The sequence below is a fragment of the Oncorhynchus tshawytscha genome, linkage group LG07 (assembly GCF_018296145.1).
Source record: "Oncorhynchus tshawytscha isolate Ot180627B linkage group LG07, Otsh_v2.0, whole genome shotgun sequence".
NCBI lineage: Eukaryota > Metazoa > Chordata > Actinopteri > Salmoniformes > Salmonidae > Oncorhynchus > Oncorhynchus tshawytscha.
Window position 1 is genome coordinate 34,901,903 of NC_056435.1, and position 70,588 is coordinate 34,972,490.

General features: G+C 42.8%; 2 protein-coding genes across 2 annotated transcripts; both read right to left on the minus strand.

The window, feature by feature from the left end:
• Positions 1 to 15,123: 15,123 nt before the first annotated feature.
• Positions 15,124 to 42,838, minus strand: LOC112254431 (monocarboxylate transporter 2). Its single transcript, XM_024427012.2, has 5 exons — positions 42,676 to 42,838; positions 28,596 to 28,816; positions 24,389 to 24,532; positions 20,120 to 20,962; positions 15,124 to 16,315 (listed from the first exon to the last, which is right to left on the minus strand). The coding sequence occupies exons 2-5, from the start codon at positions 28,810 to 28,812 to the stop codon at positions 16,047 to 16,049; spliced, it is 1,473 nt and encodes a 490-aa protein (XP_024282780.1). The 5' UTR covers positions 28,813 to 28,816; positions 42,676 to 42,838; the 3' UTR covers positions 15,124 to 16,046.
• A 381-nt stretch (positions 42,839 to 43,219) lies between these two features.
• LOC112254432 (kelch repeat and BTB domain-containing protein 8) lies at positions 43,220 to 49,036 on the minus strand. The gene is made up of 5 exons (XM_024427013.2): positions 48,931 to 49,036; positions 47,848 to 48,049; positions 47,331 to 47,637; positions 46,249 to 47,056; positions 43,220 to 46,172 (listed from the first exon to the last, which is right to left on the minus strand). Exons 1-5 carry the CDS (start codon positions 48,944 to 48,946, stop codon positions 45,709 to 45,711), a joined length of 1,797 nt encoding a protein of 598 aa, XP_024282781.1. The 5' UTR covers positions 48,947 to 49,036; the 3' UTR covers positions 43,220 to 45,708.
• Positions 49,037 to 70,588: the final 21,552 nt, after the last annotated feature.

The following is a 70,588-nucleotide window of genomic DNA, read 5'->3' on the forward strand; positions in this document are numbered from 1 at the left end:
CCTCTCTCTTTCTCTCTATTGCTCCTCCTCCTCTTTCTCTCTATTGCTCCTCCCCCCTCTCTCCTCCTCTCTCTTTATATCTATTGCTCCTCCTCTCCCTCTCCTCCTACTCTTTCTCTCTATTGCTCCTCCTCTATCCCTCTCTCTATTGCTCCCCCTCTCTCCTCCTCTCTCTTTATATCTATTGCTCCTCCTCTCTCTTTCTCTCTATTGCTCCTCCTCACTCTTTCTCTCTATTGCTCCTCCTCTCTCCTCTCTCTATTGCTCCCCTCTCTCTTTCTCTCTATTGCTCCTCCTCTCTCTGTCTCTATTGCTCTCTCTTTCTCTCTCTCCTCCTTCTTTCTATTGCTCCTCCTCACTCTTTCTCTCTATTGCTCCTCCTCTCTCTTTCTCTCTCTTGCTCCTCCTCCCTCTCTCCCCCTTCTCTCTATTGCTCCTCCCTCTCTCTCTCTATTGTATCCTCCTCACTCTTTCTCTCTATTGCTCCTCCTCTCTCCCTCTCTCTATTGCTCCTCCCTCTCTTTCTCTCTATTGCTCCTCCTCCTCCATTTCTCTCTCCTCTCTCTCCTCCTATCTCTCTATTGCTCCCCCTCTCTCTTTCTCTCTATTGCTCCTCTCTTTCTCTCTTTCTCTATTGCTCCTCCTCTCTCTCCTTCTCTCTCTATTGCTCCCCCTCCTCTCTTTCTCTCTATTGCTCCCCTCTCTCTCTTTCTCTCTTTATTCTATTGCTTTCTCTCTTTCTCTCTATTGCTCCTCCTCTCTCTTTCTCTCTATTGCTCCCTCCCCTCTCTCCTCCTCTCTCTTTATATCTATTGTCCTCCTCTCCTCTCCCTCTCTCTATTGCTCCTCCTCTCTTTCTCTCTATTGCTCCCCCTCTCTCTTTCTCTCCTCTCTTTATATCTATTGCTCCTCCTCTCTCTTTCTCTCTATTGCTCCTCCTTCTCTTTCTCTCTATTGCTCCTCCTCCTATTCTCTCCCTCTCTCCTCTCTCTCTCCCTCTCTCTATTGCTCCTCCTCTCTCCTCTCTCCTCTATTGCTCCTCCTCTCTCTCTTTCTCTCCTCTCCTCTCTCTTTATATCTATTGCTCCTCCTCTCTCTTTCTCTCTATTGCTCCTCCTCCTCTTTCTCTCTATTGCTCCCCCTCTCTCTCTCTCTTTATATCTATTGCTCCTCCTCTCTCTTTCTCTCTATTGCTCCTCTCTCTTTCTCTCTATTGCTCTCTATTGCTCCTCTCTCTTTCTCTCTATTGCTCCTCCTCTCTTTCTCTCTATTGCTCCTCCTCTCTCTTTCTCTCTATTGCTCCTCCTCTCTCTTCTCTCTATTGCTCCCCCTCTCTCTCTCTCTATTGCTCCTCCTCTCTCTTTCTCTCTATTGCTCCTCTCCTCTCTCTCTATTGCTCCTCCTCCTCTCTCTATTGCTCCCCTCTCTCCTCTCTCTCTTTATATCTATTGCTCCTCCTCTCCTCCTCTATTGCTCCTCTCTCTCTCTCTATTGCTCCTCCTCTCTCTTTCTCTCTATTGCTCCTCCTCTCTCTTTCTCTCTATTGCTCCTCCTCCTCTTTCTCTCTATTGCTCCTCCTCTCTCCCTCTCTCTATTGTAATCCCCTCTCTCCTCCTCTCTTTATCTCTATTGCTCCTCCTCACTCTTTCTCTCTATTGCTCCTCCTCCTCTCTCTATTGCTCCTCCTCTCTCTCTCTATTGCTCCTCTCCTCTCTTTCTCTCTATTAATATCCTCTCTCTCTTTCTCTATTGCTCCTCCTCTCTTTCTCTCTATTGCTCCTCCTCTTTCTCTCTATTTACTCTCTCCTCCTCTCTCGTTATATCTATTGCTCTTTCTCTCTATTGCTCCTCCTCACTCTTTCTCTCTATTGCTCCTCCTCTCTCCCTCTCTCTATTGCTCCCCCTCTCTCCTCCTCTCTCTTTATATCTATCCTCCTCTCTCTTTCTCTCTATTGCTCCTCCTCTCTCTTTCTCTCTATTGCTCCTCCTCTCTCTTTCTCTCTATTGCTCCTCCTCTCTCTTTCTCTCTATTGCTCCTCCTCACTCTTTCTCTCTATTGCTCCTCCCCCTCTCTCTATTGCTCTCTCTCTCTCTCGTTATATCTATTGCTCCCCCTCTCTCCTCTCTCTTTCTCTCTATTGCTCCTCCTCTCTCTTTCTCTCTATTGCTCCTCCTCTCTTTCTCTCTCTCCTCCTCTCTGTTCCTCCCCTCTTTCTCTCTATTGCTCCTCCTCTCTTTCTCTCTATTGCTCCTCCTCTCTCTTTCTCTCTATTGCTCCTCCTCACTCTTTCTCTCTATTGCTCCTCCTCTCTCCCTCTCTCCCTCTCTCTATTGCTCCTCCTCTCTCCTCTCTCTATTGCTCCTCTTTCTTTCTCTCTCCTCCTCTCTCTCTCTCTATTGCTCCTCCTCTCTCTTTCTCTCTATTGCTCCTCCTCTCTTTCTCTCTATTGCTCCTCCTCTCTTTCTCTCTATTGCTCCCCCTCTCTCTTTCTCTCTATGGCTCCTCCTCTTGTCTCCTCCCTCTCTCTTTCTCTCTATTGCTCCTCCTCACTCTTTCTCTCTATTGCTCCTCCTCTCTCTTTCTCTCTATTGCTCCCCTTTCTCCTCTCCTCTTCTCTCTCTATTGCTCTCCTCTCTCTATTGCTCCCTCCTCTCTCCTCCTCTCCTCTCTTTTCTATTGCTCCTCTCCTCTCTTTCTCTCTATTGCTCCTCCTCTCTCTTTCTCTCTATTGCTCCTCCTCTCTCTTTCTCTCTATTGCTCCTCCTCTCTCTTTCTCTCTATTGCTCCTCCTCACTCTTCTCTCTATTGCTCCTCCTCTCTCTTTCCTCTATTGCTCCTCCTTTCTCTCTCTATTGCTCCTCCTCTCTTTCTCTCTATTGCTCCTCTCACTCTTTCTCTCTATTGCTCCTCTCTCTCCTCTCTCTATTGCTCCTCCCTCTCTCTATTGCTCCTCTCTCTTTCTTCTATTGCTCCTCCTCTCTCTTTCTCTCTATTGTTCCTCCTCACTCTATTCCTCCTTCTCTTTCTCTCTATTCTCCTCCTCTCTCCCTCTCTCTATTGCTCCCCCTCTCTCCTCCTCTCTCGTTCTATCTATTGCTCCTCCTCTCTCTTTCTCTCTATTGCTCCTCCTCACTCTTTCTCTCTATTGCTCCTCCTCTCTCCCTCTCTCTATTGCTCCTCTCTCTTTCTCTCTATTGCTCCTCCTCTCTCTTTCTCTCTATTGCTCCTCCTTCTCTTTCTCTATTGCTCCTCCTCTCTTTCTCTCTCTATTGCTCCTCCTCCTCTTCTCTCTCTATTGCTCCTCCTCTCCTCTCTCTCCCTCTCTCTCTCTCTTATATCTATTGCTCCTCCTCTCTTTCTCTCTATTGCTCCTCCTCCTCTTTCTCTCTATTGCTCCCCCTCTCCTCCTCTCTTTATATCTTTCCTCTCTCTATTGCTCCTCCTCTCTTTTGCTGCTCCCCCTCTCTCCTCCTCTCTCTTTTTCTATTGCTCCTCCTCTCCCTCTCTCTATTGCTCCTCCTCTATCCTCTCTATTGCTCCCCCTCTCTCCTCCTCTCTCTTTATATCTATTGCTCCTCCTCTCTCTTTCTCTCTATTGCTCCTCCTCCTCTTTCTCTCTATTGCTCCTCCTCTCTCCCTCTCTCTATTGCTCCCCCTCTCTCTTTCTCTCTATTGCTCCTCCTCTCTCTTCTCTCTATTGCCCCCTCTCTCTTTCTCTCTATTGCTCCTCCTCTCTTTCTCTCTATTGCTCCTCCTCACTCTTTCTCTCTATTGCTCCTCCCTCTCTCTCTTTCTCTCTATTGCTCCCCCTCTCTCCTCCTTCTCTTTATATCTATTGCTCCTCCTCTCCCTCTCTCTATTGCTCCTCCTCTCTTTCTCTCTATTGCTCCCCCTCTCTCCTCCTCTCTCTTTATATCTATTGCTCCTCCTCTTTCTCCTCTCCTCCTCTCTTTCTCTCTATTGCTCCTCCTCTCTCCCTCTCCTCTCTCCCTTTCTCTCTATTGCTCCTCCTCTCTCTTTATATCTATTGCTCTCTCCTCTCTTTCTCTCCCTCTCTTTCTCTCTTTCTCTCTATTGCTCCTCCTCTCTCTTTATATCTATTGCTCCTCCCTCTCCCTCTCTCTATTGCTCCTCCTCTCCCTCTCTCTCCTCTCTCTCTATTGCTCCTCCTCCTCTCTCTTTCTCTCTATTGCTCCTCCTCCTCTCTCTCTATTGCTCCTCCTCTCTCCCTCTCTCTATTGCTCCCCCTCTCTCCTCCTCTCTCTTTATATCTATTGCTCCTCCCTCTTTCTCTCTATTGCTCCTCCTCTCTTTCTCTCTATTGCTCCTCCTCTCTCTCCCCCCTCTCTTTCTCTTTATATCTATTGCTCCTCCTCTCTCTTTCTCTCTATTGCTCCTCCTCTCTCTTTCTCTCTATTGCTCCTCCTCTCTCTTTCTCTCTATTGCTCCTCCTCACTCTTTCTCTCTATTGCTCCTCCTCTCTTTCTCTCTATTGCTCCTCCTCCTCCTCTCTCTATTGCTCCTCCTCTCTCTATTGCTCCTCCTCTCTCTTTCTCTCTATTGCTCTTTCTCTCTATTCTCCTCCTCTCTCTTTCTCTCTATTGCTCCTCCTCACTCTTTCTCTCTATTGCTCCTCCTCTCTCTTTCTCTCTATTGCTCCTCCTCTCTCTTTCTCTCTATTGCTCCTCCTCTCTCTTTCTCTCTACTGTTCCTCCTCCTTTCTCTCTATTGCTCCTCCTCCTCTTTCTCTCTATTGCTCCTCCTCTTTCTCTCTATTGCTTTCTCTCTCCTCCTCTCTCCCTCTCTCTATTGCTCCCCCTCTCTCTCTCTTTCTCTCTATTGCTCCTCCTCTCTCTTTCTCTCCTGCTCCTCCTCACTCTTTCTCTCTATTGCTCCTCCTCCTCTTTCTCTCTATTGCTCCCCTCTCTCTCCTCTTTCTCTCTATTGCTCCCCCTCTCTCCTCCTCTCTCTTTATATCTTGCTCCTCCTCTCTCTTTCTCTCTATTGTCCTCCTCACTCTTTCTCTCTATTGCTCCTCCTCTATCCTCTATTCTCCCCCTCTCTCCTCTCTCTCTTTATATCTATTGCTCCTCCTCTCTCTTTCTCTCTATTGCTCCTCCTCACTCTTTCTCTCTATTGCTCCTCCTCTCTCCCTCTCTCTATTGCTCCCTCTCTTTCTCTCTATTGCTCCTCCTCTCTCTGTCTCTATTGCACCCCCTCTCTCTTTCTCTCTATTGCTCCTCCTCACTCTTTTCTCTCTATTGCTCCTCCTCACTCTTTCTCTCTATTGCTCCTCCTCTCTCCCTCTCTCTATTGCTCCTCCTCTCTCCCTCTCTCTATTGCTCCCCCTCTCTCTTTCTCTCTATTGCTCCTCCTCTCTCTGTCTCTATTGCACCCCCTCTCTCTTTCTCTCTATTGCTCCTCCTCACTCTTTCTCTCTATTGCTCCTCCTCTCTCCCTCTCTCTATTGCTCCTCCTCTCTCTGTCTCCATTTCTCCCCCTCTCTCTTTCTCTCTATTGCTCCTCCTCTCTCTTTCTCTCTATTGCTCCCCCTCTCTCTTTCTCTCTTGCTCCCCCTTTCTCTTTCTCTCTGTTGCTCCTCTCTTTCTCTCTTACCTCCTCTCTCTATTGCTCCTCCTCTCTCTCTATTGCTCCTCCTCTTTCTATCTATTGCTCCTCCTCTCTCTTTCTCTCTATTGCTCCTCCTCTCTCCCTCTCTCTATTGCTCCTCCTCTCTCTCTATTGCTCCTCTCTCTCTTTCTCTCTATTGCTCCTCCTCTCTCTTTCTCTCTATTGCTCCTCTCTCTTTCTCTCTATTGCTCCTCCTCTCTCCCTCTCTCTATTGCTCCTCCTCTCTTTATTGCTCCTCCTCTCTCTTTCTCTCTATTGCTCCTCCTCTCTCTTTCTCTCTATTGCTCCTCCTCTCTTTCTCTCCTCCTCTCTCTTTCTCTCTATTGCTCCTCCTCACTCTTTCTCTCTATTGCTCCTCCTCTCCTCTCTATTGCTCCTCCTCTCTCTCTATTGCCCCTCCTCTCTCTTTATCTCTATTGCTCCTCCTCTCTCTTTCTCTCTATTGCTCCTCCTCTCTCTTTCTCTCTATTGCTCCTCCTCTCTCCCTCTCTCTATTGCTCCTCCTCTCTCCCTCTCTCTATTGCTCCCCCTCTCTCCTCCTCTCTCTTTATATCTATTGCTCCTCCTCTCTCTTTCTCTCTATTGCTCCTCCTCACTCTTTCTCTCTATTGCTCCTCCTCTCTCCCTCTCTCTATTGCTCCCCCTCTCTCCTCCTCTCTCTTTCTCTCTATTGCTCCTCCTCTCTCTTTCTCTCTATTGCTCCTCCTCTCTCTTTCTCTCTATTGCTCCTCCTCTCTCCCTCTCTCTATTGCTCCCCCTCTCTCCTCCTCTCTCTTTATATCTATTGCTCCTCCTCTCTCTTTCTCTCTATTGCTCCTCCTCTCTCCTCCTCTCTCTTTATATCTATTGCTCCTCCTCTCTCCTCCTCTCTCTTTATATCTATTGCTCCTCCTCTCTCTTTATATCTATTGCTCCTCCTCTCTTTCTCTCTCTATTGCTCCTCCTCTCTTTCTCTCTATTCTCCTCCCTCTTTCTCTCTATTGCTCCTCCTCTCTTTCTCTCTATTCTCCTCTCTTTCTATCTATTGCTCCTCCTCTCTCTTTATATCTATTGCTCCTCCTCTCTTTCTCTCTATTGCTCCCCCTCTCTCCTCCTCTCTCTTTATATCTATTGCTCCTCCTCTCTCCCTCTCTCTATTGCTCCTCCTCTCTCCTCCTCTCTCTTTATATCTATTGCTCCTCCTCTCTCTTTCTCTCTATTGCTCCCCCTCTCTCCTCCTCTCTCTTTATCTCTATTGCTCCTCCTCTCTCTTTCTCTCTATTGCTCCTCCTCTCTCTTTCTCTCTATTGCTCCTCCTCTCTCTTTATATCTATTGCTCCTCCTCTCTCTTTCTCTCTATTGCTCCTCCTCTCTCTTTCTCTCTATTGCTCCTCCTCTCTCCCTCTCTCTATTGCTCCCCTCTCTCCTCCTCTCTCTTTCTCTCTATTGCTCCTCCTCACTCTTTCTCTCTATTGCTCCTCCTCTCTCCTTCTCTCTATTGCTCCTCCTCTCTCCCTCTCTCTATTGCTCCCCCTCTCTCCTCCTCTCTCTTTCTCTCTATTGCTCCTCCTCTCTCTTTCTCTCTATTGCTCCTCCTCACTCTTTCTCTCTATTGCTCCTCCTCTCTCCCTCTCTCTATTGCTCCCCCTCTCTCCTCCCTCTCGTTATATCTATTGCTCCTCCTCTCTCTTTCTCTCTATTGCTCCCCTTTCTCTCCTCCTCTCTCTTCTCTCTATTGCTCCCCCCTCTCTCCCTCTCTCTCTCCTCCTCACTCTTTCTCTCTATTGCTCCTCCTCTCTCTTTCTCTCTATTGCTCCTCCTCTCTCCCTCTCTCTATTGCTCCCCCTCTCTCCTCCTCACTCTTTCTCTCTATTGCTCCTCCTCTCTCTTTCTCTCTATTGCTCCTCCTCTCTCCCTCTCTCTATTGCTCCCCCTCTCTCCTCCTCTCTCGTTATATCTATTGCTCCCCCTCTCTCCTCCTCTCTTTCTCTCTATTGCTCCTCCTCTCTCTTTCTCTCTATTGCTCCTCCTCACTCTTTCTCTCTATTGCTCCTCCTCTCTCTGTCTCTATTGCACCCCCTCTCTCTTTCTCTCTATTGCTCCTCCTCACTCTTTCTCTCTATTGCTCCTCCTCTCTCCCTCTCCCTTTCTCTCTATTGCTCCTCCTCACTCTTTCTCTCTATTGCTCCTCCTCTCTCCCTCTCTCTATTGCTCCTCCTCTCTCTGTCTCCATTTCTCCCCCTCTCTCTTTCTCTCTATTGCTCCTCCTCTCTCTTTCTCTCTATTGCTCCCCCTCTCTCTTTCTCTCTATTGCTCCCCCTCTCTCTTTCTCTCTGTTGCTCCTCCCCTTTCTCTCTATTGCACCTCTCTCTATTGCTCCCCCTCTTTCTCTCTATTGCTCCTCCTCTCTCTCTATTGCTCCCCCTCTCTCTCTATTGCTCCTCCTCTCTCTTTCTCTCTATTGCTCCTCCTCTTTCTGTCTCTATTGCTCCCCTCTCTCTTTCTCTCTATTGCTCCTCCTCTCTCTGTCTCTATTGCTCCCCCTCTCTCTTTCTCTCTATTGCTCCTCCTCTCTCTGTCTCTATTGCTCCCCCTCTCTCTTTCTCTCTATTGCTCCTCCTCTCTCTGTCTCTATTGCTCCCCCTCTCTCTTTCTCTCTATTGCTCCTCCTCTCTCTGTCTCTATTGCTCCCCCTCTCTCTTTCTCTCTATGCCTCCCCCTTTCTCTTTCTCTCTGTTGTTCCTCTCTCTTTCTCTCTATTGCACCTCCTCTCTCTATTGCTCCCCACTCTCTCTCTATTGCTCCTCCTCTCTCTCTATTGCTCCTCCTCTCTCTTTCTCTCTATTGCTCCTCCTCTCTCCCTCTCTCTATTGTTCCTCCTCTCTTTCTCTCTATTGCTCCCCCTCTCTCTTTCTCTCTATTGCTCCTCCTCTCTCTTTATCTCTATTGCACTCCTCTCTCTATTGCTCCCCCTCTCTCTCTATTGCTCCTCCTCTCTCTCTATTGCTCCCCCTCTCTCTTTCTCTCTATTACTCCCCCTCTCTCTTTCTCTCTATTGCTCCTCTCTCTTTCTCTCTATTGCTCCTCCTCTCTCTTTATCTCTATTGCTCCTCCTCTCTCTTTATCTCTATTGCTCCTCCTCTCTCTTTATCTCTATTGCTCCTCCTCTCTCTTTCTCTCTATTGCTCCTCCTCTCTTTCTCTCTATTGCTCCTCCTCTCTTCCTCTCTCTATTGCTCCTCCTCTCTCTATTGCTCCCCCTCTCTCTTTCTCTCTATTGCTCCTCTCTATTGCTCCCCTCTCTTTCTCTCTATTGCTCCTCATCTCTCTTTCTCTATTGCTCCTCCTCTCTCTTTATCTCTATTGCTCCTCCTCTCTTTCTCTATTGCTCCTTCTCTCTCCCTCTCTCTATTGCTCCCCCTCTCTCTTTCTCTCTATTGCCCCCTCTCTCTTTCTCTCTTTTACTCATCCTATCTCTTTCTCTCTATTGCTCCCCCTCTCTCTTTCTCTTTTACTCATCCTCTCTTTCTCTCTATTGCTCCTCCTCTCTATTACTCCTCCTCTCTCTTTCTCTCTATTGCTCCTCCTCTCTCCCTCTCTCTATTGCTCCTCCTCTCTCTTTCTCTCTATTGCTCCTCCTCTCTCTTTCTCTCTATTGCTCCTCCTCTCTCCCTCTCTCTATTGCTCCTCCTCTCTCTTTATCTCTATTGTTCCTCCTCTCTTTCTCTCTATTGCTCCTCTCTCTTTCTCTCTCTATTGCTCCTCCTCTCTTTCTCTCTATTGCTCCCCCTCTCTCTTTCTCTCTATTGCTCCTCATCTCTCTTTATCTCTATTGCTCCTCCTCTCTCTTTATCTCTATTGCTCCTCCTCTCTTTCTCTATTGCTCCTCCTCTCTCATTCTCTCTATTGCTCCCACTCTCTCTTTCTCTCTATTGCTCCCCCTCTCTTTCTCTCTATTCCTCCTGCTCTCTCCCTCTCTCTATTGCTCCTCCTCTCTCTTTCTCTCTATTGCTCCCACCCTCTCATCCTCCTATTTTCTACACCACCCCCTCCCTGCTCGGTACCTCCCCTCCTTTACTCCCCCTCTCTCTCACTCCTTTCCTCCCTCTGAATATCTCAACATGGCTGACTGCTGAACAGTGGGAAACTGGTGGTTCTTTTTATTCCATGGAGGGCTGTGAAGAAAAGTCAATGTCAAATGTTGGTGTGAATAGATAATGCATTAAAGAAGGTCTGCAGGAGGGAGATAGATAACATGGAGAGAGGGGTGGATTGTGCAAAGAAGACCAACGTGACCCAGGATCCATCACTGTAGGAACCCTAACAGGGCCGTGAAATAGGTTCTGTCCCATGTAGGTACTGGGGGGACAGAGGAGGGGAGAGGTGGATTATTACCACAGTTCACAATAAAGGAAAAAGTCATCCCTGCAGTATACCATCTCTCATACAAATAATACAAAACTCACACATACAGTGTGTAATTAAAACAATGGACCAAACAGTTAACCAACTGGAGTCAGGCCAGAAGAAATACCCTTGCTATAATGTTTAAGATGGTCAATGTTTGTCAACAGGTGATATTGATTTCCTGTTTCACCTGGCTCAGTTGATAATGGCCACCATCTACAATCAAAGGAGATTCTGCCTTCCTACATTCAAAGCAGCCTCCAAAAAGGACTAGCACTATTTATTCTGACTACAGTAGCTAGTTCTGGTGTCACAAAGAAGTTTCTGCACTCTGTATTGTAAAGCAATCTCAACTGGCATTTCTTGCATGGTAAAAATGTCAAACCGTACACATGGGGACATATACTGACATTGAAGAAAGCAGTTCATCACATTTAAGCAGTCTTTGATGAAACTTGCTTTCATATGGTTAATAATGCCAGCACGCAGGGTACACTCCAAGGGGAATCACACATTACCAAACATCCCAACTACAACACATAATGAAGAATCCCTGGGCTGCATAGTGTGGAAATAGCACAGGTCTGGCATTAAACTCCAGGGCAAAGGGATACTCTCTAAACCAATTAAAATAACATGTCATCGCCACCACAGACAGACATGAAATGCTTTGAAAGGCTGGTCATGGCTCACATCAACACCATTATCCCAGAAACCCTAGACCCACTCCAATTTGCATACCGCACCAACAGATCCACAGATGATGTCATTTCTATTGCACTCCACACTGCCCTTTCCAACCTGGACAAAAGGAACACCTATGTGAGAATGCTATTCATTGACTACAGCTCAGCGTTCAACACCATAGTGCCCTCAAAGCTCATCACTAAGCTAATGACCCTGGGACTAAACACCTCCCTCTGCAACTGGATCCTAGACTTCCTGACGGGCCGCCCCGAGGTGGTAAGGGTAAGTAACAACATATCTGCCACGCTGATCCTCAACACGGGGGCTCCTCAGGGGTACGTGCTTAGTCCCCTCCTGTACTCCCTGTTCACTAATGACTGCACGGCTAGGCACAACTCCAACACCATCATTACATTTTCTGATGACACAACAGTGGTAGGCCTAATCACCAACAACGATGAGACAGCCTATAGGGAGGAGGTCAGAGACCTGACCATGTGGTGCAAGGACAACAACCTCTCATTCAACGTGATCAAGACTAAGGAGATGATTGTGGACTACAGGAAAAAGAGAACCGAGCATGCCCCCATTCTCATCGACGGGGCTGTAGTGGTGCAGGGTGAGAGCTTCAAGTTCCTTGGCGTCCACATCAACATCAAACTAATATGTTCCAAGCACACCAAAACAATTGTGAAGAGCGCACAACAAAACCTATTCCCCCTCAGGAGACAGAAAAGATTTGGCATGGGTCCTCAGATCCTCAAAGGATTGTACAGCATTACTGCCTGTTATGGCAACTGCTCGGCCTCTGACCAAAAGGCACTACAAAGGGTAGTGCGTACGGCCCAGTACATCACCGGTGCCAAGCTTCCTGCCATCCAGGACCTCTATACCAGGCGGCGTCAGAGGAAGGCCCTAAAAATCGCCAAAGACTCCAGCCACCCTAGCTGATACCGCACGGCAAGCAGTATCGGAGCGCCAGGTCTAGGTCCAAGAGGCTTCTAAACACCTTCTACCCCAAGCCATAAGACTCCTGAACAGCTAATCAAATGGCTACCCCATTGCCCCCCCCCATACGCTGCTGCTACTCTCTGTTATTATCTATGCCTAGCCACTTTGACAACCCTACCTGCATGTGCATAAATATCTCAAATACCTCGACACCGGTGCCCCCAATACCTTGACACATTGACTCTGTACCGGTACCCCATGTATATAATAGCCCCGCTATTGTTATTTACTGCTGCCCTTTATTTATTTATTTATTTTTCTTATCTCTTACCTTTTTTTGTACTTTAAATTATTATTTTTTGTTGGCATTTTCTTAAAACTGCATCATTGGTTAAGGGCTTGTAAGTAAGCATTTCACTGTAAGGTGTTGTATTCGGCGCATGTGACAAATAACATTTGATTTGACAGAAAGAGACAGGTATTCCCAGAGTTGTGTCAGTGTGCTATGCTTGATCCCAAAGCAGTAGCAAGGTAAGCATACTTGTAGGCCTCTGCTCTGCTTGCAAACCATCTATGCCTATCTAATCTGTGAAGCTCAGAGAAACACAACCCATTCAATTTCTACTGCTGATAGATGGCGGTGCTCTTTGAGCCCTGAGAGAATATTAAATCCCTCCATTTCACCACGGTCCTGACTGTGTTTCTTGTACAAGCCAACTCTAAACACATCAGAAGGGCATTCTTTTGTACAAAGCATAGACCAGCATCACCAGTTCTCAAAAGTCAAGAAAAAAGCCTATTAAACTAATATCCATCTAATTCTAGTTTTAAAAAATTCTTAAGTCTAGTTGACACCATCTCAACAAAGACAGAGACTTACATTTTCCTGTTGTAATCTTAGTTCTTAACTAGATTCGACACATCAATGTGAAATGTCAATCAGTTTTAAGTGTGTCTTATATTAGCCTCAGTTCATCATGTAAGACAAGCATGTACATTTCTGCTCATGAATTAACTTGCTCATGTCTTGTCAAGTACTTCTAAAATATGGTACTGAGTGTACAAAACATTAGGAACACCTGCTCTTTCCATGACATAGACTGACTAGGTGAATCCAGGTGAAAGCTATGGTCCCTTATTGATGTCACTTGTTAAATCCACTTCAATCAGTGTAGATGAAGGGGAGGAGGCAGGTTAAAAAGAGACAATTGAGACATGGATTATGTATGTGTGCCATTCAGAGGGTAAAAGGGCAACACAAAAGATTTACACTCTGAAACTACTCAGACCCCTTGACTTTTTCAAAAATTTGATGCACTACAGCCTTATTCTAAAATTGATTAAATACATTAAATACATAAATCTCCACAAAATACCTCATAATGACAAAGCAAAAACAGGTTTATTAAAAATAAAAAACTGAAATACCTTATTTATTGAGGTCAGGTGCATCCTGTTTCCATTGATCATCCTTGAGATGTTTCTACAACTTCATTGGAATCCACCTGGTAAATTCAATTAATTGGACATGATTTGGAAAGGCACACACCTGTCTATATAAAAGGTCCCACAGTGCATTAAAGGAATTGTCCGTAGAGCTCCGAGACAGGATTGTGTCGAGGCACAGATCTGGGGAAGGGTACCATCTCTACTGTGAAGCATGGTGGTGGCAGCATGATGCTGTGGGATTTTTCTTTTGCGGGAGTTACTGCGAGACTAGTCAGGATCAAGGGAAATATGAACGGAGCAAATTACAGAGAGATCTTTGATGAAAACCTGCTCCATAGCGCTCAAGACCTCAGACTGGGGCGAAGGTTCACCTTCTAACAGAACAAAGACCCTAAGCACACAGAAAAGACAAAGCAGGAGTGGCTTCGGGACAAGTCTCTGAATGTTCTTGAGTGGCCCAGGCAGAGCCGGGACTTGAACCCGATCGAACATTTCTGGAGAGACCTGAAAATAGCTGTGCCATGACGCTCCACATCCAACCTGCTGGAGCTTGAAATGATCTGCAGAGAAGAATGGGAGAAAGTCCCCAAATACATGTATGCCAAGCTTGTAGTGTCATACCCAAGAAGATTCGGGGCTGTAATCGCTGCCAAAAGGTGCTTCAATAAAGTACTAAGAAAAGGGTCTGAATGCTTATGTAAATGTGATATTGTTTTTTGCTAATTGTTTTTCCTTTGTCATTATGGGGTATGTGTGTAGATTGAGGGGTGGGACTATTTAACCCATTTTTGAATAAGGCTGTAACGTAACAGAATGTAGAAAAAGTCAATGGGTCTGAATACTTTCCAAATGCACTGTAAATGCTTTTGAACATGGTATGGTAGTAGGTGCCAGGCGCACTGGTTTGAGTGTGTGATGAACTGCAACACTGCTGGGTCTTTCACACTCAACAGTTTCCTGTCTGTATCAACAATGGTCCACCAGCCAAAGGACATTCAGCCAACTTGACACAACTGTGGAAAGCATTGGAGTCAACATGGGCCAGCATCCCTGTGGAACGCTTTTGACACCTTGCAGTCCATGCCCAACGAATTGAGGCTGTTCTGAGTACAAAAGGGGGTGCAACTCAATATTAGGAAGGTGTTCCTAAGGTTTTGTACACTACAGTGCTCCCTCTCAAGGACCACAAGTTCACAACACGATTATCATGCATTCATACCTTCACCGTGAAGATAAAACCTAATAAAGGGGACAACAAACATGTCAGCATGTCCTAAAAGTCTTCCACCCACCCTGTATGGAAACGTTGGTCACTGTACCACCCCTGTGGATCCACCAGAGACTAGAGAGTTGTTCTGAGAGACAGCATGAAGGACAATGACCATGGGGCATTATGGGAACACACAGGGGGTAGATGAGGGTTGGGGTAGGGGGTCAACAGCGTGGAGGGGTGAAATATATTATAATAAGAAAAAGAATGTCAGACTCAGCGACTATCCCCTTGTCTCTGGGGCATCCCCCACCTTGCCATGTCCCAGGACCTTGGGCTGGGCTGTGGGCTGGTGAGTGTGCGGGTTCTAATTTATTGGCTTAGTGATTTGCTGTGCGTGTCAGAGACTTCATGCGGCTCAGTGCGCTAGTGTGGAACATCCGGGCCTTGCTTCATTAGCTAGTCATGCCCTTAGCGCTGACATTTTCAAACTTGTTACACATCTTTCTAATTGGTGTGAAAAATTGGCCACAGCTACAAACATTAATGGCTGCATGGTAAATCTGGCTTTGACACCCAGTTCTGTGCCACTTGGACTGTCATTTTTCTCTCCTGCTGTTAATATGCAGCAACATTTTTTACAGACATGCTTTTTGTCTTAGCTGAATTGTAGTGGTAAAACTACAAGAAACAATATTATCCATTAGACTATTTCTTTAAGCTAAATGTCAAGAGATACGAATGAAAGTATTCAGAGTTGTATACTGTATGCTGTTTTGTTATTCAAATCACTCTAATCAAATACTGAATAAGAATGATGGCATTTATTGCTGAGTATTCTACCCAATCACATTAACTTTGGATACAGTCCTTCAAATACAGTCCTTCCAGTTAGCATCTTAAAACAACAAATCCATCTTTAAAAGAAAACAAACAGTTTATGCAAATCTACAGCCTAGACATGAATTACATTGTCATCGTAAACTTCATTACAGCTGAATCCGTGTTCAATTACATTCATTCTGTGATCTGTTTGGGAACATTTTAAAGCAGACACTTCTTTTGGTCATATAAGTGAAAAATGGATCCTGAACAAGACGCATAACATGACATCATAATGTCAGTAACAGTGCATTCCTCATCCACCCATTGTAACATCAATACAGGCAGAAGAGTAAAATGTTCATGACTACCACAAGGCTGAAATATTACATCCTCGTCATGGATGTGACAAACCTCTCAACTGCAAATGTTTGTTCACAGTTTCATCATTGATATCAAGTATGTATTTAATGGTCATAATTCACAGAGTAACACTCGATGTAACTTTACATTGATTTATTAAGGTATTTTTTTGTTTCTAAATGAATTATTAGAGCCTGGAGTTGTCCCTGACCACAAGAAACTGGATACTAGCTGGGACTGCTCAGGGGGGGTGGCACACCTGGCTGCTCAAATAAATAACGTTCCCGGGAAGGATTACACTGCTATTTGATCTCATACAGCCAGAAGTAGTTCTCTCCAAACAGCCTTTGTCAGCATGGGGAAACAGCTACAGGAGTGTACTCCACCAAGGTTAGTAGTAGAGTTAACACATTAACAGGAACCAACATAAACAGAATCAAATAGGATGTGTGTGTGTGGGTGGAGGGGATATGAGATAGGCCTATACATTGATGTACTGAAATCAATATAGTGTGCTTGTATACACTGTTGTGATGGATAGCATGTTTCAGTCTCCCTGGGTGTCTTGTTCCTTCGTAGACTCAGGCTCTTCTGCTCTTTTCTCTGAGGAAGCTTCTCCCCTCTCACACAGCCACATACCCTGCTCCTGGTCCTCACAGCCCTCCTTCACCTCTCCTTCCTCCTGCCTCCTCTCCCGCTCCAGCATCCTGTAGTTGTAGACGTTCATAACAAAGAGGAAGAGTCCTGCGAACACCATCACCGCTCCACACATGAGGTACAGGTACTTGTAGTCACCAAAGGTGTCCACCAAGGCTCCTGCAGGGGAGCAGAAATGATACGGAAGGTTAAACAAAGTCTCTGTTCCCTTTTTCCGATCAAAAGTTCAGTTATAGAAAGTATAGTTAGACAAGATCGCCACAAAAATCCCCCCTGCTTATAGTATCTTTTCATCAACAGGTTGTTCTGGGTTTAGGGAAGCCTTTCCCCATCTCGCTCCACGAGGTGAATCAGGAGGTGTAACATGGGTATGGTTTAATGTGCTTTTCAAACTCTGTTCTGTAGAGAAGAAGATAGGACGATCCTACTGGAGACATGCAGGAAATAACATGGAGCCATTACACCTGGCCACGCTCCACACTGCTCTCTGGGAAGGCAATTTTGTCTGCTGCACAAGAACGAATCAGGAGTGTGGCCATGCCCATTCTGAAAACGATCAAAAACTAGCCCGCTTCAGAGGGAAAAAAGTGACAAATGTAGTTTATATCAGATTGGAACCATAAGCTTTTTGAGCCTCCATCCTCCCCTGGATCGTTCTGCAGTCCTCCCCATCTCACTCAGCCTCCACGGTGTGTATCTAATTATCTGTCTGTCCACCCCTCCGCCTGTGTATACTGTATAACACTCTGCAGGGTTATGCATGTCAGATGTTTGTCGGATCTGCTAAATTGATTAACGAAGGTGAAGATCATCTGTGACAACGGTGTACTATCCCAAGCTGTACTATCCCAAGCTGTACTATCCCAAGCTGTACTATCCCAAGCTGTACTATCCCAAGCTGTACTATCCCAAGCTGTACCATCCCAAGCTGTACTATCCCAAGCTGTACTATCCCAAGCTGTACCATCCCAAGCTGTACTATCCCAAGCTGTACCATCCCAAGCTGTACTATCCCAAGCTGTACTATCCCAAGCTGTACTATCCCAAGCTGTACCATCCCAAGCTGTACTATCCCAAGCTGTACCATCCCAAGCTGTACTATCCCAAGCTGTATCATCCCAAGCTGTACTATCCCAAGCTGTACTATCCCAAGCTGTACTATCCCAAGCTGTACTATCCCAAGCTGTACTATCCCAAGCTGTACCATCCCAAGCTGTACCATCCCAAGCTGTACCATCCCAAGCTATTTTATGGGGAGTTTATGGTCATTGACTAATTCAATCACAGTGAATACATTTAGAAAGTTTTTACAGCTGAGCACCACAACATGATTTACATCCATAAGCTTTTTATGCATCTAATCTAACTTCCATGTGTTCGTACAAGGAGACATTGCCTTTGATTGCCCTCTGCATTTCAAACTTTTATAAGAGTATTTACCTGTAATGGACTAATGTCTGGCAAACTCAGTTACTAATGGTCAATTACCGAGTCTGACATAATCAACAATCAACAACACTAAACACCCACTATACATAAACACAAAGTTAGGTTGTTAAATGGAGGGGCAGTTTTCAGGTTAGGTAAACCAATTAAAAGACTGTTCTTAATGAGTCAATTTTCAATGAAGCTGATATGGATGGGGCCATTCATTTATCTCTCTCTCTCTCTCATGTGTGTGTGTGTGTGGGGGGGGGGTTCACTTTGCCCATGGTTCAGTATAAAGGGAGGGGATGGGTCACTTTGCCCATGGTTCAGTATAAAGGGAGGGGATGGGTCACTTTGCCCATGGTTCAGTATAAAGGGAGGGGATGGGTCACTTTGCCCATGGTCCAGTATAAAGGGAGGGGATGGGTCACTTTGCCCATGGTCCAGTATAAAGGGAGGGGATGGGTCACTTTGCCCATGGTCCAGTATAAAGGGAGGGGATGGGTCACTTTGCCCATGGTCCAGTATAAAGGGAGGGGATGGGTCACTTTGCCCATGGTCCAGTATAAAGGGAGGGGATGGGTCACTTTGCCCATGGTCCAGTATAAAGGGAGGGGATGGGTCACTTTGCCCATGGTCCAGTATAAATCAGCATCAGGGCTATGGTCTGATTGAGGGTGTTCTGTCCTGTGGGCATATGCAGATAACCGTCACCCTAATTAAGGCAGCCCTTGATTGGCTGAACGGTAATTAAGTCCATCTGGCGTAGTCACCTCTTTTCTAAATGCATATTCATGGCTTCCAAGTTACAGGAGTCTGATGAGTGAAGTGAGGTCTGAACTGAGATTCCATTAAACACGAAAGCAAAAGGATAATTACACCAATTACATCACTTCCTCCTAATTAGGCTGACCCCCAGGTTAGGGCAGAGGCACGGCGCAGCACAACGAGGCTGGCCGTAACGAGGAGACTTGTAATGGGAAACGTAAAGACTCTCTGGAGAAGAATGCTCAATGTGCAGAGAGATGCATTTGCCTCCATTAAATTAGCACCTCAGAACGGGGTCGCTCAACACAACCAGGAGGGCTATACATTTACACCTCCTTAAAACTCTGCAGATGAGAGAGAAGCATAGGAATGACTACAAAAGGATCCTACCCACCTGACAGACAAGACCATAGGATCTCTATGGACTAGGCAGAACACCAGTTTGTCTGGGGAAGAGAAGTGTGTTCTACCATTTCAGAGACTGAAATGAGATTATCTCCAGGAGAACATTTGTATTATGTATTATTATGAAGCCCACAGGTTGTTCAAAGACCATAAGCAAGTTCACTTCCATGAAAATGTGTTATTTAACCGTTTGGGCTGAGCAGAGAATGGTAACATTATTAGTTCTCCTCTGTGCTAAATAACATCAAAGTTGACTGTAGAAGATTACGTTTTGAAAAGTTGTGCTATCCCTGGCAATTTCAGGGAAATATTGGGGGAGAACTAACCCTTTTTGATAATACACAAAAAAAGCATCAAAGCAAATGGTCCTTTCAGAATAATCTTACACAATGATTCCTAATCAGTAGTAAGCTATTATGTGGAAATGCCTCCTCTGAAACCTTAGAACCAGAGAGAGATCTATGACATTGTTTTAATAGTAAAGTCTGCTAGATTGTGCTTGCTAATTAGGATTTGGGGTTAGAGTCAATCACTTACAGTGTATCTTTCATCTTCCATGAACGTATCGTCAGCTAATCAAATTAAGTTGGGAACAACTGCAATGGTCAAATGTTTCTGTAATGCCAATAACTAACTCTCCAAGCTTTTGTTTGCAGCCAGTGATAGTAGAGGTCTAATGGCCTTATACTCTAGGCCGAGGGGACCTGGGAAAGAGAGAAGGGAAAATAGTAAGCGAAAGAGTCGCAGAGAGACCGTCATTACCCTTACGGCTTCTTAGCTCCGAAAAATGTTCCATAATTTGCGTGGAGGATGAATCCTCTAGCGGGCGTGCCCTGAAAGCCGGAGCGGCCCGGCTTATTTACAGCAGTAAATAACCGTGACCAATTACTGCTTTTCTCTAGGAGGGCCGTGCGCTCCAGGCCGCCCTGCTCACCGATGATAATCCAATTCTACTGGAATGTCTTACAATAATGACACCCTGGAAAGAAGTTGGGCTCCACTCCACCACCATACAGGCCGTGACAGAGGAGCAGAGTGAGAAAGAGAGCAACAACCGACTAGCTGCCTTTTCTGCTTCAAATAAATAAATAAAAAAATGTACCCAACGTCTTCTAAAGTAGGACTCCTCCTTCTCTCAAGTGCATGTGTAATACTGGGATAGTACTGAATGCCAGGTGCTGAGCGACGATGGAGAGGTGATCTTAGAAGAACTGGAGGGAGAGTGGTGACTCGAGTAAAATAGTGCTTGTCCTTGTGTCAATAGGTTCTGTTGGCTAAAGCCGTTAGCTGTCTATGAGCTGTATGTGTATTGACTCTGGAGAAGGAGGGGGACTGTGGGCTGTGTTCAGTGTGTAGGCTTACCTCCTATAGGTGGTCCCAGGAGCACGGGGCCGCACTCTATGATGGTGGCCAGTCCCACTGCACTGGAGAACCGCTGAGGCCCCACTAGGTCCATGAGTGTCTCAAACAGCAGGGCACACACCATGCCAAACGCTATACCAAAGAACACTGAGTAGGCCGCCAGCCCCCAGTACCCACTGGCCAAGGGGCACAACAGGTGGCACATACCATTATAAATGATGGCAAAGCTGAAGAAGTACTGGATCCTGGGCCTGATCCACTTAGTGTTAGCTATCAGCCCAGTCCCCGGCCTGGCAAACATGTCCACGAAGCCCATGATGGAGAGGAGGAAGGCAGAGGAGTACTCATCAAAGCCATGGCTCCGGGCGTACGGGGCCAGGAACACTACAGGGGCGAAGAAACCGAAGAACATCATTGTGTTCCCTACGATGTAGATCAGAAAGCCCCTGTGTTTGAAGAGTGAGAGGTCCAGAAACTTGTTGAAGTTTTCCATACAGCCTTTCTCAAGCTGTGTGTTGTGTCCATTCACCTGGGCCTCAGACTGGTCCGTGGGAGGTTTCTTCGGGAATCCGTTTGTCTGCGTGAGTTGGCCTCCAGTTGGCTTTGGACAAATGGGCCTCATGAGAGAGCCGGCAACACAGCAGTTGAGCAGCAGAGCTCCCAGGATGAAGAAACTGCCCCTCCAGCCAAAGTGGTTAAACAGGAACTGGTTGATAGGTGCTAATGTACAGAGGAAGACTGGACTTCCTGCCATGGCCAGCCCATTGGCTAATGGCCTCTTGACCTGGAAGTACTTCCCAATGATTGTGAGGGACGGCTGGAGGTTAAAGGAGAGTCCAAACCCTGCAGGAAATACAAGAGAGGAGAGTAGTTACGTTCACATGTCACATTTTCAGAGGATACAATTTAAAACGACTGGTACTACAGGATTAAATGAAGACCATTCTACTTTGTGCACATTAAGGTTCCATCTCATTTCACATTGCCAACTAAAATCTCATTTGAGGAAGCTGGAACATTTTCAGAAATTTTTTCTACATTTTAATGGCAAATTAGAGACTCCAGGTAATTCATTCACTACCACCTCCTTTCCCCAAAATCCAATTTAGTAACATTTCAGCCTGTAAATGAGCATCTTATTCTCTAAATGAGTCTCCACTTTAAGATGAAGAGCTCCAGGTAGCAACCTCGACTGAACCATTCCATCATTCTAACGACTGCTAAATGTCTGCTGCTCACAATCCCCCACTGAACAATGCCCACTGAGCTACACAAATTACAAAGCCTAGTTTTAGTTCACAGATATAAATAGTTCTCAGTATGCATTCTTCCTTGATTGAAAAGTACCTGCTAACACAAGACTTAATGCAAGGTAGATATCCCGGCTCCACAGGGGATTTTGATTCGTTTTCATCTTCATTGTTTTAAGAGTTTTGGTCAACAATTATCTCTGTCTCAACTTGATTGAACTGTGATGCTCTTTAAAGCACAATGATTAGAAATAAATACTCCTTGTATGTGTTATTTGTCTCTGAGATGGTACAGAGGGAGGACATCTCTTCAACTTAACTGGTTGTTGCATACAGAAATAATATATCATTGACATAAGTATTCACACCCCTGAGTCAAAACATGTTAGAATCACCATTGACAGCAATTACAGCTGTGAGTACTTCTGTGTAAGAGCTTTGCACACCTGGATTGAACAATATTTGCACATTATTATTGTTTTTAATCTTTAATAAGCTCTATCAAGTTGGTTGCTGATCATTGCTAGACAGACATTTTCCAGTCTTGCCATAGATTTTTAAGCAGATTTAAGTCAAAACTGTAACTAGGCCACTCAGGAACATTCAATAGTGATATGTTATATATGAATGCTTCCGCTCAGTGTCTGAGATCAATTGACACCCTTTATGATGGAGCATTGAGATGTATTTTAAAACTGCAAAACCCCTTATACACCACTGCACTTTATATACCAGGGTTGGCTGGCATTCTTTAGTCACTCGTATGCTCAGTCACTGGTATACTTGTATTTATTTATTATACTTGCCATTTTGGGTTTATTACCATTTTCTTTGGGCATTTTTATTCTTCAGAAATGTGGTGGGTACTCTCTTCGTTCGCAAGACTTTATCCTGCTAACTGTTCCAAATGTCCAAACTGAATTTGGTAAAAGGGCTTTTATGTACTCTGCACCATCGGCTTGGAACTCCTTACAAAATAGTTTTAAACTTGACCTGTCAATGTTTTTAAATTTGCTGTTTTATGATTTCATTACACTTCTGTGATTTCTATGGTTTTTACTAAATTACGTGTAGTTTTTCACGTTGTCAGTCTGTAATGGGGTAATGACTTGGTGCTGCCTATCTTGGCCAGGATGCTCTTGAAAAGGAGATTTCAAATCTCAATGAGCCCTTCCTGGTTAAATTTAGGTAAAACAATATATAATAATAATAATAATCTTGGTAAGCAACTCCAGTGTATATTTGATCTTGTGTTTTAGGTTATTGTCCTGCTGAAAGGGGAGTGTCTCCCAGTGTCTGTTGGAAAGCAGACTGAACCAGGATTTCCTCTTGCCAGTGTTAAGCTCTATTTCCTTTTTTTGTATCCTAAAAAAACACCCTAGTCCTTGCTGATGACAAGCATACCCATAACATGATGTAGCCACCACAATGCTTGAAAATATGAAGAGTGGTACTCAGTGAAGTGTTGGATTTGCCCCAAACATAACACTTTGTATTCAGGACAAAAAGTTCATTTCTTTGCCACATTCTTTGCAGTTTTACTTTAGTGCCTTATTGCAAACAGGAAGGATGTTTTGGAATATTTGTATTCTGTGCAGGCTTCCTTCTGTTCACTGTCATTTAGTTTAGTATTCTTGAGTAACTACAGTGTTGTCGATCCTTCCTCAGTTTTCTCCTGTCACAGCCATTAAACTCTGTAACTGTTTTAAAGTCATCATTGGCCTCATGGTGAAATCCCTGAGTGGTTTCCTTCCTCTCCGGCAACTGTTTTAGGAAGGACACCTGTATCTTTGTAGTGACTGGGTGTATTGATTTACCATCCAAAGTGTAATGAATAACTTCACTTTGTATGTGTGGGGTACAGAGATGAGGTAGTCATTCAAAAATAATGTTAAACACTATTATTGCACACAGAATTAGTCAAAGCAACTTATTTTGTGACTTGTTCAGCAAATGTTTAATCCTGAACTTATTTAGGCTTTCCATAACAAAGAGGTTGAATACTTATTGACTCAAGACATTTCAGCTTTGAATTTTTGTCATTTGTAAACATTTATAAAAACACAATTCCACTTTAACATTATGGGGTATTGTGTGTACGGCAGTGACACAAAATCTCAATTTATAATAATTAAAATTCAGGCTGCAACACAACAACATTTTGAAAAAGTCAATGGGGTGTAAATACTTTCTGAAGGCACTGTACGTGTATGTGAGAGAGGGATGTGTGTCTTAGTGTGTCTCAGTGGGCCAGGGCAAAGAGGAGAGGATAGAACACAACACAAATCCCTCCTCCCTCTATTAATCCTCCAGGCCTGCAGCTCAGTGGCTGGTTAATGAGTCTCGCTGGGTGGCGTTTGGCAGCCACTGCCATGTGGGGGCCTGGACGGTAGCCTGTGGGAGAGAACAGGGAGCCCTGGTAAACAGTGCTCTCCTGGAACCAGAATGGCACCATTCTAATTACACCTGCGCTGCCCCCCCTCCCCTCCCCACTCCAGTGCACCGGACACAACCCAGAGGCTGAGACTCCCCGGCCTGAACCCAGACAGACAGCACGCCAGCCCAGCCAGGGAGACCAGGGCCACCCAGAGAGGATGTGTAGCCCCATAGGAGCACTGCCAGGGCTGGTTGAGGGCTGGGGGAGGGCTGGTTGAGGGCTGGTCTATTGGCAGGGTAAACTAATCTAAGCCCGTGTCGAGACTGGTTCATTTACACAACACATCGTCCCAGATGTCTTTCCTGAACCCTTATATCTAACGTTGTGTTTTAGGTATAATTAATCAACTACATTATCTTCAATAGGACCACAATTAGAATTATTTAGGTTCACACATTTAGAACATACAGTAAACTTTTGGATTAGGCCTACAGAAATAATTATCAAAGTTGTCTTAGGTGTCATCTTTCCTTCAGTTAAAAACAATAGATTTTTGTTACTGTTGAGTATGATTTGGCGCACACATAAACATAAAATCACAAAACAAGCCACGTCAATCAAATGTATGAAATTAGTGGGTACCTCCAATGATTCCTACGCATATGTACAAATGCGTAATGGTATTGCCGAAAGAAGCAGTTACCATAGCAACGCCACACATCACTCCACCAGCTATGACCACAGGCCGGCTTCCATAGCGATTCACCAGAATACTGCTGATAGGTCCTGCAAAGGAAAAGAGTAAGAGAGTAGAGAGGAAAAGGGGAGAGAAAGTGTCAGTCTTAGGTTCATGAATAGGCAGTTGACACCGACCGGTAGATCTCTACCAAAACCTAACCCTTCATCCCTATTCATTACCCCTAACGCACTGCCGGTCAAATATCCATACATAGGAACTCATGTTTAAAAGGGCTTGAAGAGGTAACTGATGTTCTAAATAGTTATCTTATCTACATAAGCAAAGCAAGCCAGTGACTCATGAGCATTTCTCCTGACAATGTTCCCGCAAAAACAGCTAGTGTGAGTGATCAATCAGTAATTAAAGAGCCTTCTATATTTCGGTCTCTCTTTATCCTTCATTCATAACCCTGCAACGGAGAACACGTAGAACAGTCCTTTAGCATCACACAACGCTAAATCATTCCCCGCAATTCATTAAATAAAATAAAAGGAGGGAGCATCAATCAAGAAAATATGTAGGCTGCCACGATTATTGAAATCTCAACATGCTGCCTTTCTAGTCAGTGCTAGAATGACAATCTGCAAGGAGGGTGGGTGATAATTGAAAATTCCTAGTAAAAAAATAAGCGGATTAGTTTGGCAGACAGCGGCTATTTCAATCGCAAGTTTACGACTGATGATTAATCTGAATAAAATAATGGTGTTATTTTTACCACTCTGAATCCATTCTCCAAAATTGATTACATGTGTTAAAAAACACATTTTAAATAATTGTTGTTTACTTACATAGCTCGTGATTTATGCAACAAAAAAAATCAGCTCTCTAGTATACGGAAAGTATTGAGAACCATTTACTTTTTCCACATTTTGTTACATTACAGCCTTATTCTAAAATGTATTAAATCGTTTCCCCCCTCATCAATCTACAAACAATACCCAATAATGACAAAGCAAAACAGTAAGACAATTTTTTAATTCATTACAAATAACAAAAACTTAAATATCACTTTTACATAAGTATTTAGTCCCTTATTCAGTACTTGGCACACCTGTATTTGGGGAGTTCTCCCATTCTTCTCTGGGGATCTTCTCAAGCTCTGGCAGGTTGGATTGGGAGTGTCGCTGCACGGCTATTTTCAGGTCTCTCCATAGATGTTCAATCCGGTTCAAGTTCGGGCTCTGGCTGGGCCACTCAAGGACATTCAGAGACTTGTCCCAAAGCCACTCCTGCATTGTCTTGGCTGTGTGCCTATGGTCATTGTCCTTTTGGAAGGTGAACCTTCACCCCAGTCTAAGGTCCTGAGCGCTCTGGAGCAGGTATTCATCAAGGATCTCTCTTGCTCCGTTCATCTTTCCCTCGATTCTGACTAGTCTCCCAGTCCCAGCCGCAGAAAGAACATCCCCACAGCCTGATGCTGCCACCACCATGCTTCACTATAGGGATGGTGCCAGGTTTCCTCCAGACGTGACGCTTGGCATTCAAGCCAAATTCAGACCAGATAATCTTGTTTCTCATGGTGAGAGTCCTTTAGGTGCATTTTGGTAAACTCCAAGCGGGCTGTCATATGCCTTTTATTGAGGAGGGGCTTCAGTCTGGCCACTCTACAATAAAGGCCGGATTGGTCGAGTGTTGCAGAGATGGTTGTCCTTCTGGAAGGTTCTCCCATCTCCACAGAGGTTCTCTAACAGAACTCTGGAGCTCTGTTAGAGTGACCATCGGGTTCTTGGTCAGCTCTCTGACCAAGGCCCTTCTCCCCTGATTGCTCAATTTGGCCAGGCGGACAGCTCTAGGAAGTCTTGGTGGTTCAAAACTTCTTTCATTTAAGAATGATGGAGGCCACTTTTCTTGGGGACCTCATATGCTGCAGAAATGTTTTGGTACCCTTCCCCAGATCTGTGCCTCTACACAATCCTATCTCAGAGCTCTACAGACAATTCCTTCGACCTCATGGCTTGGTTTTTGCTCTGACATGTACTGTCAATGGTGGGCACTTATATAAAACAGGTGTGTGCCTTTTCATATCATGACCAATCAATTGAATTTACCACAGTTTACAATTTACCAAACATCTCAAGGATGATCAATGTTAAACAGGATGCACCTGAGCTCAATTTCGAGTGCCATAGCAAATGGTCTGAATACTTCTGTAAATAAGGTATATTTTTAATTTTTAATACATTTGCAAAAAATTCTAAAAACCTATTTTAGCTTTGTCATTATAGGGTATTGTGTGGAGATTGATGAGGGACATTTAGTTTTAAATCCATTTTAGAATAAGGCTTGTAACGTAACAAAATGTGGGAAAGGACAAGGGGACTGAATACTTTCCGAATTCACTGTATATTCTGACAATGACCTTGACGTAATACTTCCTGTAAAAGCAGCTGTATGCTACACAGGTTCAAAGAATAAATCAAATTCTCATTTTATTTCCCTTTGTTTTTTAATCAAACCCTGCTTCTCATCCCGTCCCACAGGTCCAGCAGAAGTACACCATATCAGGTCTTATTTCCCTCTTTTCATTGTTGAAAAATGCTATGTTTAGTAGTGGCAGCATAGATATAAAAACAAATACACGTGTGCATGTACAAATCTACAACATACCGCAATAATTTCTGGATTCTAAAACAAAAAGACATGTAATCTGAGCAGTGCCCTAGCTAGAACAGATTCATCCAGCCTAGCAAACCCCAGTGAGGATAGGGACTAGTGGTATGTATTGCATAGATCACATCCTCCCAGTTCCTGTGTTACTTTGGGGTTGCATCCCAGACATCACAATTTTCTCTCCCATTATAACTTTATCACTCTGGCTCCCTAGTTCATAGGTCCCCTGAAATGCTGTCACGTTTGTCCCATAGGGACTTGGTGCGAGGCCCAAATGTGCTGAACCCATGACTGATATATTTTCCCTGTCTTTTTTCAACTGGGTGACATTGCAAAAGCTGAGCCAAGGACAATATGATAAAGCCATGTGCCTCTGCCACTGAGAACAGGAATATTTCACAGGATTCTCTGTGCTGGTGACTGCAGGTGAGTCAGGCTCCCTGTCATCTTTTAACCTTGCAGCCACTGATTGATTTATCTCAAACTTCAATTGGATCATTCTATTATAATATCTCAGTGTCATCTAATGAGTCATGTAAGGTGCCTAATCGTTAATAAATTCAGGCCCAGGCATTGAGTAACAACAGGGATTTCTAAGACGGTAGTTTTTTCTTATTGTGACATGGAACACTCATGTTGGTCATTCATCACACCAGGTCCCATCAAGGCTTGCGGCACAGACTGACAATTGTGAATATAAATGCTCATGCAAACAGAGCAAGGGTAAACAAAACAAAAAAAACAGCATTTTCAACTGACAGACAGTCTATATATGTGTGCCCTGGATCAACACTCATGTTGGCCAACTGAACATGCCCCAGGGTGAATCCCCTGCCGCCTCACGTCCCCATTCATAAGTGAAAGAGTGGCTTTGTTTAAATACTCAAATTTGTGTCAGGTGTAAAAATCACATGACTAACTAACCTATGCCAAACCCTTCCATATAAAGCCTAACACTAGGCAGCAAGATGCAGCCACTGGTCAACGAGTTTCTTTAATTCAATATATTTACGGGTCTCCAAAATGAGAGGTTGCTTTGTGAAAGCTCATTAGAGTAAAGTAAGACAGCAAGCTTCTTATTCTATGCTTACTCTATCAGCATGATAAAGTTGGTTGCAATTGCTTGGCTTTCACCTCAAATAGCCTACTACTGTATTTTCTTCAACTAGTAGACTTATTAAATAAACTACAAACATCTATGTATTATTCAGGGATAATAACATCTAACTTTAGAGAAGAGTCTGATGACTGCAAAGACTTCACTTCTTAGGCTGTCATAGTCATTTGAACACAGTAGTACTCATTCTTCTTGATTAGTTCCAGCTATTACACTCAGTCCTCACATGCAAGATACAGGCCTACAATTTGGGGATGAAAAAAAAACAAGCAACGGCAAAGCTCCATACAAGACATGCATCCGTTAATACAATCTGTGCATTGTGGTCCTCATGTGACTTGATGCTGGCTCAGAGCTGCTTGATTTCATGAATGCCTACTCACCACCGGCATACATGGCTGCCAGCATAATGGAGGAGATCCATGCTATCTGGCTGTAGGAGGCACCGAAGATCAGCTGGATGTCTTTGAAGAAGACTGTGAGGGCTTTGGGGAAGGCATACGAGAAGCCAATGGAGATGAAGGCCCCAAACACCACGACCCAGCCCCAGCCCCCGTCTGGGGGGATGTACCCCAGAGGAGATTCTGGTGCAGGGGACATGTTTCTGTCGATAGAAAAGAGGATGATGATGAAGTTCACAATCCGGATCAAAGTGTTTCATGACAGCAAAAACATGATCTTGAATATACCTTTTTTAAGTACACGCACAAATCACTACAGAGAAAAACAGTCAAATCATCACTTTATTTCCCCAAACCATAATTGTTTGACCCAGGTATTGTCTCTGTTTGGTATTTACACACATTTAAAGTGACAAGTTACTACTGTCACAGAGAGGAGCATACAGGCCTAACCTCTTTTGTGATTTGATTAGTTTCAAGTCAGTCGGGATTTCAACTTAATGCTGTTGAGTGTATGGGCAGTTTTCCTGTTATGTCATTAACTGAGACCTCCAAGAGCTATTTATAACCTGTCAGAAATGTCCAGTTGATCAACATATAAGCTAGGTAGGTAAGTTAGGCTAACATATTGAACTCTTGTAGGCTAGTTATCATGGCCTGATTACGTGCCTTGAGGCCTCAACCCCCAAGGAGCCCCCACTGACTTTTTTGAGATACTTAGCTATCATATAAACACATAAGACAGGTCATGAACTGCAGAAAATTCATTTTAAAAAGTCAAAAGGTTCTCTATGCCCCATGGGAAAATGTGTAGAATTGCAAGAAATTAGCTTTAAAAAAATGTATCTGCCAGGAGGGGTGTGAACAGTTTGGGGTTTCATGGGTTGTGAGGTGGGAGTTTGTTCCTACGCCATTAAATGGCAAATCCACCTGGACTTTTGCAACCTAGGGCATTTGCGTGACCGGACCTTCCCAAATAGTATTTGAGTAGCCATGGGCTATACAATAAAACCTGATGCATAGGCTCATGCTACACATATTTTTACTCCTGGTTCCAAATGAAAATGTTGTATAGGAACTGTACATTTTTTCAGATTTTTCACATTAAAATATATGCCATACAAAAAAGATTTATTTCAAAGTTTAACAAACCATACAACTCTATGCTAAATGAACACTTTTCACAATTTAGACTGACCATTTGACAAAAACACATTTACGCGAAGAACAGATGCAACGTTTAGTAACTGAATTTCTGTCAAATCTCCCTCCGTTTTTTATGTGACCATGGTTTCAAAAAAACAATTGAAAATCTGCTCAGAATTAAGATTCAAATATGTCTGCAGAAAGAATGGGATGTCAGCTATTATAATGACAGCTTGGGTTTAAAAAAATCTATTTTGGTTATGAACGACAGTAAGTGAAGTAGATTTATACCCAGGAACAGAACTGCAATAATGGCATGTCATCATTAGTCCCTGATCTGTGCTACACAGAAATGCATAATGATGGTTATAAAAAAATAATACATTTAATTTGTATAGCGCTACTGAATATATAAAGTACTGTGCTGAACCGTACTCAAAATCTTTTAACTTTACTGTACTCTCCCAATTTGTGAAACATAGCGTCTATGATTGGTTCAGATTTGATCGGGGGGGAGGGTAGAGACAGCGAGAGACAGAGAGAATGTTCTCCAGACTGTTTTCACACTTGTGTTGACCACCAGATGACTGAAAGAGAAAGCAGCACAATTAGACCCAACCAAATCATGAGAAAACAAAAAGATAACTACTTAACACATTGGAAAGAATTAACAAAAAAACAGAGCAAACTAGAATGCTATTTGGCCCTACACAGAGAGTACACAGCGGCAGAATACCTGACCACTGTGACTGACCCAAAATTAAGGAAAGTTTTGACTATGTACAGACTCAGTGAGCATAGCCTTGCTATTGAGAAAGGCCGCCGTAGGCAGACATGGCTCTCAAGAGAAGACAGGCTATGTGCTCACTGCCCACAAAATGAGGTGGAAACTGAGCTGCACTTCCTAACCTCCTGCCCAATGTATGACCATATTAGAGAGACATATTTCCCTCAGATTACACAGATCCACAAAGAATTCGAAAACAAATCCAATTTTGAAAAACTCCCATATCTACTGGGTGAAATTCCACAGTGTGCCATCACAGCAGCAAGATTTGTGACCTGTTGCCACGAGAAAAGGGCAACCAGTGAAGAACAAACACCATTGTAAATACAACCCTTATGCTTATTTATTTTATCTTGTGTCCTTTAACCATTTGTACATTGTTAAAACACTGTATATATATATATAATATGACATTTGTAATGTCTTTACTGTTTTGAAACTTCTGTATGTGTAATGTTCACTGTTAATTTTTGTTGTTTTTCACTTTATATATTCACTTTGTATGTTGTCTACCTCACTTGCTTTGGCAATGTTAACACATGTTTCCCATGCCAATAAAGCCCTTGAATTGAATTGAATTGAAAGAAAACAGTTATGAGCTGAACAAAACAGTATGCCAGTGGAAGGGTAGACTGTAGCAGGTGACTCAATGGTGGTTTGTGTGACCAGTGTTAGGGGTAATACGTTACAGTAATATGATTACTTTTTGCGGTGACGAGTAATATAACGGAGTTACTGCTATATTGAGTAATAATATTACAGCTACTGATCAAAGAAATATGCTGATACTTTTGTCATCATTCCCTTCTAATTACAGTTAATGATTCAAAAAAATATTGGGGATTATTATTCCCTCTGTTGGCAAAATATTTAAAAATCCTCCACCCTAATTGTTTTTTGTCCTATCACAAGGTTTTTGTTCACACACACACACAACTATAAACTGCTTTAGTTAGGGAGATAAAAATATTTGAGATGCTTCTGCAATTCGACTTTCCCAGCGTGGAAGTACTCGTTGACCAGTGGCTGCATCTTGCTGCCTAGTGTTAGGCTTTATACGGAACGGTTCACTTCCTTGGTGGGAAAACAACTGTGGTGAACCTGGTGAGTATTACATTTTCATCATTATATGTCGGTGATGTGATGTGGGAAAGCATAACATGTCCACCCTGTTAAGCAAAAACACAAAAAGGCGTTCATTGAATTCCATAATTTCAAAATATATTTGTCAAACAATGCAAATTCCTTTTCAAGTGGCAGCCATTATCCTAGCTTCATCACGATCACTTGGAGCTAATTTTAGCTCAAAATGTCCACCCTATTATCGTAAACCCTGTTATCCATGTACACGTAACAGGGTGGACATGCACTCAATAGGGTGGATAAATGGATATCTTGCAGTAGTGTGTTGCAAAATATGTGTTTTTGTTCATAAATTGTATTACATAATTACAGTGTATATAGCATGTATAGTATTTTAAGAATAAGTAAATATCAATTGAATCAGGTCTCTCTGAAGGAATGGCACCTCCTCTTAGTGCAGCTGAAAGACAGCGGCAATACAGAGAATGATGTAATGCTGACCCAGAAAGAAGGAGAGAGTATTTAGAGAAATGGAGGAGACAGGGAAGAAGAAGACAATAGCTGAACTCAGTGACAGAGTGCAGAAAGGAAGAAATGGAGAGATTCCAAAAGGATACTCAGAGCCAGGGCCAAGGCTAGTGCGATACTGCAGTCCCAAACACCCCCCTCAACTCCTGAAAATCAGCCTGGGCCTTCAAGGTTAGAATATGCTTAAAATAAGGCATTTAAGATTATTAGTTGCTAAACTTTCTACTAACTCTAACCATAATCCCTAACCACAACCCATAACCCAAATCCCGATCTACTAAGAAATCCTTAACTTTATCTCTGACTCTACCTCTATAATCCTAACCATTCATTTAATGTGTTTTAGGCAACTACAGCAAGTGGAACGCATTAGAAGAAAGAAAAAAAAACACACAGTAGACTCCAAAAAGAGATTTTACAATCAGAAGTGGCAAAGGAGAGGAGAAAAAGGAAAAATACAGGAAGAGGTATGCAAGGACTAGGGGAGAACAGGCATCTGTATTGCCTCGTTCAACAGTCAAAGCATTGCTGAGACATCAGAATGTGACATAACGTATCAAGAGGGCTCTTCTCTTTCACACATCTCTCATTAAAGATGTCAAAACAAAATACAGAAATGCAAGGAAACAGAAGAACAAGCAAAACATTACAAAAGTGACCTCTGTGAATATACTGAAGAAGTATTAACTTCAGAAGTATGCCCAGACAGTGTTGGGCTTTTCAAATAGGAGTGCGAAGTTGGAAGGGGACCTTTGTTCTTTTTTGACGAGGAAGGTAAGGAAGCAGAACAGAAACAGAAATCAAAAGTTAAGGATTTCTTCCTCCGTGATGATGCAAACAAACCACCACACGACCACCACAATGAAAAATCTGCACATGAAATTCCAGTCTGAGGAACTAGGTCAGTTGTCCTATACCTCCTTCTGCCGCCTCAGGCCATTTTGGGTTGTTTCGCCCAATGACACTGATCGTGAAACTTGTCAGTGCAAAACCCATGAGAATTTACAGTTTATGGCAAATTCTCTTCACAGCCTTGGCCTTCACTCCACCAAAAACCTTGAGGACATGGTCGAGTCAAGTATGTGTGACCCGAAATCGAAGCTATGTGCTTTTGGTGAATGTAAGGATTGCTTCCTCACCACTCATCCAACTCTGAAACCTCCTGGGAATGTAGAAGTTCCTCTGACACAATGGACCTTGGAGAAGATCTAAAAAGATGAAGAGAAGTGCTCAATGCTAACCGTGAAGAGGGAGGTCACAATAAGAGAAAAAGAACTGATCAGTCAGTTATAGGCTCGCAAATTTGATTTGAGGAGATGGGAGAGGCGGAACTTGCAGCGCATCAAGCATCACAAATAGAACCAAGTTCGAACAGTGTGGGTGCAATAATAGAATTTTATTTTAATCACCTTTATGTAACCAGGTAAGCCAGTTGAGAACATGTTCTCAATTACAACTGCGACCTGGCCAAGCAAAGCAGTGCGACACAAACAGCACAGATTTACACATAAACAAACGTACAGTAAATAACACAAAAGAAAAATATACGTACAGTGTGTGCAAATGTAGAAGATTAGGGAGGTACGGCAATAAATAGGCCATGGAGGTGAAATAATTACAATTTAGCATTAACACTGGAGTGATAGATGTGCAGATGATGAAGTAGAAGTAGAAATACTGGGGTGAAAAGGAGCAAGAGGATAAATAATAATATGGGGATGAGGTAGTTGGGTGGACGATTTACAGATTGGCCGTGTACAGGTACAGTGATCAGTAAGCTGCTCTGACAGCTGTTGCTTAAAGTTAGAGAGGGAGATATAAGACTCCAGCTTCAGTGATTTTTGCAATTCGTTCCAGTCATTGGCAGCAGAGAACTGGAAGGCGGCAAAAGGAAGTGTTGGCTTTGGGGATGACCAGTGAAATATACCTGCTGGAGCGTGTGCTATGGGTGGGTGTTGCTATGGTGACCAGTGAGCTGAAATAAGGCGGTGCTTTACCTAGCATAGACTTACAGATGACCTGGAGCCAGTGGGTTTGGCAACGAATATGTAGTGAGGGCAAGCCAACAAGAGCATACAGGTTGCAGTGGTGGATAGAATATGGGGCTTTGGTGACAAAACGGATGGCACCTTGATAGACTACAGTCAGTTTGCTGAGTAGAGTATTGGAGGCTATTTTGTAAATGACATCGCCGAAGTCAAGGATCAGTAGGATAGTCAGTTTCACGAGGGTATGTTTGGCAGCATGAGTGAAGGATGCTTTGTTGCGAAATGGGAAGCCAATTCTAGATTCAATTTTGGATTGGAGATGCTTAATGTGAGTCTGGAAAGAGAGTTTACAGTCTAACTAGACACCTAGGTATTTGTAGATGTCCACATACAGTTGAAGTCGGAAGTTTACATACACTGAGGTTGGAGTCATTAAAACTCGTTTTTCAACCACTCCACAAATTTCTTGTTAGGACATCTACCTTGTGCATGACACAAGTAATTTTTCCAACAATTGTTTATAGGCAGATTATTTCAATTATAATTCACTGTATCACAATTCCAGTAGGTCAGAAGTTTACATACAATAAGTTGACTGTGCCTTTAAACATGGAAAATTCCAGAAAATGATGTCATGGCTTCAGAAGCTTCTGATAGGCTAATTGACATAATTTGAGTCGAATAGAGGTGTATCTGTGGATGTATTTCAAGGTCTACCTTCAAACTCAGTGACACTTTGCTTGACATCATGGGAAAAGTGAAAGAAATCAGCCAAGACCTCGGAAAATAAATTGTAGACCCCCACAAGTGTGGTTCATCCTTGGGAGCAATTTCCAAATGCCTGAAGGTAACCCGTTCATCTGTACAAACAATAGTACGCAAGTATAAACACCATGGGACCAAGCAGCCATCATACTGCCCAGGAAAGGGACGTGTTCTGTCTCCTAGAGATGAACGTACTTTGGTGTGAAAAGTGCAAATCAATCCCAGAACAACAGCAAAGAACCTTGTGAAGATGCTGGAAGAAACAGGTACAAAAGTATCTATATCCACAGTAAAACGAGTCCTATACCAACATAACGTGAAAGGCCGCTCAGCAAGGAAGAAGCCACTATTCAAAAACCACCATAACAAAGCCAGACTACGGTTTGCAACTGCACATGGGGACAAAGATCGTACTTTTTGGAGAAATATCCTCTGGTCTGATGAAACAAAAATAGAATTGTTTGGCCATAATGACCTTCATTATGTCTGGAGGAAAAGGGGGGAGGATTGCAAGCCGAAGAACACCATCCAAACCGTAAAGCACGTGGGTGTGGCAGCATCATGTTGTGGGGGTGCTGTGCTACAGGAGGGACTGGTGCACTTCACAAAATAGATAGCATCATGAGGAAGTACAATTATGTGGATATATTGAAGCAACATCTCAAGACAGTTAGGAAGTTAAAGCTTGGTTGCAAATAGGTCTTCCAAATGGATAATGACCCCAAGCATACTTCCAAAGTTGTGGCAAAATGGCTTAATTATGGGTTTCTGTGGACTCCGAGATAGAGGAGCCATAATGCTAATTTCTGAGCGCCGTCTCATATTATTACATAGTGAACGAAATCTGTAACGTTAAAAATAAATGTAACACAGCGATTGCATTTAGAAGAAGTGTATCTTTCTATATATGTAGAACATGCATATTTAGTCAAAGTTTATGATGTGTATTCCTTGTTAGCTGACGGCATCTGCCGGAGCTATCGTCATTTCTCCGGACATTTGAGTAGCATTTTCTGAACAATGCGTCATTGTAAACAGAGATTTATGGATATATATAGCATATTATTGAAAAAAACATAAATGTACTGTGTAACATGTTATATTACTGTCATCTGATGAAGATTTCAAAAGGTTAGTGAAATTATTTTTCTTTTAATCCTGCGTTTGGTGATTGCATATTTTGTTCAATTTGGCTATGGAAATTAGCTGTGTCTTCGGTGTGTCTTCGGTGGTGGTTTGACATAAATATGTGCTATGTTTTCGCCGTAAAACATTTTAGAAATCTGACTTGCTGGGTAGATAAACAAGTTGTTTATCTTTCATTTGAGCTATTGGACTTGTTAATGTGTGGAGGTTAAATATTTTTAAGAATATTTTTTGCGTTCCATGCGCCACATTCCAGCTGACGGTGGGAGGGCAGGTTCCCAATTGGGAATCAAGATCCTCAACAGGTTTTAACCTGTTTAAAAGACTTCAAAACTAAAGCCGTTTTTGGTAAGTATAAACCCTTCCACGTCTTCTGATGGAAGAACAGCAAAGGTAAGGGAATATTTATGTGTTAAGAACAACAAAGTCAAGGTATTGGAGTGGCCATCACAAAGCCCTGACCTCAATCCCATAGAAAATATGTGGGCAGAACTGAAAAAGCATGTACGAGCAAGGAGGCCTACAAACCTGACTCAGTTACACCAGCTCTGTCAGGAGGAATGGACCATAATTCACCCAACTTATTGTGGGAAGCTTGTGGAAGGCTACCCGAAACGTTTGACCAAGTTCAACAAAGGCAATGCTACCGAATACTAATTGAGTGTATGTAAACTGCTGACCCACTGGGAATGTAATGAAAGAAATAAAAGCCTGTACTATTATTCTGACATTTCACATTCTTAAAATAATGTGGTGATCCTAACTGACCTAAGACAGCGAATTTTAACTAGGATTAAATGTCAGGAATTGTGAAAAACTGAGTTAAAATGTAATTGGCTAAGGTGTATGTAAACTTCCGACTTCAACTGTATTCTAAGTCAGAACCGTCCAGAGTAGTGATGCTAGTCGGGCGGGAGGGTGAGGGCAGCAATCGGTTGAAGAGCATGCACTTAGTTTAACTTGCATTTAAGAGCAGTTGGAGGCCATGGAAGGAGTGTTGTATGGCATTGAATCTTGTCTAGAGGTTTGTTAGCACAGTCCATAATAAGGGCCAGATGTATACAGAATGGTGTTGTCTGCGTAGAGGTGGATCAGAGAATCACCAGCAGCAAGAGCGACATCATTGATATATACAGAGAAAAGAGTCGGCCCGAGAATTGAACCCTGTGGCACCCCCATAGAGACTGCCAGAGTTGCGGACAACAAGCCCTCCGATTTGACACAATGAACTCTGTCTGAGATGTAGCTGGTGAACCAGGCGAGGCAGTCATTTGAGAAGCCAAGGCTGTTGAGTCTGCCAATAAGAGCGTGGTGATTGACAGAGTCGAAAGTCTTGGCCAGCTCGATGAAGACGGTTGCACAGTACTGTCTTTTATTGATGACGGTTATGATATCGTTTAGGACCTTGAGAATTTCTGAGGTGCACACAGCTCGGAAACCAGATTGCATAGTGGAGAAGGTACGGTACGGTGGGATTCGAAATGGTCGGTGATCTGTTTGTTGGGATATGTGGGACCTCTCTGGGATATGTGGCGTCCCACCTGGACAAAAGCCAGTGAAAATGCATAGCGCCAAATTCAAATAAATGACTATAAAAATCAAACTTTCATGAAATCACACATGCAAGATATCAAATTAAAGCTACACTTGTTGTGAATCCAGCCATCATGTAAGATTTCAAAAAGGCTTTTCGGCGAAAGCAAACAATGCTATTATCTGAGGATAGCACCATAGTAAACAAAGAGAGAGAAGCATATTTCAACACTGCAGGCGCGACACAAAACGCAGAAGTAAAAATATAATTCATGCCTTACCTTTGACAAGCTTCTTTTGTTGGCACTCCAATACAGTGTGGCAAAAAAGTATTTAGTCAGCCACCAAATGTGCAAGTTCTCCCACTTAAAAAGATGAGAGAGGCCTGTAATTTTCATCATAGGTACACTTAAACTATGACAGACAAAATGAGGGAAAAAAATCCAGAAAATCACATTGTAGGATTTTTAATGAATTTATTTGCAAATTATGGTGGAAAATAAGTATTTAGTCACCTACAAACAAGCAAGATTTCTGGCTCTCGCAGACCTGTAACTTCTTCTTTAAGAGGCTCCTCTGTCCTCCACTTGTTACCTGTATTAATGGCACCTCTTTGAACTTGTTATCAGTATAAAATACACCTGTCCACAACCTGTAGACCTGCACCAGGCTGGGAAGACTGAATCTGCAATAGGTAAGCAGCTTGGTTTGAAGAAATCAACTGTGGGAGCAATTATTAGGAAATGGAAGACATACAAGACCACTGATAATCTCCCTCGATCTGGGGCTCCACGCAAGATCTCACCCCGTGGGGTCAAAATGATCACAAGAACGGTGAGCAAAAATCCCAGAACCACACGGGGGGACCTAGTGAATGACCTGCAGAGAGCTGGGACCAAAGTCACAAAGCCTACCATCAGTAACACACTACGCCGCCAGGGACTCAAATCCTGCAGTGCCAGACGTGTCCCCCTGCTTAAGCCTGTACATGTCCAGGCCCGTCTGAAGTTTGCTATAGAGCATTTGGATGATCCAGAAGAAGATTGGGAGAATGTCATATGGTCAGATGAAACCAAAATATAACTTTTTGGTAAAAACTCAACTCGTCATGTTTGGAGGACAAAGAATGCTGAGTTGCATCCAAAGAACACCATATCTACTGTGAAGCATGGGGGTGGAAACATCATGCTTTGGGGCTGTTTTTCTGCAAAGGGACCAGGACGACTGATCCGTGTAAAGGAAAGAATGAATGGGGCCATCTATCGTGAGATTTTGAGTGAAAACCTCCTTCCATCAGCAAGGGCATTGAAGATGAAACGTGGCTGGGCCTTTCAGCATGACAATGATCACAAACACACTGCCTGGGCAACAGAGGAGTGGCTTCGTAAGAACTTCTCCTTAATGCAACCGCTGTGTCAGATTTTTTTTAAACTTTACAGAAAAAGCACACCATGCTATAATCTGAGTAGAGCGCTCAGAGCCCATTCATATATCCGCCATGTTGTGGAGTCAACATTAGTCAGCATAGCATTATAAATATTCACTTACCTTTGATGATCTTCATCAGAATGCACTGCCAGGAATCCCAGTTGCACAAACATGTTTGTTTTGTTCGATAATCTCCATCATTTATGTCAAAATAGCTCATTTTGTTAGCGAGTTCAGTCCAGTAATCCACATTCATAAAGTGCGTTCACTAGTTTCAGACGAAAAGTCAAAAAAGCTCCATTACAGTTAGTAGAAACACATCAAACGATGTATAGAATCAATCTTTAGGATGTTTTTAACATAAATCAATTCCTTTGTCTGCAGAAATGAAGTGGAACGTAGCTACCTTTCACGTGAGCGCGTGAGACTGAGCCTGTGGCACTCTGCCAGACCACTCACTCAAAGAGCTCTTATGAGCCCCTCCTTTAGAGTAGAAGCATCAAACTCATTTCTAAAGACTGTTGACATCTAGTGGAAACCGTAGGAAGTGCAAAATGACCAATATCCCACTGTGTATTCGATAGGGGCTGAGTTCAAAAACTACAAACCTCAGATGTCCCACTTCCTGGTTGGATTTTTTTTCAGGTTTGTGCCTGCCATATGCGTTCTGTTATACTCACAGACACCATTCAAACACTTTTAGAAACTTTTGTGTTTTCTATCCAAATCTACTAATAATATGAATATTCTAGCTTTTATGGCTGAGTAGCAGGCAGCTTAATTTGGGCACTCTTTTCATCCAAAATTCCCAATACTGCCCTCTACCCCAAAGAAGTTTAGCATGTCCCAGTCAGTTTAGGTCACCTAATATGATGAAATCTGAACATAAATGGGGGGCAATCAATTCACATATGGGATCCAGGGCACAGCAGGGGGTGAAGGGGGTCTATAACAAGCGGCAACGGTGAGAGACTTGTTTCTGGAAAGGTGGATTTTTAAAAGTAGAAACTTAATTTTTGGGGGCACAGACCTGGATAGTATGACAGAACTCTGCAGGCTCTCTCTGCAGTAGATTGCAACTCCGCCCCCTTTGGCAGTTCTATCTTGTCAGAAAATGTTGTAGTTAGGGATGGAAATTTCAGGATTTTTGGTGGCCTTCCTAAGCCAGGATTCAGACACGGCTAAGCCATCCAGGTTGGCGGAGTGTGCTAAAGCAGTGAACAAAACCAACTTAGGGAGGAGGCTTCTAATGTTAAAATGCATGAAACCAAGGCTTTTACGGTTACAGAAGTCAACAAATGAGAGGGCCTGGAGAATGGGAATGGAGCTAGAGGCTGCAGGGCCTAGGTTAACCTCTACATCACCAGAGGAACAGAGAAGGAGTAGGATAAGGGTACGGCTAAAGGCTATAAGAACTGATTGTCTAGTGCGTTCAGAACAGAGAGTAAAAGGAGCAGATTTCTGGGCGCGGAAGAATAGATTCAAGGCATAATGTACAGACAAGGGTATGGTAGGATGTGAATACAGTGGAGGTAAACCTAGGCATTGAGTGACGATGAGAGAGGTTGTCTCTAGAGGCACCATTTAAGCCAGCTGAGGTCACCGCATGTGTGGGGGGTGGAACAATAGGGCTAGCTAAGGCAGTGCTGGAGGCTCTACAGTGAAATAAGACAATAATCACTAACCAAAATAGCAATAGATAAGGAAGATTGACATTAAGGAGATACATGTGTAGCCGAGTGATCATAGGGTCCAGTGAGTAGCTAGGCGAGCTTGAGGCACGGCGATTTAGACAGCTAGCGGGCCGTGGCTAGCAAATGGGCCTTCGATGGACGTCGCAATGGAAGAGCCTATTGAAACCCCCTCGGATGGTTACGTCGGCAGACCAGTCGTGATGGATCGGCGGGGCTCCGTGTCGGCAGTAAAACAGTCCAGGTATTGGCAAAATAGGTACTGTAGCCCAATAATTGGATGATGGACCTCTTCTGCTAGCCGGGAGACGAGTCTAGCTCCAGGCTAACTGGTGCTTGCTTAGGGACAGAGACGTTAGCCAGGAGTAGCCACTCGGATAGCAGCTAGCTAGCTGCAATGTTCCGTTGTAAAGTTTCAGAGCTTGCAGTAAGAATCTGAAGATGTGGTAGAGAAAAAGCAGTCCGATATGCTCTGGGTTGATATCACGCTGTGCACACTGGCTGAGGCTGGCTGATGTCCGAGTTAACGGTGATGACCGCTAACAGTGGCTGACTACTAGCTAGTTAGCTGGCTAGCTGCTTATTGGGGTTCTGGTGCTAAAGTGTAAAAAATTGCATATCCATACCATATTGGGTGAGGCGGGAGAGTATGTTCAGTCCGTAGATGGAAATTGAGATTTAAAAAATATGTAAAAAATATGTACGAAGAAAAATATATACATGGGACAGGACAAGACAAACAGACGTTCGACTGCTACGCTGTCTTGGAATCAGAGTAACATGTATGTGTACATTTATTTTGCAACGCTTGCGCACACAGTCAGCATGTGAGATCCCTTTTACTTATTCCTAACATTTAGGATAGAAAATTGTTGAAAAATGTATATATGCCTTAAATTCTCAAAAATATACTCTTAGCTTTCATTTGAAACCACATTTAACATGCTCTATGAACTTCACGTTGGTGCTCATGGGTCCTTATATATGGAAATGTCCATTAGTAAATAGACTTTCAATATATGCTATTGTTGTAGATGGTGTAATTCCAATTGATTTGTTTATTTACTCTGCTTTTTAGACTCATACTCATAGGTTGCATGTTTTTATGTTGCTGTGTCAATCATTTCAACCTGGTCTCAAAGCATTTTGTATTATTCTGTACATACATCAGTGATTCTCCATTTAGTATGATATGTTTCGTAAGGCATGTACACATTTGTAGATGTCCATCAGTCATTTCATGATATGTTACGAATTACAATTGGTACAATATGTCACAAATTAGCAAAAAAAGTATTTTACGAATTCTAACTACGTGAACTTTAGCTAGTTTGCTAACGTTAGCTAAGATAGGGTTTAGGGTTAGATTTAGGAGTTGAGTTCAAGGGTGAAGTTTAGGGATAAGGATTGGCTAACATAGTAAGTAGTTGAACATATGCTAATTAGCTAAAATTGTCCGGGATGAGAATCGAAGTCACAACCTTTAGGTTGCTAGACGTTTGCCCTATACACCCACACCAACCAACCATCCTACGTTTGTTTTTGCCTTAAGTAACCATACCAAGCGCACTAATTTGAGTGCACGAGATTTACGTGTACTATGTTATGTCTAGTCTGAGACCAGGCTGATCATTGCTAAGTTTAGTTTAAATAATTCAAACTAGCCGTTGTACGAGTTGCATCAAGACTACCTGATGAGACGCACAGAAGAACGTAAAGAATACATTTTAGCTGTTTGCTTGTGAAGGTGCATCATCTCTCCAGATCCTACATATGGAGTCAATTTAAAAATCCAAAGAACGTGTTTTCATTTTAAGGAGCTAGCATAATGACCATTTGCCATACACCCAACAAATTCAGGAAGCCTCGAATTTGGTTGGTACACGTGGATATCCGACTCGGAGTGCACACATACAAGTTGAAGCGTTTAACATATTGGGTGCGAGACATAAATAAAACAATCTTACCTTGACCACGAAAATACAAAGCCCAGCACTTGAACTCCGAGGACAACCCTGAAAGTTTCTGAAACAAATTGATACTTTTCAGAAGCTTTTAGACACGCGTCACCTCATTTCCCCCTGGTGGTACATTGAATGAATTCGAACAGTATTCTACTCCCAAAAGGCTATGAATTTGATTTACCAGGCAATCGATTCTGGTCGTTTTTTATGCAAATCGATTTTGATGGTCCCACCTTTCACTATCCAGGTCACTAGAATGTCCTTACTCAGTGACGTCATGTCAACTTGCTAGCTATATTTGTTACAAATGTTGCAACTTTATCTATTGAAAAGGTACCAAATTGTTTTGTATTCATCACATGCGCCGAAGTCAACTGGTGTAGACCTCAGTGAAATGCTTGTTTATGAAACATTCCCAACGATGCAGTTTTTTTTTTAACTAACCTTGTACAATGTGATAGCTAGCCATTTTATAAAAAGTAACCTAGACAAGGGTAGTACAAGGTTTGCTAATAATAAAGCACCAAATAATCATATGGCAAGTCAATAGGTTATCAAATTTTATTCTCAAAATATGTGCAATGTGAATTTCACAGTTGAGCTCAACCACCACTATCCCCCAAACCCTACAAAGACAAACCATCAAACAAAAATAAATACAGGAAGAGTCCACTGCTAGTTGCCATCTGTGGACAATGCTTACATACAGGTCTTCAATGAGCTTCGATATGGCTGCACAAGGCCAACTACGGCTGTTGCACAGAAAGCACATCGATTGGCTGATTCATTGTAAGCTTTGCATCGTGTTGGAGATTAACTCAACATTGAAGTTACATATCTGTAATGCTTACTGAGAAGTTGTTAAAGAAAATCAAAATGTGCCGATATCCATGTGTGGGATACAGAACATAATCACCATCATAACTAAATATAGAAAATAGAAATACAGCCATTGAAATTAAATCACATTAAGTTACAAAAGAAAAAAAGTTTGTAAAAACTGTGCAAGTACAGCAAACGTATAGTTCAGTATATTACACAAGACATTTAAATACAGTACTCTGTATCAATAGAAATCCTGAGAGTTGTCCATTCCTGGTTCCCAAGTGACTGAGTTTAGGCATTCGGGCAAACCCCCTTTCACCTGTGAGGGCTTCAGGAGGGCATTGCTCTGACCAGATCAAACAAGCACCAAATGATCTGCAATCATTTTCTTTACCAAAGTTTATCATGTCACCTCCACACCTAGAATGTGGGTTTTCATATTATTCCCCATTTCAAATTCTTTGCAGGCAGAACTGTATATCCCAAGATTGCTTTGTTGTTGATTGATTTTAGGGAAAGCTTTAAACGAGAAAATCATATGTAGTGCAAAGATGACACAGCAACCTGCATGAGGAAATGATTGACATCATTGAAAATGTTGCAGTTCCATAGGGAACCGTCACTCAATGGCTGTGTTACCCCAATTATTACATACAAGACTGTCAAAAAAGCAGGACCAAGTTCTGTTTTTCCTCCATGTACAGATGGATTCATGTGTAAAAGATACAAAGTTGAGCCCAACACTGGTAGTTCTGTCCAGGAGGGTGCTTGGTAAAGTTTGCAGTGACTGACTATTGGAGAGTGATTCAGTGCAATGAGTAAGACTTGACACTGCCTCGCCAGGCTAAACACACAGGACTATTATCCGATGCACCCACCCACAGGCACAATGACAGCCATTGGGATCTGCGCTAAGTTACACACCAACAATCTCCATTTTACTCAAACTACTACTGTACATCAGCCAGCCACACAGCCAATATTGAGCCGTTTCACCTAAAGTACACAAATTACGCTTGTTAAGTTAATGCACTTCCACAAGGGTAAACCTAACTGTATCAACATTTCCTTAGTTATTGCTACTAGAAACTTTATCCACTTTTCAGATGAACCAAGTTCTGAAATGCATTTTGGCATTTAAGAGGTAGGTTATTCCAAACACTTCTAAAGCTTCTAATCAATAGACATGCTGGAAAAAAAGTATATCCAAAGAAAACACTGCTGCAGCAAGCTGCACACACTTTGGACAAATCAATGCATCTGACTGAACCACGTCCCTTCGCTCCTTACCTGACTGCTGAGTTGCTATCAAAGCAAACGGTTGCATGGTTCAAAATGTCTCACTTATGCTAGCCACACACACCTGACGCCATGCTTGTTTCTCCAATGTGGAGAGTGAATAGTCTAACTTCGAGTTGTCTTGGCATGTGACACGTGTTACAATATGGATGTCAGCTGCAAGTGTGAAGCTAATCTACGAATGCAAAAATTATGAATCCAACTGCAACAAAGCCAAACAGCACATTGGTTGACACAGCTAAGGCCTTCTCTTAAAAGCAAAGTATGCATTTCACAAAACATACCTGCTCCTACCACAGATTGAAATAAACCTAAATCACTAGCACAGACAACTAATAAACACTTCCAAAGACGAGCTTGCTGTAGGGCGCATTGAGCAGTCAAAGACAAAACCCCATCAATCTGAGCATCACCGCCCATCTTACCCGTATGAATAATGACTAAAATTATTAATAATTCTCACTTTATGTTGACATGACAATAATTAGAGGGCACTTCATATTGATCCCGCAACGGCATGCATATCAATTGTAAAAATTATAACCTATATATCCTTTTAAGAATGGTATTTTATTAGGATCCCAATTAGTTGTTTTGCAAAAGCCGCAGCTACTCTTCCAGGGGTCCACACAATAAAATGGAACAAAATGGCTAAAAAAAATAGATAATTGCACTTATGAGTCATTGTACTATACTGTAAAACAAGTATCAGTATGGGTATTTGGTTCTGACTGGAGAAAAATAATCAATTTTGCAATCTTTTAAAACCACCAATTTGATCGTGTTGAACCATTAATGCTTTAAGACTAAACTCGACAGTCCTTGTGGTGCAAAACACAGGACAGTACCAGGCACGCAGGACAACGCACACTCCCTCTTCGTGGAGGAGGGAACTTGTCACCTACGGCCCTCTCAGAGCACTTTCTGAAGACACTGTGGGTACAGTTTGGCCACCACACACTCAAAATGGCGACCAAGGTCCCAGAGGCGGTCGGGCGTCTCGTAGACTTTGGTCCATGTGTCCGCCTCGTCGTCGTACTGGTAGAGGGAGTTCTTCCTGCTGGTACGGAACACATGTTCCTCCACCATGACCTGTGTGGCGCGGACAAACAGCTGCAGCTTGCCCTGGAGGAGCAGGGCCTTGATGTAGGGGCTGGTGGCCTGGTCGAACGGAAGGTCTCTCTTGCGGGCCCAGGTGTTCTGCTCAATGTCGTAGACCTCCATGGTGAAGGTGCGCTGGTGGTTCCTGCAGATGCCAGCTATGTAGTAGATGCAGTTATTGTGTAAGGCAGCCAGGCCCTGGCTCCGGGGGACTCTCATGGGGGCCAGGTGGCCCCAGTAGTTCTTGCGAGGGTCAAAACAGAAGAAGTATTCACCTGAGAAACAGAGAAAAGAAGCACCACTGAGTGTTAAGAAAAACATAAACATAGTGTCTCCACCATTCCACCTCACCTTGGAGGATGTAGATGCGGTCTCTGTACTCCACAGCACTGTGGAACTCCATGGCTACAGGCATGGGGCTGACGGCAGTCCAGTAGTTGTCTCTGGCATCGTAGCACTCCACTGACTTCAGTGCATTCCTCCCATCCCCCTCATACACACGGCCCCCCAGGGCATACAGCTTCCCGCAGCAGTGGACCAGCCTGCAGCTGATCCGGGCCCGCAGCATGGGCGAACGCCACAGCCAACGGTTCCCTGCGTGCTCGTACTGCCAGAAGTCACTCTCTGCACGGTGGTCAATGCACACCTCACTGTTGCTAGGGCGGTAGCCCCCGGCGATGAAGATGTCGTTCTCCGATGACACCAGAATGCCCACCTCCCGCAGGTCATTGGGGGGCTTGCAGAGCTTGAACACCTTCCCAGCAGTGGTATCCAGGCAAGGCACAGTCTGCTTCTTCCCTGAGTGTTTGTGTTCCGCATCAAAACAGATGACCATCTCAGAGGCGGTCATGCCCAAGCGCTGGGGGCAGCCGTTGGTGCCGTTGAGACGGGCCATGGCAGAGTCTCTGGAGAGGGCGCAGGCAAAGGGGGGTGGGATGCGGCTGAAGAAGGAGTTGTCCAGGAGTGGCAGGCGGATGCATTGAGAGAACACTTCAGCCAGGTGGGCCTCCCTGCGGGAGCGGTCGTGCTCCAGCCAGCGCACAATGCTCTCATACACGTGCTCCTCCTTCTCCACGTTCAGGTCATCGTTGTTCAGGATGCTCACCAGTTGCTCTTTGGTGAGCTGGAGGAACTCCTGCTCCCGCGCCACACACAGGAACTACAACAGCACAACACCACATGTCACATTTCACCTAGACCTCAGTCATTTGTCGCAGAATGCTCAACTAACAGATAGACCTGGAATGCTATCCTAAAGACCTGGAATGCTATCCTAAAATATAAGTGTCAACTACTTTATGGTACTTGTGTTCACATTATTGTAATTATAAGGCCATTTTAATGACATATTGATACATTAATCCTTCCCAAATGGCAAGCCAAGTGAAGCACAATAGTGTAATAGAACAGCTTTTTCTTAGAATAAAACCCACCTTCTTGCGTATGTAGTCCTGGGAGCGCTCCCTCAGCAACTGGTGGCTGTAGGCGTCGGCGAACATGTAGACCCCGGTGCAGTTCTGGGGGTCCAGACGACTGATCATGAACAGGGCACACTGGTCCTGCAGGGCTGGGATCTGGAAGATGCTGGCTGCCGTGAACAGGGCCTGGATGTTGGACTCTGACAGCGTGACTCTGGACGTGTAGGCATAGTCCAGGACAAGGTGCATGGACTCAGACTCCACCCCGACGAGCCGCACCTCACTCTGGCTGCTTTCTGTAAGGCCACTGGTGAACATGGACCTGGAGGGAAGAGGAAACACTTTTTTTAAAGAAAATTTGTTGCAGCATTGCCTGGTCCCAGATACTACTCAATTGCCATCATTGACATGACAATGAGTGACAGGAAGCTGGTATGATGGCACAAACTGACTGGCACTCAGGCTAGTTGAAGCCTTGGTTGTTATCTAAAAATGTGAACATCTACAAACAAGCTGCTCACATCAGACCTACCTAAAGTAAGGGCTGATTGCTGCAAGGACATTTCGGTGACACGAGAATGTCTTTCCATGGTCCACTTCAACAACAATATCTGTGAGCTGTGCTTCATCATACAATACTTTGAGCTGCTGGAGGATGTTACAGGCATGAACAGCATATACCCCACTGTAGGTTGTGCTTGACGGACTCCCATTCTGTACGTGTAACAGCTTGCCTACGGAAGAAACACAGGAGAGAAACATACCCTTTTTCCATGATGGACATTAAACAGACACTGATGAAATTATGTGGGAAACGTTAATATTATTTAGTAGCATATGCACCACAACAATTGAGTCATGCGTACTGGCTACAATGGGTAGAGAAATATTCTAAAACATGTGGAGATTAGTAAACTGACTAGCTATGGCTATACTAAATTACTATTCGACACACTAGATAGTCTTGTATAGTAACGTTAGCGAGCATGCAATCAGTGTGCCATGGATATCACCCACTCAGCACAACTTGTGCGCACGATTTATTGACAGAACAAAGACCCGTTCCGAAACAACGATACCTTTCTTAACTAGCTAGCTATCGTAATTAGCTAGCTAGTTAACTCATGTTGACATGGAGCTAGTCGGTTAGCTCATTACACAAGTACCGTCAAACTGGTCAACAACTAGCTATGTTTCATCAGGACGAGACGTGGGCACGTTACGTTAGCTAGCCGGACATACGTTAGTTAGCTTGTTACATACCTTATTGACAGCTATTAATAAAAGCTCAGATAGTACACATGAAAGGTCTAACAGGATCATTGGCATACAAATATAGGCAATTGTTTAGACTTAGTTCTACTAACAGACAAAATGTGGTTAAAACTAGCCATCTGATAACGTTATAGATAGTAATGCTAGCTAACCAGCATACACTTTGGAAGCCATTCGCTTACAGCTTCACTTGTAAAACGAAGAGAGACAATCTTAAGTGTCTAATACTTTTGTCAGGGTGTAATCTTGGTGGTTATATACCACTCAATATGAATTAGGGAACTTTAAAGTTGGTTTTAAAAGTCTGCCTCGTTAACACAAACAATCAAGAAACGCTAACCTCCACTGGCAGCCATTCTCCTCAGTCTGTTCTCAGAGCACACGGTGAAACGGAAACAGCCGACAATGACACCCAATCAACGTAGAGCCAATGGAATTGATGATCAAGTTAATCACTAAAGGAACATCTAGGCAACAATTTATACGTTCTCTTTTAATCAGGAATAAATTGAATATAGATTTAAAGGCCCAGAGCATTTAATTTAGAATTTAGAAGGGCTCTGTATAGGCCAACACTGTGTTCTATTTAATGATATGATTTACACACACATTGTCATGCATCCGAAGTTTAATGTAGGACAACCCTTACAAAAACACAAATTCTTAGCATCCAAGTAACTCCAAGGTCTGTCTAGCCATTACCTTGCATCTATGAAACTACACTACTTTGATTGTCTCTATGCTGCTAAAGGCCCATACCAAGCTTGTTATCAACATTACAATTGGTGAATGGCCTTTCAGTAATTAAGAAGAATGTATGAAATGCATTTCATTTCAATTTGAACTGTCAATCACAAGAGAGTGGTCAGCATTTTGATGTGGGCCTCTTGAAGTTCAGCACATACAGTCTGGTCTCATAAACTAGGCATAATATAGTAAATGTAAATCCGGGCCACTCAAATTACTGTAGAATCATATGTTACGTTTAGTATGGCTACATAAGACAGAAGGTTGCTTAAGGGAAATGCTAGTAGCGTGGTTGGTCGTGGGGTGTATGGGTAAGTGTATAACGCAAATGTCTAGCAACCCATAGGTTGTGTGTTTGAATCTCATCACATCATTTGCGCTAATTAGCAACTTTGCAAATACTTACAACTTTGTATCTACTTTGAAAATACTTAATATGTTATCTAACCCTTCCCCTAAGCCTAACCATAACCCTTAAACCTAAGTTCTAACTTCTAACCTTAACCTCTAACTTAACTCCTAACCTTAACCCTAACCCTAACCTTAACCCCTAATCTAGCTAACATTAGCCACCTAGCTAATGTTAGCCACAACAAATTGGAATTCGTAACATAGCATACATTTAGCAAATCGGTAACATATTGTTACCGAATTCAGATTTGTTACACATTGTATGAATTGCAATTCATAATATATCATACAAATTGTAATTCGAAATGGATGATGGACATCCACAAATGTATACATACCATACGAAACACAACATATGATACCAATTTACATTTTCCAGATTTAAATTTACTATGTTACTTCTAACCCTGAGTCCAGGTTGGCACATGGGGTGCCACTTGCAATCTAATTGTGTCAACAGGGTATTTGCTGTAACAAGCCATGCAATTGGCTTGTAATTTCCATATATTAATGCAGTGTGTCATTTAATCTGTATTGCTCTTAATTAGAATGTATATACTGGCAGCATTATTAGATTAATTACATCAACATGCAAGAGTACATTATATTTTATTAATGACTATAACAAGTCATTGACGCTGGCATATTTTGTTGTTCTATTCTATGGTTAGACATTTGTATTCATTTGTGTAGGCTCAATGTACATCTAAAAATGAATTAAACTGGATTCCCCCCCACAGATCTACAAAAGAGAAAATGTCTTGAATGCGTGTCTTCACACCCCAGAGTTAATATTTGGTGGAAGCACCTTTGGCAACCATTACAGCTGTGAATAATTTTTAATAAGATTCTACCAGCTCTTAGGGCAACATATATCCATTGTTTTTGTCAAAATTCTCAAGCTCGGTAAATTTGGTTGTGAATCATTGATGTACAGCAATTTTCAAACCATGTCTCTGATTTTCAAGAATATTTAAGTCAGGACTAAGACTAGACCATTCAGGAACACGCAATACCTGGAAAGCCATTTTGGTGTGTCGTTGGCATAACATTTTGTGAAATTGTCCCGCTGAAAATTAAGACTCAATCACTGGGTAAGGTACTCAGAAGTTTGAGGTGGATTTTCCTATAACTTTTTACCTGAGCTTTGCTTCTTTCATATTTATTTTGATCCTGACAAACTCCACAGTCCCTGCTGGTAACAAGCATACTCATAACATGATGCTGCCACCACAATACTTAAAAATACAGAGGGTTTCACACTGTGTCTTGTTGGATTAGATTTGACAGAAGGAATACTGCAAGACAATACGGCAAGGACATTAACTTTTTGGCCTGAGTTAAAAACTACAGCTGTAAGTCCAAATATGTAGTTTTTAACTCAGGCCAAAAAGAAAATGTCTTGCCGTGTTGTCTCACAGTATTACTTGACGACCTTGTTGCAAACAGAGAGGATGATTCAGTGTCTATTTTTAAAACACAAGCTTCCTTCTTTTAACTTTGTCACGTAGACAAGTAATGTTGAGTGAATGCAATATTGTTGATCCTCTGTATTGTCAATTATTGTGGTGAGAGCATCATGTTATGGGTAGTCTTCTTAAAACCTAACCCTGCTATAGTTTTTTTTTTTCAGCGGGACAATTACTCAAATTGTAATGCCAAAGACACAGCAGAATGGTTTTCCAATAGGTGTTGAGTGTTCCTGAGTGGTCTAGTCTCAGTCCTGACTTAAATCTGCTTGAAAATCAGTGACAAGGTTTGAATACAGCTGTCTATCAATCATTTCCAACCAAATTTACTTGGTTTGAGTCATTTTTACAAAAACAATGTATACATGTTGCCCTAAGAGTTGTGCAAGGTTGGTAGAATCCTACAACAAAATATTACCAGCTGTAATGGCTGCCAAAGTGTTAACTCTGGGGTGTGAAGACATACGCAATCAATACATTTTCATTCATTTTCTATCATTTTTCTTTCACTTTGGAAATATGGAGTAGGTTGTGTATATCGGTAGGGGAGAAAATCTAATATAATCACTTTTTAGAGTTAATTTTAAGGCAGCGAAATGTGAAGTCTGTGCAAAAGGTTTGTGGACTTTCACTAGTAACTGTATATTTTCTGGTCAGAATGTTTGTGTCTTGCAATACTACAGTAGAGGCAACAGTCTGATCATTCTTTTTGCCATTATCAGCATAGTGCAGCCTGGAAAATGACTCTAACGCTGCATAACATTGTAAAATGATAGGAGGAGAGTCAAATAAAATAACTGCAATCCGCACAATCGATTTTTTCTCTCCAATTTGTTCCCATTCAGCTACAGTGCAGGCTGTTAAATTGGGCCTAGCTGCTCTGGAATGAAGGAAAGAGGCTTCCTGGGGTTTCTGTTATTTAATGATACCTTTAGCTTATGTTTACCCCTCTGCAGAATGCCCCCTTTTTGATACATTGAAACCATCTCCTGATATATTGGCTCTTTATAGCCTAATACTTTTTACTTTTTGTACGTAGAACTGCATTTTCAGGTTACAGTAACAATGAAAAAAGGATTCCTTATTTTTGGTGCACTTTCAAAATGTATAGGCTACTCTGTCTCAACTTTAAAAACAGTGTGATTTGCTACAATCCATGACATGTGGGGAAATGTTGACTGAGAGAAAATGGGAATAGATGGGGTCATCTTTTGTGGTTTATCCTCAGATTGCAGTCTAAAATTGTAGGCCCGTGTTTTTCTCCGAAGGGAAAATGCTTGGATGAACTATATCATGTAGTTATAGTCTTACAGAATGATACTATATGGTTTAAAGACTGCAGTCCTTTGACACACATTGTTAAGCTACAATTATTTTATGAATAAAAGTGTCCCAGAGCTTCTTTTGAGTGGGGAGCAACAGAAATGCTATAAAATATTTTTCTGGAAGAAATTGCAATGTCATCATTTAGCCCAGCCCTTTTCTCAGATTCTTTAACCCTTAGCACCAGAAACCTGCTGAGTAAATGAGCACTATTGTCCTGTGGAATGCAAATGTAATATTTGGTACGTACTGTACGTTGATTGAATTACACACCAGATGTTCACTTCCAAAAAATGACCAAGGTGTACATGAATGTGAGAATTCATATTCAATGTGTTTTAATGTGTGTAGGTGTGTGCGCGTGCCATAGAGGGATTGCACTTTATGATGAATTTCCCCATCCTGCCTAAAAGGCCCCTCTTCAGTTGTAAGACAATTTTGCACCGTCTGCCGGGCATCGGAGAGAGAGGGATAAGCGGAGGAGCCTTGGGTCGGGAGCGATTGAATTGCAGAACAGAAGAGAGGATGAGATGGAATGCATGAGGGAGAGGAGGCAGGGGGTGTAATTGTAGTTTAAATGTGTGTTTTTGTCAGAGATGGAGGTAATGGGTTATAAAATGCCTCTAGGGACATGTGGGAGAACGCCTGCAGATGTTGTGAAGAGCCTACCACCCAGGAGGAGACAAATAGGAGCACGATGGGAGGCTGCTGTAAATACAGACCTGGAGTCCCTGCTTCATGTTTAAAAAGTGCCTTTCTAACCCCATCTATGGGGCTGGGTGAATACCTCATCATATGCTCTGAGCCTACCTAGCTAGTCTCAGCACAACCCCATGATGCCACTTGGAAAACTGCTGATGATGTTTCTTAATGACTACAATGGCTAATGTTTATGAGTAGAATTGGAAAACACCAGTGGCGGACAAAGTAACTAATTGCCATAATTGAGTAAAAGTTAAGATATCTTAACAGACAATGACTCAAGTAAAAGTCACCCAGTAAAATACAACTTGAGTAAAAGTCTACAAGTATTTGGTTTTAAATATACTTAAGTATCAAAAGTATATGTAATTGCTAAAATATACTTAAGTATCAAACAGACAGCACCGTTTAAAAATATATATATTATTTTTAATTTAGAGATAGCCTGGGGCACTCTCCAACAGTCAAACATAATTTACAAACAAAGCATGTGTCTTTAGTGAGTCAGCCAGATCAGAGGCAGTAGAGATGCCCAGGGATGTTATCTTGATAAGTGAGTGAATTGGCCCATTTTCCTGTCCTGCTTTTGGGTGTCAAGGAAAATGTATGGAGGAAAAAGTACATTATTTTCTTTAGGAATGTAGTGAAGTAAAAGTAAAAGTTGTCAAAAATATCAATCGTAAAGTATAGATACTCCAATAAACGACTTAAGTAGAACTTTAATGTATTTTAAGTACTTTACACCACTGGAAAACACTTTAGTTCATTGAAGGCCTCTTTGGTCAATGAGTCAAAAACAATCCTCTTGGGCCTCCTGAGTGGTACATCGGTCTACGAGTACTACAGACCCAGGTTCAATACCAGGTTGTATCACAACCGGCCGTGATCGGTAGTCCCATAGGGCGGCGCACAATTGGCCCAACATCGATCTGGGTTAGGGAGGGTTTGGCCAGGTGGGCTTTACTTGGATCATCGCGATCTGTTGACTCCTTGTGGTGGGCCGGGCGCCTGCAGGCTGAACGTCTGTTGAACAATGTTTCCTCTGACACATTGATGTGGCTGGCTTTCGGGTTAAGCGGGCAGGTGTTAAGAAGCGCAATTTGGTGGGTCATGTTCCTTTGGCCACCTTTCCTTCCAGTTCTCTGCTGCCAATGGCTGGAACGAATTGCAAAAATCTTTGAAGCTGGAGTCTTATATCTCCCTCTCTAACTTTAAGCATCAGCTGTCAGAGCAGCTTACCGATCACTGTACCTGTACACAGCCAATCTGTAAATAGCACACCCAACTACCTCATCCCCATATTATTACTTACGCTCTTGCTCTTTTTCGCCCCAGTATCTCTACTTGCACATTCATCACCTGCACATATATCACTCCAGTACTAATGCTAAATTGTAATTATTTTCGCCTCTATGGCCTATTTATTGCCTTACCTCCCTACTCTTCTACATTTGCACACACTGTACATAGATCTGTCTATTTCTCTTTTCCTTTGTGTTATTGACTGTAGTTTTTTTTAGGTGTAACTCTGTGTTGTTGTTTTTGTCACACTGCTTTGCTTTGTCTTGGCCAGGTCACAATTGTAAATGAGAACGTGTTCTCAACTGGCCTACCTGGGTAAATAAAGATGAAATAAATTACAAATTAAAAAAATGTTTTGGCGGGTCATGTTGGGGAGAAAAACGGGGTAAAATACAGATGGGCATCTTTATTATCTGCTTTCTGTTGGATACTGCACAAATATTGGGAAATATTGTTCGGTTTGTAGCTAGCATATTTGGTGGTCTCCCCTCTTTGGTGTAATTAGCCATTCATCCTTTTATGGTCTGAGGTTATAACCTCAATTTAGCAAAAGAGTTCCCCACAGAAAACCACATTTTCATCTCTTCAGAATTTGAGATTATAGAACAATGGATGAAAGCACTTCTGTACTGTAGGTCTATGAATACATATTTTCTGGGTAGTATCCCAAAGTGACTGAATTGGAGTAAGCAGGAGTACAGTTTTCCTTTATAACTTTGGGGACAGTTCATTGGGCTGGGTGACCGTGCATTGTCTGCCCTTCAAAAGAAAACAAATAAGGCTGCAGCTCCCCACTGTGAGCTCGAGTCATTTGTTCCACTTGTCCGGCTGATGGATTCTGTTTGATAAAATCTGGCTTTTTTTTAGCCGCTCTCTAATTACTGAAGAAAAAAAATATACATATTTCAGCAATTTTTTTGGTCTTCACAGGCGGTGCGTCCGCACTGAGGCACTATTGAGGTCTCTCGGTGTGAGTGGAAGCGGGCCGGGAGACACCCAGCTGGGAAGTCTGAAGCTCTAATAGCAGAATCGGATTAGAGGACTCCCCCGGCGTGTCCGGCTCACTCGTGTGTGAAGGCTCTGACCATCATCAATATTGAGGTGCTTGCGCGGGGGTGATCCATCAGCAAATCCAATTGCACACCCAGAATTCTGAGGTACTGGCAGAAAGCTGGGATGGGCTTTTCTTCCCCTTTGACATTATTCCGGGAGAGTATCCATTAATGTAATCTAGCACGCAGAGGCAATCATGCAGCCTTCCAGCCCCAGGCAGGTTACTCTGAGGAGAAAGTGCAACTTTAGCACTTAATCATCTCACCCATACAGACCATACCAGTCTATATGATCGTTCTCCCAACTATATGTTACCACATTCCCCATCGGGTGCACTGTTGTAATCTCCAGCTCATCTTAGGGCTTCTGACCCTCCATTTGCCCTCTCTCATTTAAAGTACCAGCAACCAATGCACCGGCTGATTTCAAACAAATTATGCACCAGATGAAACCTTGCCATATACTGTAAATTAAGTTATGCCATTAAGAAAATAGCTCAGTAGGGTGTGATGTTATACAGTACCTTCTGCAGAATTTACATTTACACACACAAATCTAATTGAGTGCTGAGTGTTTTCAGTCGAAAACAATTACATTATGGATACCAAAGAAAATGAAACACCTAGCAGTGTACAAAATACTATATGTTTGCCAAAAACATTTGGCTATGGTAATCCCTAGAGGAACAGTTAATGACAATGACCTGCTGGTCTGAAAAGATAGGAAGATGGATATACTGTATTGTTGCATCCCCATGTGGTGTGGTCTGAGAGTGGCCCTGTTCCCAACTAAGTGTACCACGCCCTCCAGCCTGCTACATTATGATAGCAAGGAGAGGGACCAGACAAGTACTAGGGGCAGTGTTGTGTGCCTGGTGAGGTCATGAATAGTGAGGTGTGTATTATCATGTGATTGATTCACTGCATGCGTGGCTCCAGGGGAAGACGCAGTGAGAGGTCAAACAAGACTGTTCCAAATAGACCTGTCTGAATCAGCCTTAGGGGGCCTAACCGGTTAGACAAGGGCCTTTTACTGAGAGTGGCTTTGGTTTACTGTGGTTGGGCCGGACAACCGCATGTTTTATTCACTTGCCTTAGAAGGTGACAAATGCTGGACCCTAATATTCAAGACTACCAGTATGCGTGACCACTTTCTTAGTCTTTCTAATCTCATGACCAGAGTCTAAGGACAAGTCAGTAACATTAATTAGTTAACAAGGCATTCACACTAAGGTACTTCTATATGTTGCAAGGCAATTATTATCGAACAAGTTCTTATAAATCAATAAACTCAGCAAAAAAAGAAACAGCCCTTTTTCAGGACCCTGTCTTTCAAAGATAATTCGTAAAAATCCAAATAACTTCACAGATCTTCATTGTAAAGGGTTTAAACACTGTTTCTCATGCTTGTTCAATGAACCAATAACAATTAATGAACATGCACCTATGGAACGTTCATTAAGACACTAACAGCTTACAGACGGTAGGCAATTAAGGTCACAGTTATGAAAACTTAGGACACTAAAGAGGCCTTTCTACTGACACCAAAAGAAAGATGCCCAGGGTCACTGCTCATCTGCGTGATCGTGCCTTACACATGCTGCAAGAAGGCATGAGGACTGCAGATGTGGCCAGGGCAATAAATGGCAATATCCGTACTGTGACAGCGCTTCAGGGAGACAGTACAGACAGCTGATCGTCCTCGCAGTGGCAGACCATGTGTAAGACTGTCTGCAATAGGCTGAGAAAGGCTGGACTGAGGGCTTGTAGGCCTGTTGTAAGGCAGGTCCTCACCAGACATCACTGGCAACAACGTTGCCTATGGGCACAACCCACCATCGCTGGACCAGACAGGACTGGCAAAAAAGTGCTCTTCACTGACGAGTCGCAGTTTTGTCCCACGAGGGGTGATGGTTGTATTCGCGTTTATTGTCGAAGGAATGAGCGTTACACTGAGGCCTGTACTCTGGAGCGGGATCGATTTGGAGGTGGAGGGTCCATCATGGTCTGGGGAGCTGTGTCACAGCATCATCGGGCTGAGCTTGTTGTCATTGCAGGCAATCTCAATGCTGTGCGTTACAGGGAAGACATCCTCCTCCCTCATGTGGTACCCTTCCTGCAGGCTCGTCCTGATATGACCCTCCAGCATGACAATGCCACCAGCCATACTGCTCGTTCTGTGCGTGATTTCCTGCAAGACAGGAATGTCAGTGTTCTGCCATGGCCAGTGAAGAACTCGGATCTCAATCCCATTGAGCACGTCTGGGACCTGTTGGATCGGAGGGTGAGGGCTAGGGCCATTCCCCCCAGAAATCTCCAGGAACTTGCAGGTGCCTTGGTGGAAGAGTGGGGTAACATCTCACGGCAAGAACTGGAAAACCTGGTGGAGTCCATGAGGAGGAGATGCACTGCAGTACCTAATGCAGCTGGTGGCCACACCAGATATTGATTGTTACTTTTGATTTTGACCACCCTTTGTTCAGTGACACATTATTCAATTTCTGTTAGTCACATGTCTTTGGAACTTGTTCAGTTTATGTCTCAGCTGTTGAATCTTGTTATGTTCATACAAATATTAACACATGTTAAGTTAATATCCAATTTGACTTAATATAGGCAGTATAAGCAGACAACCTAGTGAACTTACAATTCTGATGAAAGTCCATCCTATTATGCATATGAAAACAACATTAGGTGTTTTGGGGATTGGACCCATGTGGCCTCTTGTACATTTGCTTGTGCATAACCCCAACCAATACAAACATATACATATTTGGCTTCTTTCTTTAACAAGATAAGTAAAGTGTGCACATATCATTTGAGATGTGAGAGGAAAAAGTACTAAAGGACATGGATGTGTACATGTTTTTTTTCTCTTATTGTCTCTGAATTAAATGTTGGAACATTTAAATCATTTCTCATGGTGAGTGTGTCTAATGGCTAATCCACAAAATGTTCCTGAAAATACATCTCAATAACGCCCTAAAGTGCCTAAATGTGTGTAGCTCATGCTATTGAGCAGTAATTTGTTTTCATTTAGCATCTATTCACTGTATACACATTCCCTGTCACTGTTCCATTTCAGCAAAATATTTATCTAAAAAGCCAAACCCCACCGAGATATTTGCATACCTAAAAACGGGGTTTATGAGAATTTTCAGAAGCATAACGTACAGTCATTACTTAGTGTTCCTGCAAACATTAATCCTTCAATATGGAGATTTTCTTTCATGCAGACTAGTAACGTTAATTTAGCTAAATGTCATTCCGTTGACATCATGACAGCTCAGTGTGTGTGTGTGTGTGTGTGTGTACATGCGTGCGCATGTGTCATCAGTGCCTCCGAACAACATAAAAGTGGCTAAAACACCTGTTTCTGGTAGTTTTACTCGTTTTATTTACTAAGATGTCTGAGAGTATCTCACTTTCTCCTCAACCCTTAGTGTTGATCTCTGGAATATTATGGCACATGGGAAGTGAATCCTACAATGACACAAGCCTTTGTTTTTTTTACCCAGAAACAGGGTGTCTGCTGTGGAGCTTCTTGGAATACTAATGAAGGTGCGTAGTGAGTCAAAGTCACTGACCTGAGGTGGCGAGACACAGGAGCAGCAGGGGCTGGGGACGGGACCATCGTCTGCCTGCCTGCCTGCTTGCATTGTAGACAGAGGAAATGTCACGGAGTATCTCCTCCCTCACTCCTCTCCCTCATCAACTCAGCCTAATCACAATGCACACCCACATCACATCCCAACACTGAGTGGGAGTGTGTGGAGGCAGACATGATGGTGAAATATACACTCCAATGCTCTCCAATACACACTCTGATATAGTACACGTGAAGTGACACTTACAAAATCAATATGAAAACACACTTTGATACATCTTGAATAAATCTTTACATCAGAATTGAGACGGAACACCTGTCTGCTTGACATATCCTAGCCACACTGTTGGTGTGTGTGTGTGTGTGTGTGTGTGTGTGTGTGTGTGTGTGTGTGTGTGTGTGTGTGTGTGTGTGTGTGTGGTAATTAAGTGTTCAGTCTCAGAAGCAGCCACCACACAGGGGAGCAGTGCTGAAGCCTCCTCAGTGGCACTCAGTGGAAAGAGGAGATTTGAACAGCATCTGGAGCTCTGTACTGAGATCATATTTTCTCTCTGTCAGACTGTGTTTCTCCCTCCCTTACTCCCTCCATCGCCCCTCCTCTCTCTTAGCTCTTTCTTCATCCCCTCTTGCCCTCGCTCCAACTTTTCTCATTTTATTTAACTCTTTCCCTCTCATTTTCTTTCTCTCACTTTTTTCTTTCTCCCTCTCTTCATTTGTCTCTCTTGCACTCTCTTCTCTTCCATTCTCACAATGGGTAAGGTGGGGTGCCAATAAATAAAGGACTGTGAATTATTGGCTCCTCTCCTCTCTCTTTCTGGTCGCTCAGCCTCTTCCCTCTCTATGGGCCTGATCAGCGTTGGGCTGTCAGACGATTAATGTAGCAGTCTATGGACTCCACGGCTTAGTAAAACAAAGCCTATTCACTGCCACAGATATGAGGCCAGACATTCATTTGCAGCAGGGAGAGAATAAATTACCCAGTGGAATGAAACTCTCTTCCCCATTGATTCATTTTATATTTGAGATGATAAGGCAATCTGTTAAGAGACACCAATTCTCTTTTCTTTTCTTTTCACAAACAGATTTTTCTTTATGGATTATAGTCCAAATACATGGACCCCCTGTGAGCAATGCAAATTCTCCCCCTTCCCCAAAATCAGCAGTAGTCTGTCTTTTTTATCATCTATGAATCATGTGCAATGATTCACATTGAACTTGTCAAAGAGAAGAATTTCATGGTTAGGATGGAAGGAAAGGTCTGGGCAGGGATTCAAATGATGTTGTCCATGATGACAGCTATGGTGAAAGAAAATATGTTTTCAACTTTTATGATTATGTATGCCTACTGTTGAGCCATCAAACTCAACGTTGCTCACAAAATGTATGCATTTATTTTGATGCTTTCTATAAACACATAGTTGAAAAAAGTTACCTGTTGATTTAGTTGTAACATTGAGTGTCGTAAAGTCAGATGTGTTGCATTATGGTGTTGTATTGTACCTAAACTAAATGTTCTCTCACAAAAGCAGTCATTTACATTAGCAAAGGGACAGAGAGGGAACACCTAGTCACATTATTGGCACCAAACTTGACTGGATGAGATTCTTAGGAAGAACAACATTGCCATCTATCATCTAGAAAGGGAATAACATGCTTTATCAACAGGATAGTATTTGAGGATAGGCTACACCCGGGGTATTTAACCCTGGTCCTGGAATGCCGCAGCCACTTGTTTTGGATTTATCCGACCTGGAAGACCAGGTGTGTTGAATTTAGGCTGAACTGATCAATTAGTTCAGTTGGTCAGGTGTGGTGCCTAGTTGGAACAAAATCCTGCAGTACCTTGCAGCACTCCAGGAACAGGGTTGCCTACCCCTGGGCTACACAGGGTTAATGGGAGGAAAAACAGCAGGCATAATCACTGATAGGCTGTATTACTCCAATAATCAGGCAACAATGGGCATAAGGAGAACTATGCAGGTTCTGACACCTTAGTCTCACTGCTCTATCTCATGTCAGAGTTTAGACAGTCAATCAAAACACATCAGGGCTAATCAGACAGACAGGGAATAAATATTAGGACCCTAAACAGGAGATAGCTCATCTAGAATGCTCCCTAGTTGTCTCTCCGTGACTGCCGTTTTGCTCTGACTGTCCTACTGTGACACTTACCATGCACATAATAATACAACCATGGCCTTGGCTATGTGTAGCAGTGCTGAGATGTATTCTTATGGCCTGCATTGAGCAGACATTTCTGAGGGGGTAAATTTACATGGGATGCGGTGGCGCTTCCATGAAGAGGAATAATAATCCTTTGCTATGTGTCCCACTGGTGCCTGCCATGAATCTTATGTACATTCTGCAGGCTAATATGGTGGCAGTGCATCACAAAGACAGAGGGGCCAGACTCAGTAATATATTACGGCGATAATGTAAAACACCCCTTGTGGTGCAAGTAATTGCACATGTGTCTGACATGGCTGTGTGTTAGTTCAGCTACCGCATGCCTCCATAGCCTACCTGACTCAAATCTGGCATATTCTCTCTCTAAAAAACACACACACACACACACACACACACACACACACACACACACACACACACACACACACACACACACACACACACACACACACACACACACACACACACACACACACACACACACAGGAGGGAGGGAGGTTTTTATTTTAAACATAATTTAATGCATAATGTCACATATCTGGATGTTTCCTGGCCTCGCTGTTCTCTGATGAATCCTAATTTCACATTCAGATTGGTTTATTTCAGAGGCGCAGCAGCAAATCATGCCCCTAATTAATCGGAATGATGCATCGATTCAAACTACCTTCCTCCCTTCCTCTCCAATCTGCTGTGGCTCACGAGGATTACATGGGGAAATAACAACAATGCCATTTGAGGTGAGGGGCCAGTAAACCCAGATGAGGCATTTTATTACACATAAAATTGCTGTTCAGCATCCTTTTTGCTTTCAATGTTTTACTGTGTGAGGTGTGTAGGGTCATGTTTGAGTGTATGTGTATCCATTTGTGTGTGCCTGTGAGTGTAGGTGCATGTCCAAAGCACAATCTAACAATCTAATTGAGCTGGGTTAGGATTTTCAGGAGCAAGTAGATATTCTCAAAATCCAATTGGTTTACCATTACAGGAATAATCAGGTAGTCTGCATTCACATTCACAGTACCAAACTGTCTTCCTCAAACTAACCATTTGCAAAATGCAAACACATTCCGATAACAAAAAGAAACACTCAGCAAATGACAAGCTTTTTAGCTTCTATTCACCGAGTACACTGAATACACAGAGCACTCCTCTCTCTCGTTCTCTTTCCCTCTATCTTTCTCCCCTCCCTCTCTCCCTCCTAACATACCCTGACAGCTGGAGATGAAATAGAAATTTCTATATCAAACACCTACACAAAGGAGAGCTGACCTTTGATCAGATGAGCGTTTGAGGTTGTGACATGAAATTTGCATCAGAGTAGTTGGTGTGCGGACGCCACTGCGAGTGGCTAATGCTTCATCCTGTCAGGGAGCCGCAGAGGTCAGGGGCCTTTTAGGAAATAACAAGCACTCTAAACCCAGAACAGGGTGCAGCACTGCCGCTACTGGTGTTAAACAGACAGAGAAAAACACATTAGGCTGCATTCAATCAAACATGGGTTACGGGATAATACAAAAAATATTAAGCCACTTGCTGCAATAATGATCATGTGGATTCATGTACACAACTGACTAATGTTTACAAGAGGGAAATTGCAGTAATGGAATTTATTGGCTATAAGAGAGATACCAGTACAAGCCCTGGCTGATGTAAAGAGCTACCAGTCATTAAATTGAAGGGAAGTGTATGATGCCCAGTCTGGGTACTGTACCTTTCAGTTATTGGTTGTTTGGATATTAGAAAGGTTAACTAAGATAAATCGAATCCGTGTGGTTGTGATGTCGAGTTTTAGAGGACATATGGCACGATCCATCTGAATGGTGTCTATTGATCTGTGGACGGATCAGTAGAACTGAGAGCTGCTGAATTATTCAGCTTGGCACGTCATTTTTCAAGCTTGCTCCTGTATGAGCCCCAAAATAAACCTGTCACTCTCACTGACTATCCTTCATCTCGCCATCAGCACACAGCCTCATTCATTAACCCCAACCATGTGAGGGGAGGAGAGCATGTTGGGTGTCAGCCAATCATTTGAAACAGGCTGTTGTATTGATGTCCTTATTTCATCATTTTGAATTGATATCAAATAAAATAAAATTGTATTAGCCACATGCGCCGAATACAACAGGTGTAGACCTTACAGTGAAATGCTTACTTATGTTGAGTGTGATATGTTAAGAGTATGTACAGGGTAGAAGTGTTGAGAAGTTACTCCTTGAGGTCATTTTAAGGTCTCAGTGAGTACGTTGGACTACTGTTTATTCTATTCTGCTAGCCCATTTTGGATCATTGATCGTGTCCAGTGTGTGACTCCATTTCATCAGTCAAATAGGAAACACTGGCCATTTGTTATGCAGAACCAATAGAGGTCACCAAGGAGTCCTTCATAAGTTCAGAGTCACCTCACACATGAAACTTTACCAACGGCTTTACTGTAAACTTCAATGCTCTTTTAATAATGACTCAGCCATTTTTAAACAAGAATGACATCTACTATGATTGTCGGGTGGCTTATGACACTTTAACAGTCTAATAAAGTCACTTTCTCAGCACAGCAATACAGTAATCATTCTCCCCAGTTCAGATACTTTCTCCTAAATGGAAAGAAGTGAGAGTTCAACTAAGAACCTGTCTCTTCTCTGATTTGAGTGTTCTTTATCCATCTGAATAATGCTTTACTGCAATAAAATAGTCAGAGGTATAGCATGACCTCATGCCATATTTCCTGAAACATGGATGAGGTAACTGCTGAGCGCGCACTCCTTTTTGTAAGACTCGGGAGTTCTTGGCCCTGATCAATATTTTTGTTCGCCAGAATTATCTCACCATTACACTCATTAATTACACTTTTAAGGATTTTTCCAGTATTGTTTGCAGCTGTCCAATCTGAGAGGGACTCTGGGGGGCTGCTGAGGAGGGATGGAGGAGGAGGAAAGCCTGATTAATAAGTTGTCTGTCTGTCTGAGGAAGGCTGCCACTAGCTGGGGGGAAAGGCAGCGTCCAGTCATCTAAGAGGCATGTGAGAGGGAGACAAATTAGGCCTCAGCTCTGGCTGGATTGATAAGTTCCTCTGACTATCCAAATGTAGAGAGTGCCATTCGCTTCTAACATGCCAACCTCACCAGCCACATTGTGTGTGCGAGCGTTGCCAAAGAAATGTACACATACATGTTATTCAATCATTTCACCCACACCACTTGTGCGCGTGAATGAGCGTCTGCTTAGCCAAGAGCAAAAAAAGAACCAGATGCTCCACACACTGCAAGTCCCCCTCCTTATTGGCTATCAGGAAGATACAAACCCATGTGGATGTTTGAAAGACAAACTAGGAGATATTCATTAAAGATAACAAAAAACGAACTAGGTTTCCCTTTTTATCTGTGGATGAATTGTCAGAGTACAGAAACACACAATTCTGTATGACTCCTCGTCAAAATTCTAGGAAGAACCAGTTAAAAAGAGGACTATGTGTATGTCAGGTCAAATAACAACCCAGGTGTTCATCTCCCAGGACAAACTGCTAGCTAAATGTCCATGAATGTTTCATGTGCGCTTCAACCTGACAGAAATGAATAGAAATCACAGTTGATTTTGGTATTTGAACCTGTGTGTCATGATCACGTCTGGTGGGGATAGACACCAGACAAGCGATGGCGCATGCGCACGAGCGACGCACTCTGCAGTTACCTCGTTTCAGGAAATATGGTATGAGCTCATGTTGATTTTGTCTCCCGCACCAGATGCAATCATGACGTGCAGATGAACTTCATACAAAATCGTGTGTTTCTCTACTCTGAAGATTAATCCACAGATAAAAAGGAAAACCCAGTAATATTTTAGTTAGTTATCTTCAATGAATCTCTCCTAGTTTGTCTTTCAAGCATCCGCTTGGGTTTGTATCTTCCTGATAGCCAATAAGGAGGGGACGTGCAGTGTGTGAAGCGTCCTCAATTAAAATAGAAGTTATTTTTTTAGCGCTTGGCAACTCAGACGCTCGTTCAGACGCTCGTTCACGTGCGCAAACGGTGTGGGTGAAATGATTAATGGTTGTGCACTCAAGGTGGCCGGTGAGGTTTGCATGTTGCAGGGTTCTTCCATGCACGGGCATGGCGGGGGAAGTCAGAATGTAACACTAAATAGTGTTGTGTAGTCTACAGGAATAATATATGGATTTGGGAAATTGAGTGAGAAGCTCACTTGGATGAACGCCCAAATATGGAGAGCCAATAATTAAACATAGTGATAGTGACATAAAAAACAGTGAGGGGGTTGAAAAATACACGCATAGTATATGCCATACCTATGGCAGGCTATGAGGTTCAGTCGCTTGGAAATATACAGAGCTGATGCACAAAGCGTGCCCAGTCCAGCACACTCTAGATATTCTGATGTTAAACTGTTCAATGATCTGCTCAAACAGCTGTCTCCGTTTCTGCCCTCACAGCTCACAGCATCCCCTTCCCACGGCGTCAACACCTGGCCGGGGCACAAGAGTGACCTCACCACAATGTACAATGCAACTGTCTGTCATCGAGTTAGATGCAGAAGGTTTTGAGGTAAATCCACTTGGGGAAGAAACGTGTAATTAGTAGATTTGGTTTTGGATGAAGAGCCTTGTGTAATGAATTACAGTGTCCAATGAATATAAATATGACAGTTGTCTGAAACATATTTTACAGGGATGGCTGGCTCATTTGTCAGATTCTAGTATCTTCTCAACCCCCAACACTTTTATTGTCGTCTTCACAATACCACACAAACCACACATTGACTGGTACAATGCTTTAAAGAAAAATACATTACAAGCAAGTTACGGCACACTGATGCCATCTACTGGTTTTGGTTTTGTATGGTTTTGTATGATTTGTATTGTTTTGTATGATTTTGTTTGATTTTGTATGGTTTTGTATGGTTTTGTATTGTTTTGTATGATTTTGTATGGTTTTGAAAGGTTTTGTATGATTTTGTATGGTTTTGAAAGGTTTTGTATGGTTTTGTATGATTTGTATTGTTTTGTATGATTTTGTATGATTTTGTATGGTTTTGTATGGTTTTGAAAGGTTTTGTATTGTTTTGTATGATTTTGTATGGTTTTGAAAGGTTTTGAAAGGTTTTGTATTGTTTTGTATGATTTTGTATGGTCTTGTATGGTTTTGAAAGGTTTTGTATTGTTTTGTATGATTTTGTATGGTCTTGTATGGTTTGAATGAGTTTGTGTGATTTTGATTGGTTTTGTTTGACTTGTATGGGTTTACCAATATTGTAAACCATAACTACCCAAGTTACTATTATAGTATCTTCTCAACAATAACTAACTCTGTGCAAGTCATGTCTAACATATGAAATGGAGGACAATTCATTTACATTTTAATCATTTAGCAGACACTCTAATTCAGAGATACTTACAGGAGAAATTAGGGTTAAGTGCCTTGCTCAAGGGCACATCGACCGATTTTCCACCTAGTCGGCTCAGGGATTCAATTCAGCAAGCTTTCGGTTACTGGCCCAATGCTCTTAACCGCTAGGCTACCTTAAATTCCTTAGCATAGGAATACATGTGGATGCACTCTTGTCCGTGTAATGGTTTTAGAGAGAGGGAGAGAGAGATAGAGAGAGAGAGAGAGAGAGAGAGAGAGAGAGAGAGAGAGAGAGAGAGAGGGAGAGAGAGAGAGAGAGAGAGGGAGAGAGAGAGAGAGAGAGAGAGAGAGAGAGAGAGAGAGAGAGAGAGAGAGAGAGAGAAAGAGAGAAAGAGAGAAAGAGAGAAGAGAGAGAGAACGAGAAGGGGTAAGTGCTTTAGCATGTTCCAAACCAAGGAGGGGGAAAAGAAGGGACAGCCAGGAGAAGGGGAGGAGGGATAAGGAGTAGGAGTTGCACCTTGAGTCAGTGTGCAGCTGCGTCATGGCCTTAAACACAGAGCAGTTTCACGCCTCAGCTGCAGAGAACTCAACTGGGAAACAGGGGGCTAATAAAGAGGCTGGGAGAAAACGCTTTTCTCCTCTTTTACTGAGACCCTTCCCAATACAAACCGGCCTTAAGGGTGTGCACACAGCATTATACAAGACCATATGGTAAAGGTAAGAGCCAAACAGCCTGACCATGACAACACAAAACACATGGGTTTATACTAGTTTGCACAGGCAAACAGGTAGAATACCTCAAAACAAGACCCTCACAAAAGGAACCTATAGCCTATAATGTATTACTTGTCCGTTGTACAAATAGCCCCAAATGTCAATTACATAGTCTATCTCAATGAGCCTACCAGTAGTAAGCATAATGAAGGTATAAAAATCCACTAGACATTTATTGGGGGGCCTAACGCCGTGCAAAGCTGAAAACAATTTTTAAAAATAATAATAAGGTGGGTGCTTATATACACTGAGTGTACAAAACTTTAAGAACACCTTACTAATATTGAGTTCAGAAAAAGCCTCAATTCGTCGGGGCATGGACTCTACAAGGTGTCGAAAGCATTCCACAGGGATGCTGGCCCATGTTGACTCCAATGTTTTCGACAGTTTTGTCAAGTTGGCTGGATGTCCTTTGGGTGGTGGACCATTCTTGAAACACACAGGAAACTGATGAGCTTGAAAAAACCCAGTAGCTCTGTAGTTCTTGACACCAACCATTGCGCCTGGCACCTATTACCATACCCTGTTCAAAGGTACTTAACCCTTGTGTAGTCTTAACATTCAGTATACTCCCCTTGTCCTAAGGGTAAAAAAATGACCCGCCTTAAACCTCTATAATAAAGCAGCTTAATTGAATTTTAAACCCCAAATCTATTTGCATGAAGAAACAACCTGTGATTCATCACAAACCTTGTGAATATCTTGGTTTTCCCTCTTCACAATGCAGAAAGACAGCAGTCAGTGGACACCACTCATTTATATTACAACGCACCTGTCGTAATTGTTTTCCTTACTCAAGTAAAAGTGTATTATTATTATTGCTGAAGGTACTGCATTAGGTGTATCGGTGCAAGAGATAGCACTTGTATAGCCTAAGAAAGCAGCAGAAATGTGCAGAAAGTAGTACTGAATGCATTTTATTGAAGGGAAACAATAAAAGTCATGAACCTTTTTGGCAACATAGTGATATGTTATTATATACTGTACAATGAGGAATTCAACTACAAAATACTAGTCTATTCCTATTTTTTGAACCTACAAGGTGTATAAACATCAACAATAAATAGGAATAAAATAAGATAATAGCAAAAACATGAAGAACATACATCAATCAACTCTAATTATCACATGTAGGACAGTATGCAAGAGTCTGTGCATGTTCTTTGCAGATGTATTACTCACATGTGCAGCACATAGTATTTGTTTTACAGTCCTTCTTGGGGGGCAGAAATGGCATCTCCTCCTCTTGCCTGCCCCAGCTGTAGCCTCAGGTGGATCAGGAAAAGATTCAGCCTCCTGAACAGCTTTCATAAGCGCTGCAGAGACTGCTGTTCCTCCTGGACATCTGAAATAAATCAGATCTACGACCTGTTGGGCACTGAAACGTACACTCATGGTTCAGCAAAGAGAGAACTAGGGGGACTGTCATCTGCAGCACCTTTATAGCTTCTGACTGCATTCCCCATTACTAAACGAAGCTTTCAAGAAATGTTTATTTTGTCTGAAATGTTGTTTATTTTGTCTGAAATTGTTTTTATTTTGTCTGTGAACTTGAGTCATGTGTGGGGTCATGGAGGGGAGATGCTGCACATGCACAAGAAAATTTGAGTTTTGTCTGAGTTCAATCAGTAGCACACCTAATCTCAATTTCTCATTGTTTGTGTGTGTGTCTTTGTGTTTTTTGTGGTGTGTAAATGATTTTATAACTGCCTTGTCAAAAATGACCCTATAAGACAATCTTTGTACCCTCGTGGTGTACAGCTTTCATGGAAATATGAACAGAGGTGATGTTTCACTTTTTCTAATGTTGGGGTCACTCGAGGAAAATTAATGAAATTTCAAGTTGAAAAAAGATAACTTAGTGGGTTTTCTCTGCTGTTAAACATTGTGGCAGGTAATTTTTGACCCTTAACACGACACAAGGGTTAAATCTGTTGTCTTGCCCATTCACCCTTTGAATGGCATACATACACCATCCATGTCTCAATTGTCTCAAGGCTTAAAAATACATATTTTTAACCTGTCTCCTTCCTCCCCTTCATCTACACTGATTGAAGTGGATTTAATAAGTGACATCAATAAGGGATCATGATTTATAGCCTGCCTAACAGACCATGATCCTATCTAATGTGAGGCAAGCTGTGTGAATTTGCTTAGCGGCCTACTACTTAGTCTCGGCACAAGGGCAACTCAACATTGTTCACAGCTCCCACAAGGGGGCAATCTGTCTCCATTCACATTTCTAGTAATTGGGCTATAGTGTTTCTTTAGGCCCTAACAGATGCTCACACATACGTTTATCCAATTGTATATGGCGCTCAAACCAGAATAAGTTTTCATGCATAAATCCCAAAGAGTACATTTCCAATAGAGATATGCCTTCCTTTCATTTCAACTTGGGAATGAATTTATAATTCGGAATTACAACCGTTGAAATTTTGTCCCTTCCTTTAATTGTAGGCTATTTAGGAAAGGAAGACTAGGGTATTTGAGCCAGAGTGGGTGGGGGTTAGAATCCCTGCAGAGACTCAACTTGACGTTGGAGATGAGACAGAAAACAGGTGTCACCCATGACCTTCGGTGTTCTGTTCAAACATTCAACTGGCCTCACAATAGATTGGCCTGCCCTGCCTGTACCTCCCCATGCACCCTTCACTACTGTAACGGCCTTGAATAATATTATTCAACAGGTAACCGCCCTCAAAGGTTTGTCATCGCAGATTATTTCCATCAAAATGAATGAGCGTTACGCACGGGTTGGGATGCTGTGTGTTACATCAACACTACATTATCCCGTTGTGCTACAATCCTTCAGTGTTCACCTCAGAGTCACCTCAGCCTCAAAAGTGACCCCTGAGACAAAGAATAGAACACATGCAATAACCTTTAAATCCGGACGGTGGGATTATGTGAATTTGGAGATGATTGGGAAGTCTGCAGTGCGGTCTAATGTTGTGACCCGGACTGGTGTCTGTGTCTTACCGTGTCTGTCAGCGCCTGCTCGTATCAGTTGCTCTCGTCCGCCATTGTTTTCCTCATAAGAAAAATATGAATTCTACAGATTATC

What these genes read in the sequence shown, in the direction of transcription:
- LOC112254432 (XM_024427013.2), bottom strand. An exon ending in AGGACTACATACGCAAGAAG is followed by an intron (nt 47,057 to 47,330) that starts GTGGGTTTTATT and finishes GTGCTGTTGTAG; the next exon opens with TTCCTGTGTGTGGCGCGGGA. An exon ending in CCGCATCTACATCCTCCAAG is followed by an intron (nt 46,173 to 46,248) that starts GTGAGGTGGAAT and finishes TCTGTTTCTCAG; the next exon opens with GTGAATACTTCTTCTGTTTT.
- LOC112254431 (XM_024427012.2), bottom strand. Translation starts at nt 28,812, where the DNA reads ATGTCCCCTGCACCAGAATCTCCTCTGGGGTACATCCCCCCAGACGGG. An exon ending in GGCAGCCATGTATGCCGGTG is followed by an intron (nt 24,533 to 28,595) that starts GTGAGTAGGCAT and finishes TTTCCTTTGCAG; the next exon opens with GACCTATCAGCAGTATTCTG. An exon ending in ATGCGTAGGAATCATTGGAG is followed by an intron (nt 20,963 to 24,388) that starts GTACCCACTAAT and finishes TATTTCCTGCAG; the next exon opens with GGTTTGGACTCTCCTTTAAC.